The following is a 72,089-nucleotide window of genomic DNA, read 5'->3' as shown; positions in this document are numbered from 1 at the left end:
GAGAGTAACACGTGGCTATTTTATAACACGTATTGTGTATGCATCATGTCTAGTACATAGGAACATTTAACACAAGCAAAACCCATCATTAAAATGGTGGACTTTAAATGTTTTAATTGGAACACCAAAAGGTGCCAACTAATTAAGTTATAAGACCCCTTTGACTCCATTATGTTTTGATGAGAGAGAGAGAGAGAGAGAGAGAGAGAGAGAGAGAGGGTATCATTAATATTTTTATATTTGGATTGTTTTTTGAGACATGTTTAGAGTAAAATAGACAATTTTTATATACTCATTAAAATTAAGAAAAATTATGTTTATTAGGAAAAAATTAGGAAGTAAACAAGTTCTTGTATATGTATATGTTTTGAATTTACCTAGATTTATTTATGAATAACACAGTTATGACCTCTAAAGCCAAAATTTCTAGCTCAACCATTACCTTTACCTAAAACAACCAATAAATAAAAGGAAAAAGAATAAGAACATTTTCATGTATTTTTTTTTTATTTGAGAATATTTATATTTGAGTTTTGGCAAGTTCAAATTTATAAATTGAGGTGTTAAAATAATATAACAATACCATAAATGACAATTAATTTCCTTCGATACTCCTTAATAAGTCTATTGAAACCGGATAACACATTAATTCTATTTAGGGTTGTACAACTAGCACGCGAAAACCAACTCGATCCAACCTAACCCATCGAGTTGGATCGGTTTTTAGGGTTGGTGAGTTGGGTTGGATTGTAATTTTTTATTTTTATTTTTTTTTACAATGAATCAAGTTGGGTTCGGGTCATAAGATTTACATATCTATCTAAGCTTGACACACCTTTGGGTTAAATTTTTTTTAACCCACCATGATGGGTTGAGTTGAAAATTTTCATTAACCTGACTTATGTACATCCCTAATTCTATTATTATATTCTTTCTATCTCCAACCGTATTTATTTTTTCTTATATGTTTATAATTTACCAAAGGTTTTTTTTTTTTGTTCTTTTAGTAAAGTTAGAAACAAGTCTTTTATGATGCGTCTTAAAAGAAAAGGGTAAATTATAGATTTTGTCCATATCCTTTATATCATATTTCAATTAGTTCATAACTTTTCAATTATGTCAATTTAATTCTTATTTCTTAGATAGAAATTGCTGACGTGACAAATTGCTAAAAAGAAAATAGTTTATTGCCACATCAATGGAACTTTTTTTTTTGTGCCGTTAGTCACGTCAACAATTTTTATCAAAAATATGAACTAAATTGACACAATTTTAAAAAATTAGAAACTAAATTAATACAATTAAAAAGTTAAAAATCAAATTAAAAATTTAAGATCAAAATAGAATATGATGCAAAAGATAACGGACTTTTTACCCAAAAAAGAAAGAAAAGAAGGAAGCCAAAAATAACACGGCAAAGTAAATGCAAGCGGTGCTTTTTTATTATACTGTATCGCCATTACTGACCATTTGGAGTTTGCAAGCAAAACGTCCCAGACATGCCACAATTTCGAATTGGGGGCACTAGTACGTAATTTCTGCCGAAACCCAGGGGCAATCATTTTACCACTACAATTATTAACTTAATAAAAGCTGGTACCCTTCGGTCAAAAGTGAAAACACAATTTCAATTCGGAACAGTAGACTAAAAGATAAAGATTGGTTTTTATTTTATTTATTTATTATCATTTCGTGTTTCACCATTTTCTTTGCACGTGTTCTAATAGTAACTAATAAAATATTCTTAACACACAAAAAAAAAAAACTAATAAAGTAGTATTAAATTTAGGTATAAATATTTAATATTGTATATAACTGTGTTTATTGTTAGAGGTATTTATGTTTATGCAATTACAAGCTAATTTAATTACTGTATACTTTTAGCGTGATAGTTTTTATACAAGTATAAGTATTTATGTCCTATAAAAAAGTGTAAATACTTGTAGAGTGTAAAGGTAGGAGTTTAAATTTCTAGAAGAGAACTTCATATACATATACACTTAGATTAAACTAAAATAGAATTCTATCTTGTATAAAAAAATTACAAGCTAGTTTAATTATAAATTTTATTTATATTTGAATTTTTGGATATGGTGTTTGAATATGGTCGAATAATTGAGTAAACCAAATTGAAACTTAATGGAAGTAACAAACCCTTCATTGAATTTGGATGTTGCTGCACCTTTGTTTGTAATTTTTATTTACCAAAGTCCTAAATTTTGTAGGTTTATAGATAAAGTGTGGAAGCAAATTTGGGATTGTCATTTCAAAAATAAGAATATGTCTACAGGGATTTTTAAATTTCATTTTGGCACTGTTACTAAATTAATGATTAGCACTCTTGATGATGAAAATCATGGCTTTCTTCAAAAGCTTGTACTAGTGTCTAAGTAGAGGTCTTCACGAAGTGGTTTAGTGCGATTTTGGTCCATTTTTTTTATCATCATATTGCATGGTGCAATTTGGTTAAGATCATCACTGCATCGCACCTCAATTGTACAGTCACATGTGTAGTGCGGTGCGATTCGTTGCAGTGTATCACTGTGCGAGTTTGTCAATTTTAGATTGGGATGTTTTTCAAAATTTTGGACTGGATTGGTGTAGCCCAAAGCTGGGGTTTCCTTTGTTTTGGGAATATTTTAAAATGTTGTGTTAATTTTTCTTTATTTTTTCCCAACAAGGTTTTAGGTTTGAAATGACTTATCTTTTATAATAGTATTTCTTGTGTGTGTGCGTGCCCGCGTGCATGCAATGTGTGCAAGTTTTTTTTTCACCATTACTTGTGGTGTGTGTGGTTACTCAATTTTGCGAGCGATTTTGGTTGGTTTAAGTGTAATCATTCGGTTTGAGTGGTTTTGTGAACACTCCTATCTCTAACTACAAAATTCACTTTTGCTATATTCATACTTGCATTACCAATTGGTCCCTTCACCTACAAAAGACAAAAAATAACGGTATTTTTCGAATAGTATTCTTTTATTCGAGAATATTTGTATTTGAGTTTTGGCAAGTTCAAATTTAGAAGTAGAGGTGTTAAAATAATATAAGAATATCATAAGTGATTATGGATTTCTCCGGTACTCTGTTGTGTTAGACAAAATGCGAGATTGACACGTGGTCATTATAAGACACATATGGTGTATGTGTCACGTCCAATTCACAAAAGCACTGGACGTAAGCAGATATCGCCATAATATTGTGGAATGTAGTTTTGTATAATACGGTAGGCTACTGTAGTTTTGTAATACCATTGTAATTTTAAAAATACTAGATACACACACACCTGACATTTTAACGCACACATTATGATAAATAGTAGTTCCATTATGGCTAAACAATTTTAATTTTATTATATTCCTTTTATTTTCCACTCTTTTTTGGTTAATCTACATTATATATAAGATGATTCTCCTCTATTAATTAGACTTTTATGTGGTTAAAAAATAACTTTATTAATAAAAAGTAACTTCATTTAGAAATACAATCATAAATATCAAATGTCAAATAAAAAATTTCATTTTGAATTAAAAAAAATAGCTTCTAAAATTTATAAATTTTTTTTCCTCCAAGTTTAAAAAAGAAATTACTACTTATCTGAACGACTTATCTTTAAAGAAATTACTTATCTTCAAAATGCCTAAAAAAAACAACCAGAGGCCCTAGCACGTAATTTCCACCAAAACCCAGTGGCTATCTTTTTTCTTTTATGTTTTTTCAATAGAAAGAGTAGAAAACTAAAAGCCAGTGGCATCACAAGTAAATTCATAAAACCCAAAGGGCAAGATTTAAAGAAAAATCCCACTAAAATATCTAAATACCAGTTTTGTCCTCAAAAGGAATAGACGGTTCCGCTTCCCCGCTTCTATAAATACCATACCCCACCACCTTTCCTAATCCCACGCCCATCTCATTTCTCTCTGCATTTTTTCTCTCTCCTAGGGTTAGGGTTTCCACAGTCTCTCTCTCTAAAACTCTCTCACTTTTCACTCTCCGAGACTCAATGGCGCAACAGGAAGTCACCAATGGAGGTTCTGAGAAGAAGACCGGTGGTGGAAACGACATCATGGAGGTGATTGAGGTGAAGTTCACGGCGTTGAAGCCACAGCTGGTGGTGGAGGCTCCGAAAGCAAACGAAGCCATTCTGTTCTACAAGGCTGCTTTTGGCGCTGAAGAGCTTGGCCGTACCTTGCACCCTAAGCGTAAGGCTGACCAAGAGCTCCCTCTCATCCTCTCTGCTCAGCTCAGCCTCGCTGGCTCCACCATTCTCGTCTCTGACCTAGCTGATCCTTCTGAGACTCCGTAAGCCTTTCTCTCTCTCTCTCTCTCTCTCTCTCTCCGTAAATACTTGTTTATACGTGTTGTTTTCGGTTTTCTTTTAGATCTATAGGAGATAGTTCTGATACTGGCTGTTCTTGCGTTTCGAAGAGTTTTTATGCTGTTATTGTTGTGGTTTTTCATGTTTCGTCTGGTTTTGATATTTTACTCGTTTTACTTGTCTTTTTCATCGTAACGATTTGGAACTGTTAGATCCTCCTCTTGAACACTGGTTTGTTTCATAAATACTAGTTTTCCTTTCTGATTTTGTTTGATTTCGTCTGGTTTTGATTTTTACTCGTTTTTTTTTTCGTTTTCTGAGTTATGTAAGGCTTTGGAACTGTTAGATCTTCATCTTTAGCACTGGTTTTGTTTCATAAATGCTTGTTATTATAAGTCAAATCTGTAATTTACTGATGCTTTTGTTTTTTCCTTTGTAGTTCAGGCTTCTATTATTAAATAATTTTATTTCTAAATCTCTGACCGTACCTGCTTTAGGTTGTTTTTTTCCTTATCTTTCGTCAGTCTTCAATTATTAATTTATAATTTCCAAGTTTCTGGCCGTACACATTTCTTTTTGTTCGCTAGCTATGCTTTTATCTGTTTCCAAATCTGTTACTTCAGGCACTGTTTGGTTGTTTATTTGGATTTATTATCGTAGTCTTATATAATATCAAAGATAATTCAATTTTCTTCTTATTTTAGTTTATTTTTAGAAGTGGTTTTTTTTCGTTGTTATTATATTATTATCTCCAAATATCTTCTCGTACATATTTCTTTTTGTCCGGTATGCTTTTTCTTTTTCCAAATTTGTTATATCTGCTTCTGTTTGCTTCTGGATTTTTGGACGTATTGAAGCTTTGTTTATCGACAAAGATTATTAAAATTTTATTTTATTATTTAAAATTTTAGATATTTGTATGAATGAGTTTGTACGTGTTTGACCAGGGCCAAGTCTGAGGGAACCGGACTCGTTTTCTACTTGGAGACTGATGACGTGGCGAGTGCTGTCAACAAGGCGGTGGGCGCTGGAGCTGTTGTTGTGAGCGAGATCGCCGAGGGCGAGGGCGCGGGCTGTGGACTATCGCGCGTTGGCAAGGTGAAGGACCCTTACGGTGTCGTTTGGGCTATCTGCTCTCCTTCCGCGAAGGTCGCTGAGGTGGAAGCTTGATGACCGTCTGATTTTATCATTTCTCTGTCAAGCAACTGTTCATCTTTTGTGGGGACCCGCATATCGAAAAAAAGTCTCTAGCGGTTAGGATTTAGGTGGTGATAGGTTTTAGGCCTAGAATTTGATAATTCTGTCATTTTGGAAAAAAAAGAAAAAAGAAAAAAAAGAAAAGTCTTTTGGAATAGGAGGTTTAATGGACAGCTGGCAGTTTCTTGACTTTTAAATGCTACTAGTACTATGGCTATGATGCTCTATCTACTCTATCTGGTTCACATTAACGGCATTTTATGTCTTTTTAAATAATACCCGGCTATATCTCTCTCCTCTCTATTTAATTATTGTTTATTATTCTGTGTCTTTGAATTGGAATTTGGGAAGTCAAAAACGTCTAGTTTGCCCTTTGTTTGGGGTTGGGAACAGCCTGATAAAAGTGAAGGGTAATAGTGACTTTTTGTCCATTGTGGATAATGGATATATGATATGGATGTTGTCTGTCTGTAACCTTGTTCTAGGTTAATTTATTTGTTTAGTTAATTAATACACGGCAAATACTTTATACTTTCTAGTACATTATTGAATATGGATATTGAATAATGAATAATGAATAATGAATGGGGGGATTGGATTTTGGGTAGTGGGACCGTTTGCGGGGAAATTCATAAAATAATAGTAGGGGTAAGAGGTAGGGAGAAACGAGAAAGATGCAGGAAGGGGAGGGGACTTGACTTCGACGCCATAGGGTACGGTAGCCAATAAGGGGAGGACACGCGTGGGGATACTGGCACGAATCGGTTTCAAATTAGCGTCTTTTGAGGATACGAAAAATCTGAATGGGCGTCGTAGTTGGGGCAGAGGTCGCTTTTTAAGTGTGGTCCCAATTGTGGAAGAGGGTTTGGGGAGATGGGAATCTCGTGAATCGTCGCTCGTGTGAGTGAGAGTGAGTGATACAGATATTAGAATTGAGTCAGTTGGTCGTTGTTGGCGTCTTTATTATTAAGTTCTACGAGTATAAGAGCTAGTGGCCTTGAGAGGTGGTAGAATACCTCAAGTAGGACTGTTAAAACAAGTTGCACATAATTTAGCGATGAGATTGCTCTTTTGAATATTCAATGTGTCTTTTCCTTTAATATTTGATTTTGAATATTCGAAGTGTCTTTTTATCAATGGGTTTTTTTGTTTGGTGTGACCACTTTGGTCTTCTACTAATAATACTAGAGGAGTTGTCTTTTTCCAGCATATTAATATTATTATTATCAATAGCGGGGAGTGGTGCAATTGTGTCAGTTTGCAGGCTTATGAAGCTTCTCTTGCTTCTCCATATCGCACGTAAATGCAACTTCTTGGAATTAAACTCGTGTCAAAGAAAAAGCTTAGCTCCAATTTATTATTTTACATTTTAAACAACATTGCATATTTTTTTATATATCTACATGTATTTCAAAAAATTACAAACAACTTTTCTCAAACTCCCCTACCAAATACCCGTATAGTTTCTGGTGTTTTATTCTCTACTTTGATTCTCTTTCTGATTTTAATAAAAAATATTGTGCTTCCTAAACCTAATTAAGCATTTAGGCTTGAGTAGGTATAGTGGTCTCAAGTGCATGTGCACGTCAACTTTGTTTCAAACTTGGTTAGACGCTGCTTGCGTTTTAAAATCCAACAGCATTAATGTTTTTGTCAACTGACATTTGAGTGACTGCTAGTGTTTTCAAATATCATTTTGTTCCAATATATTGAGTCTCTTGTTAGGAATAATTTCAGAAGAAAAGGATGGAAGAAGTAGTCCATAGAATAGAATTATGTTCTATAATTAGTCCACCCCGGCGATAACAAGCTCTCTACATATATCCATATATTCGTTTTTCATTAATCTTCTGGTTGGATTCCCGAGCATATATTATTGGTGTGAAAATTATATATAATAATGGTGCTTTCTTTGAGGGAGCTAAGCACTGTAGCACGTAGCAGAAGATTAACAAGTTGACCTTTTGTTTTTATTTTTAAAATGGTAAAGAATCTGACCTTAGTCCTTGACTACTTCACCCATATGAACTATCTTTATGTTTGGATAAGATTGAAGCATGTGTCAAAGAAAAACTGTGGTCTTAAAAAATTGGATTTCTTGGTTCTAAACTTTCACGGGTCGAGAAGAATAATATTTAGGGCATTCCTTCAACTGAGCTGAAACAAAAATTGTACAAACGAAACACGGTAAAAAAAAAAAAAAAAACATTATTCAGGCGCACGCTCTCACACAAAAGAGACAAGTAGAATATTTGGCAGAGTTCTTTTCAGTTGTGTGGAAAAACTCCTAGAGAGTGTACACGAAATTTAGATTGGATAAATGAAACAAAAAAAAAAAAAACTTGGGGTTTGCTAATCTCTTGTGATGAAAATCCTCTCAATAAAAATCTTATTTCCTATTCTGAATGTTTCACATTATGGTTCACTAATCAGAACTTAGCACAACCCCCTTCCCACCCCACCATTTTTGTTCTCTCGTAAAAAAAAAAAAAATTCAAAATTTAAAAAGACATTGGCTCTTGTGATTTTTTAAAATGAATTTTGAAGGAAAACCTGAAGGTCAAGTGGTAAAACTCAAGCTTGCACACATCAAGGCTTGTTAAAAATGCTCAACAATTCCAAGTCTCCATCTATCATCAAGTGAAGTCACTACTACCAATTTAAAACTGTTTCAATGGCTTACTAAATTAATTATGTGCAAGGAATTTTTCTCTTGATTAATGAGAAGTGAGCTTGCCACTAAAAATACTTGTTCATATGTAGCTAAGGTAGCTTTATGATTCTTGCTGTTAGAGGCGTAGTCAGAAATTTTTGGTTGGGAGGCCGTGGTAATACTATCATATTGATTTGCAATTCAAGAAAAATACAAAGTATGACATGTATACATACATACATGTCTTCTTGCATTAGTTTTAGAAAAAAAAACATTAAATCTAGCCAAAATTAGACTACATTTACAAGAAATAATGTTTATAGAAATTAAATATAACAAAGTCACTATAAGCAACTATAAAATAAAAAGCATTTAAATTCAGCCAAATTAGACTACGATGGTAAAAAAATAAATTCAAAATCAATTTTATTCATCTCAACTAAATTCAAAATTAATTTCATTCCTACTAATAGCCTAATACTGTACCCTCATAATCTCTCTACTCTTTAATAATAATTCCCCAACCAGTACAACATAGGTCCTTGAATAGCAATGGAATTTGGTCTTACTCAAGAAAAAAAAATGTAGGATGTGGCTGATATGTTTTAGAGGAGGGAAGGAAAAGTCAAAAGATGAAAAGTAGGGATTTGGGGTGGAGAATTTCTATGGCTAACGTATTGGAGGAGGGGCCAAGCTTTTCTCATAGGGAGGCTAGCTCTTTTTTGATAACTGAGAGGCTAGCTCTTAGGTGAGAAGATGTGCGACCTATTTCTTCCTACTATTATAGAGGTTTTAAAATTTTTTGGTGGGGCCATGCCCCCCCCCCCCCCCCCCCTTCTTTCTCTCAAGGATAACATGACTCTGTCCTACTTGGCATCCTCATAACAACCTAAGGAAAGTACACATTAGCATGTTCAGTCATAATTGAAATTTTTTGTAGTTATTTATAAAGCTTACATCAACCAAGTATATGATTGATGTGAGACTTCAAAATTCAAATACACCCACACAACACACACTCAATCAATTTAAGGCTTCATATTTGTAATGGTAATTAAGTTGTATCTTCCATTTTTTTTCTTTAAAGGTAAGTATTGTTGTAATAGTGGTTTTGGCCATTGTACCTAATATGACCTACAAGTCAGTTTCTGAGGGATGAGACTTGGCATCGACCACCAAAGGTGTTAGATGAAGCGGCAATGTGTCGGTTCTGATTGATTTGGTCGGTTCGGTCAAGTGGTTGGGTTGCTTGGACACCCCTAATTAAAGATATGGTTCTAGAGTAAAACTTCATGTCACTTTACTAACTGGATAGTGAACTTGATTGTTTCTTAATCATAAAGTCCACCTTTTTTTAAACATGAAAATTCAGAACATTAAGGCACCGTACATAGCTAACTTTGATGTTACTCATATTCCTGCCTCTAGTATCATTTAATTTAAGAATAAAACCTAGGAATTTATGCTATGAATATAATTAGTAATCTTTGGCATTAGTGAAAATACTAAAGTTGCTCACGTCTTTTTGCTAATTTAAGCTTATAAAAATTACATTTTGTTTTAATTTTGTTATAACCATATAAAATGAGAGCATTTTTAGACATTAAAAAACGATAGCAAAGGGACTGCTCTAGGATTAGTTGTAACACACACACACACATAAAAAACTGAATTATTTCTCCATGAGCAGCATGATTAAAAATTGAATTATGTCCCCAAAATTTTCAATAATTTAAAAATTACCCTTAGATTTAGTTAACATTTTCAAAAATATATGGATGCCCCCCAATTTTATGTTTGTTATTACTTTAACCTCCTCACTCTTAAAATTCTAGTTCTGTTGATGCATACCACAATGTTAAAATTATTTCTTTGGCCTCTTTCATTACAATTTAAAGAAAAGTCAAGAAATCCATTCTCAATAAGATTAGTGCTTTTTTGCCCACTTCAAATGTTCAACAAATCACTGTATAAGAGCCCCTTGTCATACCAGCAAGATTTTAATATCTTATTCTTAGAAAGAGGGCTACTCTAGTAATAGTGATATAGATATGTTACACCTTAAAAATATACAAGTTTAACCAACTTTACCATTTTCTTATAATCATAAGGCTATTTTTAAAGGATAAAATTTAGTTACAAAATTGATTGTAACTTAAGTTTACAATCTTACTTAATATATTCTTATTGGAGTTGAATTTTAAGAATTCCAATATTGAATTACATCTTCTTCTTATATCCTTTATACTTGCAAAATTTTTAGAAAATTAAAAATCAATAGCTGGGTCATCAATAAATTATTTAAATTGCTAGTTTTTGTAGTTTAAAATTATGTATAAAATATAAGCTTATAGATCATATGGTATATAATATCCAATTGACATAAAATATGATATGTGTATTACGAGTGTGAAGAACGTGAAATTCAATAGTTAGATTTTCAAAATATGTAGTAATGTTTATTTTTATTGAGTAAGGTTGTTCTTTTAAAAAAAAAAAAAAATTCACTTTAATAGTTGACTTTAATGTTAAATGTAGTTCTTTCTACTGCTAGAATGATTTAAGAATAAGCACAACAATTTATGCTATAAATATAATTAATAGTCTTTGGCCTCTTCATTACATTCTAAAGATAGAGTTGACCAATTTTTATAATCATAAAGGCCACTTTATTTTTTTGTTGAGAAAAATCATAAAGGCCACTTTAATAGCTTACGTTAGGAAAATTATTAGGTACTCCTGGAGTATTATAAATGCATACTCCCCCTGTCATGTGAATGGTGAGACTCATCATTCACGTGAGAGGGGTGAATACACATTTATGGTACTCCAAGAATTCACAATAATTTTCCCTTACTTTAATGTTGTAATTTTTTTACCACTATAATGATTTAAGAATAAGAGCATTTTTTTTAATAGGGAAATTTAAAAATAAAAGTAGCGAACAAGAGTAATGCTACTTCTAAATTATTTTCACAACAAATCATATGTGTCAAATTGTTTTTGTTTTTGTTTTTTATTTTTTATTTTTTATACAAGATAGAATTTTATTATAGCATAATCTAAGTGTATATGTGTGAAAGCTTCCTTCTAAAAACTTGAACCCCGGCCCTTGCCCCCCACACTCTGCAAGTACTTATACTTGTGGAATGACCATCGTACCAAGGGTGTGCGGTGGTGTGTCAAATTGTTATTAGTAGATAAAAGTGTGTTGTCATAAATGACTTCATATTAAAATTAATAACAACTTACTATATAGAATTTGTTGTAAAAATATTGTGGATTAATTTATGCAATAAATATCATTAACAGTCTTCTGTTGGCATTAGTGAAAAAAACATGGCTAGGATTGTTCATCTCTTTTTGGTCTTCATTCTCTCAGTTCTTCTTATAAGCATGGGTGAGTTGATTTACACATTCGTGGTTTTCTCACAATTAGCCTACTGTATTGTATGATTTTTAATCCATCATTTGTTGATGTGAAGATATAATGTTGTCAATCAATTTTACAACTTTAAGGCATTTGCTAGTTTATATTTTGTAAAAATATATGTATATATAGTATATTATAGTTACTGTTCAATGTTTCCTAAAAAAAAAAGTTATTGTTCAATGTATACGAATATCCCTTTTTATTTTATGAGATTTTGCAACATACAGAGGAAGCATTGGCGATTGGATTTGATAAAAAAATTTGTAAAAAGCAAAGCAGAACACGGCATGGCGCTTGTAGGAGCACAGTAAATTGTTTCATCACGTGTTCATCGTGACCACGCAGAAGCTGGAGGATGTTGGGGGCTCATTCATCGGAAATGCTTCTGCCTTTTTTGCAAGGTACATTAATTAGAATTTTTGTAAGATTGAATTTATTCAATCATATATTGACTTTATTTCGTGTCAAATTTGTTTGTAATTTAGCAATTAGATACCCTGTATTTATGTGGAAATTATGTAAGGGTTGTGTGTGAGAGTGTGAAAAAGACTCAAGATGTGTGCATTTAAAGGAGTCTCACGACTAGATCTCGCGACTGACAAGTCGCCAAAGTGGCCCATGTGTGAAGCATGCAGGAAGCTGAAAGGTCACGATAGCTGGAACACTACAGGGCAAAAAGTATATTCTGGCCTAGAAGTTATTTAGCAACTCAAACTCGCGACTCGTTCTAGTCGTGAGGACAAATCGCCAGAATACCCTGTGTGAATGAAAACTGACTTTTCACATTCCTCACGTACCCTATTATAAATATCTTTATACTCCCGAAATGTAGACAGCTTCCAGAGAGAATTTTGAGAGAGAAACCCTAGAGAAAACAAGATTGAATCATCCACAATCTTAGATTTTTGATTTTTCAAATTCCTCTACTCTCACCCTCTTCATTGACATATCCTTGAGAGGTACATTAACCAAATCCTTATCTCACCATAACCATGTCAGTGAGAATGTATATTGGTGCTTGGGAAACAGTTTAGAGAGGACCAATTTGTTTGATTGATGCAATGAGCTTATTGTGAGATCCGGGAAACTAAAGAAAACATGGTTAGGCTTAACCCTGTTGGAGCAAGAAGCTTGGACGGCTTAGGTGCATTGGCAGATTAGGCTTGGAGGGTTTATTGCTATTCATGTATCCCAACTTCATTCTTTAGTAGATCATTTGACCGCTTGAAGGGCGGCGGAGAGGTTTTCCGTCAAGTTATTCTGTTTCCTCTTCGATAATGCATGTTGGTGTTATCTTTGTGTTTGCATCTCTCTAACACTTACTCTTACCTTTTAATTGTTGATGTGCTGTGATTAATTATGGTGTAGAGTTGTTTATTTGTTTGGGGTTTTGCTTGTACCTATTATTCCGCACATATATTGTTTGAGTATAAGCTTGTGTTGGTAATTTTAAAATTGAGAGTCTAAACATTCATTGGTGTTTTATACGCTAATTGAACTTTCAATTTCATCCACAAATGTTTGACAAATTTGAAGGGTCTCATTTTTTCAAGGAAATTATATAAGCATGTTGTCAATATTGTTAACAAAATGTTTTTTTTTTTTTTTTCCATTAACTTTAATATAATAGGAAAAGAGGTTTTAGCACGTCTTTTTTCTTTAATCCTTTTTGTCAACCGTTGGAACATATTATGTGATTGTTAAAGAGGTTCAAAAAATTACTGTATAAGAGTCCCTTGTCATACCAGCTTTGAATATCTTATTTTTAGTCCATGCATCTTCATGTTTTACATGAAAGATATGGCCCTTTTCACCCAAAAGAAAAAAAAAATGCTCCTAGCTAGGGTTATACCTAATGACTGTTTCTTAATCATAAGTGTCACTTTTTCTTTTTTCATTATAAAAAAATTATAATATAAAGGCAACGTTAATAGCTTACTTTGGTGTTACTCATATTTCTACCATTAGTATCATTTAAGATTAAAACTTAAACTATTTATGATATAAATATCATTGATAATCTTTGGCATTAGTGAAAATAATATGGCTCGAGTTGCTTATGTTGTTTTGCTAATTTAACCTTATAATTTAAGGCCTTGTTTTAATTTTTTAAAAACTACATAAAATGAGATTATTTTTTGACATTAATACCAAATAGGGCTACTCTTGTAATAGCTTGCTTCAATGTTACTTGTAGGTTTTTTTTTTTCTTACGGCTAGAATGATTTAAGAATAAACGCAATATAACAATTTATGCTATAAATATCGTTAATAGTCTTTGCAATTTGCATTTAAAATTATGGAAAAAAAAAATCTTGATATTAGTGAAAAAAACATGCCTAGAATTCTTCACATCTTTTTGGTATTCATTCTAGGTGTTCTTCTTATAAACATGGGCGAGTTTTTTATGAGAATAATAAACATGGAAGAGTTGATTTACACATTTGTGGTGTTCTCAAAATTAGCTTATTGTATCGTATGGTTTTAAATCCATCCATTTTGAATGTGAAGATGTATATTAATTTTTGTCAAGCAATTTTACGCTTTAAAACGTTTACGAGTTTTATACTTACTGTTTAATGCAATCTAATATCCCTTTTGTTTTATGAGAGTTTGTAACATACAATGATAGCATTGGTTTTTGCACATGATGAGAAAGCTTGTCCAATGCCAAGCAAAACATGGCATGGCGCTTGTAGAAACTTTGATAATTGTTACAAGAAATGTGTGGTACATGAGCATGCATAATATGGTGGAGGATGCTCTGGGTACTACTGCTTTTTCCCATGTTGAAATACAAACCATTGGGACTTGCTATTACTAAGATATGCCATGGTTTAGAACATTCACACCAATCCATTTATAATCTTGTAAAATAGAAGAAAGTACAAAATTTACACCTTTCGAGCAAAAGAACACCCACATCAGTGGGTGTAAAAATGTTCAAAGATGTGCAAAAGGATAAACGAGTTACAGTATTCGTGTAGCTCGTTTATCCTTTTTTTATTATTTATTTCTCTCTCCTCTCTCCTCTCTCCTCTCAACTCTCTCAGCTTACAGCTCTCTCTTTCAACCGTGTCTTCTCACTCTCACCTCTCTATCGTTCCATCTCTCCCTCAATCCACCAATCTCACCTCAATCCACCGATCAGGCCACCGATCTCACTCACCGCCGATACGATCTCAACAGGCAAACGACGCCGTGGCGGAGCTTAGATGGTACGATCTCACTCGCACGAGACCCAGAAACGACGTCGTGGCGGAGCTCTCAGGGACGTGATGTTTGAGTTTTGATGGGTATTGATCCATGGGGTATCTGGTTGATGGTGGGTTTTGATGGGTATTGGTCAGTGGATATTGATCGGGTTGATGGTGGCTAGGATTTTGATGGGTGGGTTGAATGGGTTTGGGTGTGGTTGGCTGATTGGGTGGGTGATGAATGGGTTTTGGTGTGGGTGTGGCTCGACGGATTGGTGTGTGTGGTTTGTTGAAGGATGGGTGTGGGTGTGGCTCAGTGGGTGTGGCTCGGTGGGTGTGGTTTGTTGAAGGGTGGCTAGGTGTGGTTGTGGCTCGACGGAGAAGACGCAGAGAGGACGGAGAAGACGCAGAGAGGAGAGGGAAGGAAATAATAAAAAATGTAAAAAGAATGAATATTTTATTAAATAAATGTGTAGAATAGATAAATTGATGTAGGTTTTTTTTGTAGAAGTGGATATGTAAAATAGAAAAAGCAGGTTTTTTCTTGTAAAATAGACAAAAAATTTGAATGAGCTGATATGGTTGCTCTAATGTTCTCCATGTGTATACTTTCAGATGATTTTTTTTCTTCTTTCTTTTGGGTAATGCATTTTCTCTGACAAATATATAGGTCCTTGTTTCTTAAAAGGGAAATATTTAATCATGTTGTTAGCTGAGGAAAAGGAATAGCAAATTGGCCAAAATACTGTTTAATGTAAACTAAATCCTTTTGGTTTTATAAGATTCTGCAATATTAATGTAACAGAGATAGCATTGGTTTTTGGACGTTTTGTAAAATTTGAAGCAAAACATGTGTACTAAATACCGTTTAATGTAAGTTGTAAACTAAATCCTTTTTGTTGAATGTGAAAATTAGTGTATTCCTAAACTTATCATATTTTTTTTTTTTCAAAATCTTAGATGTACATACCCACGTTTTAAGGGGAATTTCATCCCCTTGAAATGAGAACCAAACCCTCAAAATGAAAATTATGCGTCTACCCAAGAATTTGAAGAATCTTGATAGTTTGGAGACTACTTCGATCTAATGGATTTTTTTTTTTTTTTTTTACATCATGGGAAATGAATCTCTTTATTTAAAATTGATCAATTTCATGATCCAACTTAAATATTACATATTTAAATATGTTTTGAATGAAATGAGCCACCATGTATGTAAAAGGATCATTCCTATTTGAACTATTTTTCAAATAGATAGATAATAGTGGACGGGAGGTAAGAGTGTGTTTGGTAACTGTTTTTTCTCTTATTTTTTGTTTCCAAAAACAATTTTCTATTTTTGACACTAAAAAACTTGTTTGGCAATCCCAAATAGACAGAAAACAAAATCTGTTTTCAAAACTCAATTTGTGAAGGAAACTGAAAACATGCAAAAGACTGTTTTCAGTTTTTAATTTTCAAAAGTCAATGAAAACACGCACTTAATTTAATGAATTTATTTCATTTAATGAGTAAGCTAATGAGTTCAAATCCTAGTAACAACATATTTTAGTATTTTCTATTTTTTTCTTCAAAAAACTATTGGTTTAATTTCAACTAATCAAACATGTTTTTGATTTGAAAAATACAAAAAAATTATTTTTTCTTTATATTCTCAATAACAAGTTTTTGGAAAGAGAAAATAAAAACTGTCAACTAAGTTTCTAACAATAAACATAACGCCTTGTAAATAATTTTATTACTACTAAGTACCCGTTTGAATTGGGCTTATTGTGTGTTTGCGTTTTGAGTTTCACGTTTTTTTTTTTTTGGCACGACAAATTTCATTGTTACGGCTATTATTCGTGAACAGTAACCGTAATATTTGACTTTTCAGCACACTAGTGGGTCCCGTGTACTGTTCACGGGATCTATAAACCTCAATTTTCAACAATTTTTTCATTAAAAATGGGTCCCACGGTACTATTCACACATTTAAAATTTATTTTGTTATAGTGTTTTCAATTTTCAGTTTTCAGCTATATCCAAATGGACCTTAAGCTATTGCTTGAAACTTTATTTGAAATTGTTTCATTATTTCGATTAGATCTTGTAAATTTAAAGGTTATATCTAGTACAATGTCATTTAAAATTTTAAAAAACAATTTTTTCAAAAAAAAAAAAAGAAAAAAGATAACGTGACACTGTGACAGTAGTAATTTTTTTTTTAGTAAGAAAGTGGTGTCCCTAGCTATTTACTAAACTATTTTACCCTTTGCCTATGAGACAACTTATGCAGTGTTTGGTTGGGGGGATTTGTGAGGGGAGGTAAAAATACGAGGTGTTTTGGTTAGAGGTAATAAGGGAGAAGATTTTTGTGAGAGTTTGAACTTTGAAGAGGGATTGTCACCGGCTGTGGCAGCTTCGGTAACCAATGTGGGAGTGTTGGAGAGGGTTTTAGGGACCCGGGAGAAGAAGTTGCCGAAATGGTGGCCAACTGGTTGATTCAAGGTCAGTGCTTAGTGCTATGATTGGCATGCATTTTTAGAATTGTATAAACTGCTTACTTGTTTGTGCTGAGTTATGTTGTGCTATGAACATGAATTTTGCCCAGTAATGTGCTACTATCAAAAAAGAAAAATCAACATGAATTTTGACTTTATTGTTTGATCTCTAAGAAACAACTAACTACTCAGATTAGAGTGAAGATTATTGCACCTTGTTGAACTCAATCCATTGGGATTTTTTAAAGAAGGACCATGACACTGTTTATTTGTTTTTTTTTTTTCTCTTCATGACAAGTATTGGGTTATAGCCACCATTGTGATCATTGTGGTTGTCCCATTTCTTGACGAAGTTCGAATGTGGCATTCCTGCTTTGTTGAGGGCTTAGCACCAGTTGCTTGCAGAGTGATTCTTATTTGACTAGGTTGGGAAGGGAAAGAGGTAGTTGGTGTTAAGGAGGGGCCATGATCAGCTTTTCACTTTCTTTTCTTTTGTTGAAGAATGAGTAAGGCCAAACTAACTGAAAGAGGAGATAAGCTGAAAACTTCAGCTCATCCCAAACGCACACTAAGTCCTCAAACTAATGCTAATTTCTTTTCCTAACTTGCCAATGTGTTTTGTCTGTTTGATTGTTATTTGATATAACTCTTGTGGTTTTATGTCTATCAGTATATAAATGTTTTCACAAGCTTGGTCTTAGTGCTGGGCTCTTGCCTTTGTTGTAGGTAAAAAAAATGCATTTCTCAAGTTTCATGTTGTTATGGTCATTCTATACTTCTTCAAGTTGCAACTCATCCATTTGATTTCTAATGATGACGGACAATAGAATCAATGGGAGGGACATAATGCAGGATGATAAAATTCAATTCAGTACTTCTTTTATGTGATATCTTTGATTGTTAAATATATGCATATATAATTTCACTCAGTTTTTTCATTGAAAAATTCTTTTAGAGGCATACAGTTTATCCATTTTTACCAGCGAATTTGTTTCGAGTTTATAAAGTTTATGGAGATAATCTGTTTGGTTTGTCCTCATACAAGTGCAAGACACACACATGTGAGATAAAGATGTATGGACAGTGAATACCTAAATAAATAAATGCAATTACATGTTTGAGTATTGATGAAGTGGAAATAATTGGATACCACGGTGCTTTATGAGGATCAAGAAAAGGTTGTATCATTTGCAAAGCTGATGCTGCATGTTGATTTCGTAATTTTTAACAAATTTAGTGATGTGGTAGAATGCATGTTTTCTTTGTGAATATTAGGTATTCTTAATAAAACTAATGTGCGTATACAAGATAATTAATGAATATATTGGATGCATTTTATATCTCTGATTCAACCTTTATATATATTATCTAAGTTCATGATTTTTAAATTATTTATATATAAGTAATAAGTTTTATTGAAGGGTTCTAGTCCCCTCATTCCCGACTATTGAATTATCCAAAAAAAAAAGAAAAAATAATATGTTTATTGAATTGGAAACATCAGGTACACAGGAAGTGTACTTGATGAATCGCTACATAATAAAAATTCACTTCATTAATGGGGTAACTTTTTTGCTACTATGGTTACATGTAATTAAAATTTTTGGTTTTTAGTAACTGATATTTCCATAATTCATTGGACTCATCTTTGCCGTTCTGGGTGAGCAGTTATGGCAAATATGCAGGACATTTGGAGTATGGGTCTCCTTTGACACAACAAATACACGTGATTCCTTCTATTGTGCTTCTGTTGACTTTGTTTTAAATGTTTGCAGCAGGTGTGTTTTTAGACCTGCATAAATGAAACAATTGAAATATATGCTACTTCCAATGTTTATCTGCACATGTTTTCTCCTGGTGTTGTAACTTGTTCAGGAATATTGCAGGGCCCCGAGTCATTGTACTTCTGTTCAGATTGATGGTGAAGATGCTCGGAAAATTGTTGCTGGGCTTGCTGAAAACATTGGACTTGAAAACATTCGTGCTGCAATAATTGTGTCAGCAGCTGTTGCTGCAAGAACTCATTCACGGTTTTTACAGGCATGGGTAATTTTTCAGCTCATTTTTATGATTCAGCTTTATATATGGTCATAGAATAAAAGCTGGTGGGGAAGTGGAGAAATGTATTGAAGGTATTATGTAACTAGCATATCTATAAAGTTTTAGTGAAATGTCTATAAGATCATTTCATGGCCTGTTACGATCTTTGGTACAACAACAACAATACCTTAGTACCAAATTTTTTTGGGTTGGCTTTGGATCCTCACTAGATTAGTTAGGGTCGGCTGCGTGTATTCTTTTTCTCCATTCTATTTTATTTTAAGTTATATACTTTGTTACTTCTTTAATTGACATGTCTTTTTTTATTACTATTATTATATGGGGTCTTCCTTTACCTTTTTTCGTTCTCTTATCTTGAATTAATTCACTCTTTCTTAAAAAGTTACATTCACTTGAACTAAGCTGGGATGAGAATGTTGATGTGGTTGTTTAAGAATAATAGGAAAAATATGATAATGAATTCAGTCATATAGACAAAGGAACAGATGTCATATTGATGGTTTGTTCATGTGCGGGGAGATTGATTAATGCATATGAGAAAGAGTAATTTAATATAAGCTAACAGAGTGAAAAGAGGTAGGAGGCAAATCATGTGGTCGATCTCTATATTTTATTTGAATTTTTCTATATGATTGCAATGGCTTATTAAAGTCTTCCATATGGGATCATGTTGTTTCTAAAAGCTTGGGGTACAAAAGACTGATTTTAAAAATTATGGGACTGAAGCACAGTGATTAATGTCTTGTCATTTATGAATTATTGTTATTTGATTTTTTTTTTAAGAAGCAATTTTTCATTGGATACCTAAATTTCGATACTCCCTGTCAATTTTAAAGTATTTGTGGTAGCCTCACTATAATTCCTACATTTTTTAACCTCAATATTCTTGTCCTTTAGTGCTGTTCCTATGTAAATAATTGTGCTTTCCTTTTGTCTTTATTATAATAATAAAAAAAAGAATTGTAGTCCTTCTATTAATTAGTTAAATTAATGTTTTATATGATATCCATTCCACCACAGGCTTTGGAAATTCAAGGTAAACATGCTGAAGCAAAATTTGAACTGTCAAAGATATGCCTTATGCTGCGGATATTTCCTCCCGAGGAGTCTTCAGTATGTGATTTGGTTTTCCTATATTTACTCTATGAATTTTAGAAATTTCACTCTATAATTGTTTCCTTTTGAAATATTTTTGTGGAATTTATCATGATGATATATTTGAAAGCATTCATCTTCTTGTATTTTCAGAGTTGAAAGCGTCTCTGACTTCATTGATAGTTAGGAACACAAACACGCTCAATTTTTGCTCAGTTTTCACTTATATATAGCTTCGCTTGTGGCTGCTTACCTGGCCTTTGTGGTAGCAGCCTTTACAATAGTTCTGTGGCAGGTCTTCCATGCACCTGATTAGATCATATTAACTAGTTGGTTCAAGTTGCAGTATCTTGTGCTTGCTTCTGTCCACAGTTATGTAACTTGATTTGGTTCTAAACAAGCCCATGCTTAACCTTTCCCAGAGTTGGAAGCTGTAGTAGCAACTTTGATTTGTTGGGATTTAATTTGTTGAGCTGAACCTGAAGGTTCTTATTATAGTGTAGAGTGTAGATGCTTAGTGAGCATTGGTGTAGAAATATTGGTTGTAAGGACACCTTTTTTTGTTTTTATTATTTTTTTTTTATGGGAGAAGGACAGCTTCTTGAATGGTCTATTTTGTCTATCGTTAATGGTCTGTATGGTGGTCCTTGAACTTGCTGTGCCATACTGTTGGCCAATCAAATACAGAGCAGCGTGCATCATGGCTGCACTTTTAAAAGGATGATTTTTTATTTTGGAAATGTTTGTGAATGTTTTCTTAACCATTTGCTTTATATGGACTCCAGGCCATTTGTCTAAAATCAAATTTGTGTGCTTATGAATGATAATTATATAGGTTAATGACTTGTGACCAATCCATATATAACAATGCAGTCTAGATAAAAATAATTCATAGTTGTCTTGGTATAACTGCTTTAGGATTCACTTAATTTGTGCATGCAGTGATTTGTGAGAAATCACCTCTAGGTTTCTGTTCTGTGTCATTCATTTTGAATGTGTTTCTGCAGCCTGAGATGGAGTGGTAGCTCGAGGCTTGGAGAAACATTTGAAAGTCGAACAGAGGTTATTTCTCTTAAATATGCTTGTCGGGGTTTGTGATGAAGAGAGTCGTATAAGTGCAACAGAAACTCTTGGTTTGGTACGTCCTTATATTTCTCCCTCAACAAATAGCAAATTCTAACTTATAGGGAACATGTATTTTATTGGTATAATTTAAATTATTTTGACAAAAAATACAATGTCTTGTGGTAGAAATAGAGGCAGGATTAACACAAATAACATAAAACCAATGAAGTTGATAGGGAAAAGAGAGCTGGGGAGGGAGGGGGAGAGAGGGAGAAAGAGATGCTACCCTCCATTCAGAATTCTGTAAATATTATGACTTGATATTTGCCACACTTTTGGTGCTCTGGTGGCAGAAATGAAAATGGAACTCATCTTCAAAACTTGTTTCGAATACGAATCCAAATTCTATGAATGCACAAAATGCATACTTAGGAGATTAGGGTAAGCATTTTCGAGAATGACTGACTAATATCTTCAGCAGCAGCGTCATCACTCTTCTTTTGCCAGTTTGGAAAGTCAGCAGTTCTAAATTTTTTTAAAAGCAGCTTCTTAGAGTTTCTATATGCAGCTTCTTCTTCTTCTTGTGCGCTTGTGTGTACATTTCTGATCTTTTTCACCTTCAGCTTTGTAGGTGCCCTCTCAAGAAGGTACTGGCGATGGACAGGAAAGCAAGTATACACGAAAAGTATGTTTGTAGCAACACATTGAATTTTAAATTCTTTTGAATAAATTCTTTCATGTGTATATAATATATATCTGCTCAGTTCATATCTCATTGTTTTCTGCAATATGTATTTTTTTCCTGCATTTTTCTTTTTTGGATGGGGTTGGGGAGATAGGTGATCAATTATCTTATTCTAATAACATGAGCAACTCTGTAGTTTACAGTCTTAAATCACTTTAGTTATTTTTTCTCATTTTTAATTAGCAAGAGCATAATCTTCCTGATAACAATTATTATACACCAAGATGTCTTTGTGGCATGGCCACTCTAGGTATTTTAAATGAGCAATAATATTCTGCACATCAGGTTTCCATTCAAGTGAGTTCTCATACCATTCATATAAAGTTGTGGAATTTATATCGTTTAGGAAAAATTACAGCAACTCAGCTTATCCTGAATGCCATCAATAAATGTGGATGAAAGTTGTTATTAAACTACCATCAAACCGAAATGAACTAGTATCCTCTCCAATATTGCAGGTGGTATCTTGTGAAAACCCTTTTTGCAACAGATGTCTCTCGTGCGGTCTATAGGCATGTGGCTTCTGCTTGCAACTGATGAATGCATAAGATAAGTGCTCCCAACCTTAAGTCAATGTTTACTTTTATTCCTTATAGTTTTGATCCCGCCAATTAGTATTTTTTTAACTTGATATGTTTAATAAACCTCTATATTCATATCCAGTTAAAAAGTTGGACAATTCTTTTTATTTTATTTTATTTTAATAATTTGATAGTTGGGGTAGGAGATTTGAACCTTGGTTGGAAATACTAAAAGTACCAATTAGTTGAATTACAGAGCACTTGGCTGGACAATTTATTCTTGACTAAGAAGTTTATGTACTTCCCAAGCTAGAAGTCAATTTATATTCTACATGCTTTTGGGTATAGTATTTTGTTAAAAGCTAGTTAAAATATGGTTGTAATTAGAAAAGTGAGATTTTAAACGGTTGCATATAATCAAATTAGCCAAAAAGGTTATTCTAAAAGAAAGAAAAAAAAAAAAAATCTAAAAAGCTAAGTTGCGAGAATTCATTTTTTGTAGTTTTGAGTTAGTGTCCATTTAGGTATCTCGAAGTTTCGGCGCTTATTTGCTAAATATGATACAAAGACTTTAATTTTATTTTATATAGCTTTTTTCTAAATGTGTTACAAAAAGTTAAAAAGAAGAAGAAGAAGCTAATTTTGTATTAAAACAAAGAGACAAAAGTTAAAAGTTAAAAGTTTTTTTTTTCCCAAACAAACAATAATTAGTCTTTACACTTTTGTTTTTTTGAACCAACAAGATTCATGTTAAAGACACAATCTTAGGTTCTATTCAAAATATTGTCTTGGAGATACGATCAAAGTCTAAAGCTTGATCTTGCCCAGGCCTCTATACTCCATCCACTTAAGCTGGTCCATTAGCTTAAAATCTATCAATATAATTTTTAATTATGTGTGTAGGAGATTTTGCAACAAGAAATACCAATGGTATATAGGAGGGTGACAATAGGTTTAGGAGGGACGGTGATTATTTGTTATTAGGATAAAAAAGTCCAAAGCTCAAGGTTAAGTAACACTCACAATTAGAGCATTAGCATTCGGGGATGCAAAAAACCTACTTTATCTATTTTACCATTTTATTTTACAACTCACTCAACATCCTAGTTAGTTTCTATTTTTTTATACAACTCAATAAAATAATACAACTTACACAATTAAATAATATAAACAAATCTATTTTTCTCTCTTCTCTCCCATCTCTCTATTCTACCCCCATTGCTACCCGCCATCCACCAAACCCACAAAATTAACCAAAAACCCAAACCACGATCAACCAACAATCTCACAGCCAACCCATAGCCACAAACTCCAAACCACTGATTAGATATCCATACCCACAAACCCAAAAAAAAAAAAAAAATACAAAACCCAAATCAGAACTGCTACCCACCATCATTGCACTCACCACCACAAAAAAATACTTACCATCACCATCCACCACAAACAAAAAATCCCAAAAAAAAGCCCTCCACCGCTCACCACCACCACTCACCAAACCCACACTAAGCAACCCACCACCACTCACCAAGCCTAGAAAAAACCCACACCCAAACCAGCAAGCAACCCACTAATTCAACATCGAAATTCAAACCAATTCAACACTGAACTCAGACTGATTCAACACTGAAACTCAATTAGAGTCAACACCGAACTCAACACCAAAACTCACCGATTCAACACCGAAACTCAAACAAACACAAACAACAACTCGAAACTCAAACTGATTCAAATGGGTGGGTTTGGGGTGGGCATAATTGGGTTGGGTGTATAAAATTCATTTACCCATTAAAACCCATTTAACTAATTGCTTCTAACCTAAACCCAACCCAATTATTACGGGTAAACCCCAACCCACCCAATTACCCAATTATCAAAATGACCAAAATGCCCCTAAAGTGAAAATGACTGAAGTACTCTAAAACCTTAAAAAATGACCACAATACCCCCAAAACCTTAAAATTACCAAAATAACCCTGAACCCAACAAAATGAATAAAATACCTCGAAACCCAAAAAATGACCAAAATACCCATAAACCTCAAAAATGACCAAAATACCCCCAAACCTACAAAATGACCAAAATACCCCCAAAACCCAAAAAATGACCAAAATACCATCGAAACCTAAAAATTAACAAAAATCCAAAAATCCAAAAAATGGCCAAAATACCCCTGAAACCCAAAAAGTGACCAAAATATCCTAGAAACCTAAAAATGACCAAAATCCCCCCAAAACCCAAAAAATGATCAAACTACCCTTGAAACCTAAAAATGACCAAAATACCATTGAAATCTAAAAAACGACCAAAATACCCCTGAAACCCAAAAAATTACCAAAACACTCCCGAATCCTAAAAGTTACCAAAATACCTCCGAAACCTATCAAAATTGCCAAAATAACTCCGAAACCTAAAAATTGACCAAAATAACCTAGAAACCTTATGACCAAAATACTCCTTAAACCTAAAAAATGATCGAAATACCATTGAAACTTAAAATTTAACTGAAATACCCCCAAAGCCTAAAAAATGACCAAAACAACCTTGAAACCTAAAAATTGACCAAATTACCCTCGAAACTTGAAAAATGGCCAAAATAGTCCCGAAGCCTAAAAAATGACCAAAATAACCTAGAAACCTAAAAATGACCAAATTACCCCTTAAACCTAAAAATTGACAAAAATGATCGAAATGTCACAACATACCCTAAAAATGGGGGTATTTTGGTCGTTTTATAAGTTTAGAGAAATTTTGGTCGTTTTAGAGGTTTCAAGATATTTTTGGTAATGTTAAAGGTTTCAGGTTGTTTGTGGCCATTTTAGAGGTTTTGGGTTTATTTGGGTCATTTTAAAGGTTTAGGGGTATTTTTGTCATTTTATAGTTTTGAGGATATTTTGGTAATTTTTTAGGGGTATTTTGATCCTTTTTTAGATTTAGTGGGTGTTTTTGTCATTTTTTGAGTTTTGGGGGTATTTTGGTCATTTTCAGGTTTCTAGGTTATTTTGGTCATTTTTAAGCTTCGCCATTATTTTGGACAACTTTTTAAGTTTCAGGGGTATTTTGCTTATTTTTTGGGTTTCAAAAGTATTTTGATCATTTTTTTGGGTTTTGGGGGTATTTTGGTCTTTTTTTTTGGGTTTGGGAGGTATTTTGGCCATTTTTTAGGTTTTAAAGGAATCTTGGCCATTTTTGGGTTTTAGGGGTATTTTGGTCATTTTCTAGGTTTCGGAGGGTGTTTTGGTAATTTTTAGGTTTTGGGGGTATTTTGGTCATTTTTTGGGTTTTGAGGGTATTTTGTTCATGTTTTAGGTTTCGAGGGTATTTGGTCATTTTTGGGTTTTAAGGGTATTTTGGTCATTTTTTTGGGTTTGAAAGGTATGTTGATCATTTTTTGGGTTTTGGGGGTGTTTTGGTCAATTTTTTGGGTTTCAGGGGTATTTTATTCATTTTTTAGGTTTCAAAGGAATTTTGGTCATTTTTTAGTTTTTGGGGTATTTTATTCATTTTTAGATTTCGAGGAGTATTTTGGTCGTTTTTGTGTTTTAGAGGTATTTTGGTCATTTTTTAGGTTTCGGGGGGTATTTTGGTAATTTTTAGGTTTCAGGGGTATTATGGTCATTTTTTGGGTTTTGGGGGGGTATTTTGGTCATTTTTTGGGTTTCGTGGGGGTATTTTGGCCATTTTGTAGGTTTTGGGGTATTTTAGTAATTTTTAGGTTTTTGGGGTATTTTGGTCATTTTTGGGTTTTGGAGGTATTTTAGTAATTTTCAAGTTTTAGGGTTATTTTGGTCATTTTTTGGGTTTCAGCGGTATTTTCGTCATTTTTTAGGTTTTAGAGGAATTTTGGTAATTTTTTTTAGGTTTTGGGGTATTTTGGTTATTTTTTGGTTTTAGGGGTATTTTGGTAATTTTTAGGTTTTGGGGGTATTTTGGTCTTTTTTTAGGTTACAGAGCTATTTTGGTTATTTTTTTGGTTTTGGGCGTATTTTTTGTAATTTTCAAGTTTTGGGGGGCATTTTGGTCATTTTTTGGGTTTCAGGACTATTTTGGGCTTATGGGATATTTTGGTAATTTCAAGTGGTTTTGGAGTATTTTAGAGTTCATTGATTTGTAGAAATGATACTTGGATCATAATTGGGTCTAATTGGGTACTCAATTAGAAATTTAGAATCCAATAAATATTAATGTTAATTGGATTTAATTGGGTTAATACCCATTGAACTCAGTTAGTAATGGGGTAGGTTTGAGTTTCATTCAAGTGGGTGGGTTTGGATGCTCAAATGAGTTTGGGTTGATTTTGCCACCCTACTCTTAATGGGTTAGCAAAAAATAGGTTTCAAAATTACTTTTAATTTTTTTTTTAAAGAACCAAAAAAGAAAAGTAAGAGATTTAATTTTATAATTAATTAAAGTAAAATTAAATATGAAAAAAAATTACCAATTTTTTAAAAAAGGTTTTCTCATTCAAAAAAAAGGTTTTAAATTTTAAAAAAATATTTATTTGTCGTTACGATTTCATCAATGACAACTAGTTCAATTAGTGACTAATAACCTGACTCATACACTAGATTAAAAAAATATTAAAAAAAAGAGATTCATGATATTATAATTAATTAATCAATTAATTAATGTAAAAAATAAATACAAAAATTTTAAAAGTACTTACATTTATTTATTTAATTTTGAAATTAGAAGCTTTTTTTTTTTTCCTTAAAGATATTCATAAAGTCTTTTTATCCTACCACCGGCTTATTAGCTATTAAAAATTTAAAAATCAAAATAAAGGTTTTCCGGAACGAATTCGTAAACTTTTGTTGTTCGAGTTCGAAATTATCCGACCGTTAACTCCAACCCTTAAACCGACGTATATATATAGTCAGCGTCGAAAAAAAGCATCAAAATTATTCGACCGTTCTGAAACAAGAACACACTACTCTGTTTCTCTTCTCTTCTCTTCTCTTCTCTTCAAACCCACTTTCTTGAAACCACTGCTTATTCCACTTTTCGGCAAAGTTACTGTTTCGTATACCCCACTCTTTGTTTCTCTTCAAACCCATTGTTTGATACAAATTTCTACCAATCAATTGAAATTCAGTCTTCTGGTTGTATCATGGGAGGGATTAAGCGAAGCAGAGAGGACTACATTGCCGGTGGTGAGGTTTCTCTGGGTTACAGAGCACCGTCATGGAGCAGAGGCCAATTGCTTGGCCGTGGAGGGTTTGGTTCTGTTTTCGTTGCCAAACTGAAGAAACCCTGTTTGGGATTTCCTCCAATCATGGCTGTGAAATCAGAAAACACTACTTCTGGACCATCTTCACTCTCAATTGAACAACAGTTTCTTCAGGCTTTAAAAGGGTGTCCAAATGTAATTCAATACTTTGGATCAGACATCACAACCACCAGCTCTGGTGACATCATCCACAACGTTTTTCTTGAGCTTGCTTCAGGAAGCTTGGCAGATTTTATCAAGAAATATGGTTCTGGTACTGGAATGCCTGAGGTCCTAGTCAGGAATTGTACGCGGTCTATTTTGATTGGATTGAAGCAAATACATGACCGTGGGTTTGTACATTGTGATATCAAGCCTCACAATGTCCTGTTAGTACCTAATGGGGACGGTTATGTTGCTAAAGTTGCAGACTTTGGGTTGGCAAAGAGGCAGAATGCGAGAGATGCTAGTGGTGTCAGAGGCACACATTTGTTCTTTTCTCCTGAAATGGTGAGGTATGGAATTCAGGAAGCGCCTTCAGATATTTGGGCACTTGGGTGTAGTGTGCTGATGATGTTGACTGGAAAACCACCGTGGGCTTCTACCCCTAAATCCGAACTTATGTCTCGGATAGCTACTGAGTCACCAACGATTCCACCCCATATCTCAAAAGCAGCCCAGAACTTCTTGAGTTGCTGCTTTGTGAGGCATCCTGTGAAGAGGTTGACGGCTACAGAGCTATTGCGTCACATCTTTTTACTGGAATCAGATGAGGGTGATGAAGTATACATTCAAGAAAAGGCTAAAGTTTCAGATGAGAAGAGTCTTGAAGTAAAGGCTAAAGTTTCAGATGAGAAGAGTCTTGAAGTAAAGCCTCAATCGCAACGATGTCCTTCAGCTTTGCCGAGTTTTATACCTGTTCCTTCTTCATCATCTGAAGAGGAAGAAGAGGACATCCCTGCTGCAGTGAAGCGAACATGTTACAGACAGATCCATCCTGTGGCAATCATGGGTTGCCAACCTCCTGTCACTTTTACTGTTCGTGCGAATTGAGACATAGCAAACATTTTGTTTGCATTTGTAAATCATTTTTTCATTGTAATTGATTAATTTTTTTTAGTTTCAGAAGTTGTATAGTAATGAATTAGTAAATATAAAGAATTTTGCGTTTCTGGTTCTTCAAGGTTTACTGTTTTTAAGCGTTTTTTATTTTCACTGTTCATTTATATACTAGTAATGGTAGTTTCTAAATATGATAGTGTCCTTAGCCCTAAGCAGGGTAGCTGGGAGTTGCAGCCTAAAGATATTAGTAATCTCCTTCAATTATAACGTTGTTTAACTTGGTTATGCTTGTACTTCAACTGATATCCTTGTTTAACTTGTGTTCTGTTTCTACTTCAATTGTAGTAATCCTATTTCCATCTGTATTTGACTGTGGTATCAAAGATATTAGTAAAAGAATATAAATTGATGAAGAAACAAAAAATAGTATATAAGTGCCAAGAAAGAGATGGGGTTATCACAATGCAGGCTAATGGTAATACAGTTTGATGTGCTTGTTGTTGGTTTTGGCAATTCGCATGAGGAGTGCAGGATCATTGTCACCAGGTCTGTACGTTATATTTTTTTGGTGTTAAATCAGCATTTCTTTGATTTGAATTATGAACATATTCTAATTCGTATTAATGGATCATAGGATTGATAGGTACGTGGAGTGGGAGAAGATAGTGCGGAGGATGGGGCAGTGGATTGGCTACAAGGATGGGTACAGGCCCATGGACTTGATCTTCATGGAGAGTGTGTGGTGGGTCTTTGCCAAGCTTTTGAGAAGGGCCTGGTTTATAAGGGTTTCAAGGTCTGTATATTTATGAATTGGTTAATGAAACTTGTTTGTTATTTTTATCTGTTCTTTTTTCAGTGAATTGGGTAATGAAGCTGTTAAGCATATGCTTCTTGATATTCTAATTTGAGAATTGACTTCCTATTGAATTGATACGTGTCCTTTGTTGGTTAATGAATCATTATATGATTTTGATCTTGAATTTCATACTGAGTCCTTTTAATGTGATATGATGGTTTCACTCTGTTGCTGATGGTTCATTTTAATGGCTGCTGGAAAGTTTTAGTACAAGGAAGAAGTCAAAAGTTTTTTGGTTTTTTTTGTTTTACTCATTTTCATTTTGAGTGAACTATGTATTCAACTCAAATGCATCTAAGATTATTAGGTAGGGATTTATGTTGGCAGTCCATGATACTTGAAGGTCATAATATCCTATTTTGTCTCATACTCCAATGAAATCTAGTTTAGGTGGCATTTCTTCCCTTGTATGAACAAGGTGAAGGTCACAACTTTGGATTCAAGATCCATCAGCTGTGTGTACTGTGTTCACTAACGAATAAAAGATATAATTTTTCATGCTTTATTACCTTTTCTAGGGTCTAAAAATGATATTTTGAGTTCATTTTTTTTTTAAGATTATAATTATTTTGGTTTTTGAAGATAGGTTGGTTTTTTTTAATTTTTAGAGTGGGTTCAAATTAATTTCTTTGATGTCGTTGTGTTCGCAGGTCATGCCATACTGCACTGGTTGCAATTTGCAAGACACCAGACCTGTCTAATTTTGAAGATGGTAAGAAATATAGGGCTTGTTGTCTGAAACTTCTGTTTGCCATTCATATGTAGGTGTTGGGTTGCTGAACTATTATCATCCAGTGCTGTTATCAAGTTTTTCTTGGTTTGAGGTATTAATCATTTATCCATGATTGGTGAACTAGGTTCAGGCCACTCTACTGTTTTAGCTGAACTATCATTTTGGTTTAAAGTGATTTTTATGATAATTTTTTAATATTAAATCTAGAGCCTTGATTTCATAACATTTCAATGATGGCTAACTTTCCTGGAGTGACACAGGATGCCCCTGCCCCTGAAATAATGGTGTGACATTTCCAATAATCAGTGATCCGCGTAAGGCAGCTTCCATGGATTGGAAAACAACTCCACGGTCCCTTCCTAGTAATCTTGCCCTTTGTATCGAGGCAAATAATGGCAGTTCAATATGATTTGTCAACGTGTATGTTGGCTTCTGTGGTAGACTATTAACACACCTAGACTGAGTATTATGATATAGAATTTCCAAATTCAGCCTTTACATCAAATGATTATGTTGGTTGTTGTTGGATTTCAAAATAGACTCTTGTATTTCAATGATTCTCCATTTTTTACACTTATCAGAAAAATAAAATAAAATAATTTTCAGTATTTTATACTCGTGGGATTGAAGGGTGGCTGTTTGAAACTTCTTTTCTTTACCTTTTATTTGAAGCTTTTCCAACGGAATTTGGGTCATTGGAGGCAGAAGCTTTGATGCCTCAACCTTATGTATCTGCATGTGCAGTAGGTATTGTTATAGTAGCAAGGTATGTATCTGCATAGTTTACCAAAACTATATGGTACTTACCAGGTTAATTGATAGTTCTGATATTTTTGTAACTATTATAAATAGATTTTCGTGAAATTTTTATACTGAGTATATTTAATTGATGTAAATATTTCCATAGCCCTTTTATTGGCACATATTTTCCTGTCTTCTTCTTGGCTCTAATTAACATTGTTGTTGCATAATTGTTTCTGTTTCTTGTCTTTAAGTTTTCACTTAGCCTACATTATGTGGGAGTATTCTTTTATATTTTATTTTAGTATCTAATTTGAGGTGGAAAAGAATACCAGGTTCACAAAAAGTACTTTAGAAAAGCATATGTGGTTGCGGAATCCTGCATGTCAGCCCTTCCTGATGACGAAAAAAATCCAATCTGAAGATCACAAGCGGTAAAACTAGAGATTGGTGGGAATGAAAAGAGCACTGCCATTACTCATTCTTTGTTCATAATTAATATCTATTACCAGATTACTTCCAGATGATTCCTGTTGTTTTTGGGAATTCCTTTTTAGTAAAATATGTTAGATGTACTTATTGACACAAATTTGAAGTTCAGAAATTTGTAAATCAGTTAAGTTGCTTATTTGTATGTTCTGTGTAGTCATAATTCTATTTTGTATATTAATTTGTTAAAACATTTGCATTTTTCAATTTATTCCTCTACATTGTCAGTTCCCTCTCTTTTCCATTCCTACCCCTCCATTTTAGATTTGGTTAGTTATGCGAGGATTTCCATATATTGTGGTTTTCTTTTTTATCCTTCTTGTGTGTTTGGTGTAAAGCACATCATATTGTGTGAATCCATGGACCACCTTCTCTTACTCTATTCTGCAGCTTTGGAGTTGTAGGAACTGGGAACTACTGTTATGCCTATTCAGAGTTGGTTGTGCAATGCGTAATTGTGGCTGCTTTGTTGGATTCTTTGAAGGGAAGCTTTGGCAAAATCAACTATAGGAAAACTTGGAAGGCAGGTTCTTTATGCCTCATGTTGTGTCTTTGGAGTGAGTGGAATATTTGTACGTTTGAGGGAAGGGAATCACTTGTACCACATTATCTTTGATTTTCTCAAGACTTTATGTGAGTGGAATTCAAATTCTGTTCATTTCTCTGTGCTTAGATTTATGGATCTTTTAGAAGATTCGTATTTTAGATGTCGATTTCTTTGTTTCAGGTTTTTTTTTGGTGTGCCTCTTTCTTTGTATACACCCCATGTAACAGGATAGTGCCTCTTTTTTACTCCTAATGAAAGTCAATTACTTCTAAGAGATCATTTTGAGGATGTCGGAATTTATGACGACAAATGGATTAGTTGTAGCTGGAGAGATCTCTATTGTGTGTGAACTATGTGTGTGTGTGTGAGAGAGAGAGAGAGAGAGAAATTATCATGGTTGATGAGTTCTAGTTCAAATGGAACCTCCTTCCCTTCTAAGAGTAGGGTGGACAGTGATGTCGTGGGCTCAAGACCCACTAAGTGCATAACCTATCAAAAAAAAAAACTTCGTGGAAATTCTTAAAGTGATTTATTACTATGCTCAATTCAATAATCTACTGATTGATTAGTATTAATACTAATCAATTTTCTTGTGTTCTTTTAGGTCTGTTCCATGTTAGATCTTTGCCAATAGTTGATTTCATGTTGAGTTGTTTTACCAGACAATTCATTACTGGTTCTTTGATTTCATTAGCATGGATAGGCTGCAAATCCTAGTCTCTACATCATGGGAGTCTGCCACCATCTAGGCACTTCTATTGTAATACTCTCACTTATGTTGTTTAATGTGCATATTTAAAATGCTTCCATTTCCCCCAAATACCTTCTAACTAAGATTTTGTTTATTCTTACTCTTGTCAATTTGGTCTGGTGCTCTAAGATTTGCACTGTTTTATACAAATGCTTTTTGGAAGGTTTTATTGATGTTCAAGTCCCCCAAGAAATTTGTGCATACATGCATTACTTTCCCATCCTGGCTCAAAGTTACTTCAAGTTTTCTTTGTTTTGTTCTTTTGTAGGGAAAGAACATAATTGTAGAAGTGGATGATGACGGCTGCCTTACTGCAAAAATTACCAACTCCAGTGGGCAAAATGTCAAAAATGCAGATAAGGATATTATTGAAGTGGTTGAGGTATGATTCATATGGGATTGTTTATGCACTAAATATGATAATGTTTGTGAGGGTGAACAATCTGAAAAGCACCCAAATTCAATCCAATAATGAGTTGCTAGTTGGTAGCAATTTGCACAATTCTGTACATTTAGGGTACTCAATTTTAAAGAATATGTGCAATACTATACATTTAGCGTACACGATTTTGAAGAATGTATGCAATTCTGTATATTCGACATACTCAATTTATAAAGTGTACAAAATTCTATACATTCAACCCAATTTTTATGAATTTACAAAATTATGTACATTTAATGTACACAATTTTTAAGATTGTACACAATTATGTATATTCAATATACACAAATTTTTAAAGAATGTACACAATTATGTATATTCAACATACAAAATTCTATATATTTACCTTACACAATTTTGTACGTTCGAAGTACACAAATTTTCAAATTACAATGCTCTCTCTCTCAAATTACAATGCTCAATACGATCTAATGCAGAAAAAATAGATTGTAACACTAGTCCAATCAAACAAAGAATGAAAGAAAAACGACTTAAGCTCGAGAATAGATTGTTCACATCTTGCAAAGCTTCTAGAATTCCTTCCCTGCCAAAAGACGCCACATTAAGCAATGTGGCATAACCATCCAAATAGCAATGTCAAATGCCAAAAGGTGACATACCCATCCCATAATAATTGGAGAAGGAAGTGCTATTATTGTTTTTATTTTTAATAAGTTGCAAACCTTACTTGAAACGACAACCTTACCCTCCACCTGTACTTGTGAGAAGAGGAAATGCTATTTGAGCGATGGGCTGATGGTTCATTTCCTTTAAGCAGTAGCTACAGCTTTGACAAACCTCCTTTCAGGTGTTTCTCTTTAGGCCTTTCTTGAAGGTGGCAGAACTTACATATCAGTCATAAGTGTGCAATCACTATGGGGAGTTTAGGCCTTCATATGCAGATTTGTTTATAAGCATTTTCAGTACACTCAAATGGTTTTATAAGTTATATATGAGTCAGTTTTAAGTTTTATGTAGTTCTGGTTAGAGGCCCTACCAAAACTAGAATGATGATTCTGTGGACTGTAGTAGGATTTAAGTGACTTGACTTTGGATAAGGTGATCAAGTCATCTGCCTTTCTTGTATTGCTGGACCTATTGTTTGGGGGCTAAAAAGATTGCTTAGTTTTGTGAACTTCTCTCTGAGACATTTAATATACATGAATGTATCCTTGAAACTTGAATAATTTTGAGTGCAATTATAGCTACTTCATTTTTGGTCTATTTAGATGTCAATGTAGGGCTTCTATATGAATTAGCTTATCTTTTTTTTTTTGTTAAACGAATTAGCTTATCTTGTATATGTGTTCTAAAGTCTAAACATTGTAGTAGTACCTGGTAATTTCCTTTTCAATATATTTTGAATTTGTATGCCCCTAATACTTGCAATTGTGAAATGAAACTGAGATTGGACTAGGATTGACAGGATTTGGCATATTTTTCTCATTCCTGGGTATTATCTTCTTCTTTGACAAGGGGTTGCTTGCCATTGGAAATGTAAGTGCCTCAATCTTAGCAATTGTTTGCTCAGGTTCCTTTTATTTTTATTTTCTTTTTGTAATTCATATATATCTTTTGCTTCTTGTTGACATGATTCTTATTTAACCGTCTTGCTACCAAAAAAAAAGCCACAGTCTTACTTTTGTATGTACTTAGTCAGATACTTTTCTTCTCAGGGTGATTCTAACCATTGTACTGAAGTCTACCATGCAGTTCTTCATGAAACGTCAAAATTTTAAGGTTTAATCTTTTTAGTCTCTCTCTCTCTCTCTCTCTCTCTCTCTCTCTCTCACACACACACACACACACACTTCATACACATGACTGCATGGCTTCCTGTCTTTTCACCAGTTCTTTTTTTTTTCCCTTCTGATTGTACAGGGAACAATTTCGTTTGGAGTTGGCTTCTTCCTTGTTGTCATTGGATGGCCAACTTTGGGCATGATTTTGGAGGCATACGGGTTCATATTGTACTCTTCAGGTCCGTATGATTTTTACTTTCATGTCTTTCACAGTAATCTATGCCATTATACTTTCTTAAGTTGATTGTCGAATATGCTTTACAGTGGCCAATAATGGCAGTTTTTCTGCAAAGCATACCTATTCTCGGTTGGTTGTTCCAACAGCCATATATCAGATCGGTATGTTTATTTGGAACTCAAATGTTTTGTTATTAGTATTTTTGTTTCAAATTTAAGCTATAGTATTTTATTTTTTGAACTGAATGTTTGCTAGACTTTAGTATTCATAAAAGCCCATAAAGGCAAAGAAGGAAGCAATTAGTCCCGTGGAAGTTCATTCAGACAAAAGAAAGTAAAAATTAGTCCTCTTTGTGGTGTGGTGCTTTATAGATTAACATTTGGACTTTGCTTGTGGTGCAGTGCTCTATAGATTAATATGAAAATTTAGTGATCCTCCTAAATTTTCATTTACTTCATATAAGAGAAAAGAAAGTATTGGCAACGTCTAACTGTTGATCTATGATAATACATACTTGTGGGCACTGACTGCACAGAATATTCAATCTTCCCTCCTCCCCCGAAAAGCCCATAGGGCCATCCAAAATGATGGAAAATAATTAGAGAATTGCTGCATTTAACATCCATATAGGAAATAGTGCTAGTTCAATGAAGAGCATTGCTTTTATTACCAAGTGGTTCTAATCTCCCCATACTGTTCATTCTTATAGCCAAGTGTGTTTTTTTTTTTTAATTAAGCTCTCTCTCATTTTTCTGTGCTGTGTGCAGTACTTTAACTGGGGTAGGCGGGTGCCAGTGTAAGCCAGGAAAAATAAAATTTGAGAAATGCTGCAGAGAGGCGTAGTTGTAAGTTCATGTAATACAGACAGATGGTAATTTTTTCATTTAGTAGACGTGCTGGCTGTAGAAAAGGACATGCATTTGCTGATGAGAAATATTTGAATTTGTGAGATAAATCTATTGTGTCTATTCTGTGTGCATTTGGATAAGTAAAAAAATGTGAGCAAAAAGACAAAACAAATCACACACCTTTTCTCTCCAGCCTTTTTCTTTTCCTTCTTTCTTCTCTTTCTCTATCAGTTGGCTCGACCTTTTTTCTTTCTTTGTTGTTTCTTATCTCTATCCCTCACCGGGTCCTGTGTTTGTGTCTGTCAGCAAAGATTAGATGATATAAGATAGGGCCAAAAGGAGTTGGGATTTTTCTGATAAAGGAGTGACTATAATTTAGGATAAGGCTTCAACAGATAAGCATGGTTTTGTAGTCAAAGCAACTTCATCACTTTCGTGTACCCATCGGATGGGTTTGCCAAGATGGCTTGGTAAGCAAGCAAGCATCCCTTCCTGAATCTTAGCTCTTCTATGGCGTCTCTCTGACCCGATAACTAATCTCGCCTCCCTTTCCAGAAACAACCCTCCTTTATGTTATGGGGCACTCCAATGGAACGAACTAACTACTAGCAGAGGGAAGGACCCTCGCGAAATGAAAAAGAAAAACATGTGCTCAAGAGAATAAAGGATAGGAAACATCTAGAATTAATAGACAAACAGACAAAGGCCCCCCCACAAACTTTTAGCTCACCCATGCACTTAGGAGTAACAAAGTAATTTCAGGAATAAGAAAAACGTGTGGTTAGGAGAAAAAAGGGCAAGAAACATCTAGAATTGATGACAAAAGGACCAAAAAGGCCCACAGATCCTTCAGACTTACCCACAGCTTACCATTGTGTGTAGTCTTGGCTTCTGATTCTATGGACCTTATGAACACGTTGAACATATTGAAGAATTTTACTTCATTTTTTTTGTTGTTGTAATTTTTGGCCTGATCCAACTAGAAATGACAACTCACAAAAAAAAAGGTAAAAAAAAGAGAAGAAGATGAAGAAGATAGACTAGTTGATCTAAAATTCTTGTTAGTATTGACTTATTGTTTGCTGATAACGATGACGATGATGATCTGACTCTTTTTTTCTGTAGTTCAAATCTCAGCAAATGGTAGGAAAATGCCTAGTACTTTCAAAGGTATAACAACTGATGCTTTCTGTTTTAGGGCCTTGGGACCATATATGTTCTAGCTGTGCGCCCAATTTTTCTCTGATCATGTTGTTATAGATAATTCAATGGATTATATGTGGTGGTTTGACCAAAATTGACAGCTGATTTTAGGCAGTTTGATTAAAGATGTTCTGTGGGGACAATTTTTTTTTTCCTTCCTTTTTTTTGCTGAAACATTTAAAATGAGAGTTAATTTATAGTCCCATGATGGCCATTGTGCATGTAGAATTCATGGTCATGGAACAAAAAATAATCTCACGGTAGAATGGGAAATGCCTAGTTACTTTGGACATTGTTAAAACATTGCCCACAATCAAGGGGCTAAATGTACATGATGGTGGCCATTAGTAAAACTTTGGGTCAATCCACCAAAGCCTCGTGTTTAAGATAGAATAAAATAATAAGAAAAAAAGGGAGAGAAAAATAAGAGAAACCTAAAGGCTAGCTTCAACTCATTGAGTTAACTCATACATGACTTTGACTAAAGGAGCTAATGGAGAGTGAGCATTTGGTGAGGCCTTTCATGACTTGGATGGCTTATAAAGCTAATCTGGTTTTGTTACACATACTTGGTCTTTTGCACGGTTGCAAAGGCTAACCTTTAAACATTGACAAAGGCATGTAGCCATTATCCATTAGGTGAAGTCATTGGGCGCAATAATGCCCACAGCTATGGGTGAGGCCGTGAGGGACTTCATCAGGAATCCTACCCACTACACTGACAAGAACATATTTTTGGCCATAATTTAGCAGAAAAGACAAGCTTGTTTGAATTATCAAAGACCCTTAATACACAGATGTGCGTGCATGGAGTACTATGTCCATAGTGTGTTTTTTGTCAAGACTCAACAGCGTCTAATAAAAATGCAGCACATCTTTATAGGATGATAAAGGAAGAACCAGCTTCAACACAAATTTGCTGTACACTAAATCTCCCTCTAATACTTTACTTACCTCTCTCTCTCTCTCTCTCTCTCTCTCTCATAAACACATACACCTTTGTAATTATTTTCTAGAACATAGTGGATTATTCAGTTAGCTTGAACCTATGCTTTTCTCCCTCTTCAGACAAAGAAGGTTTCCCCGCAAACATGTTTGTGTTTGATTTAAGTCCTACATTTTCTTCTTCTTAAAGCTTTATTTACTTATAAAAATTAGCATCCATTGGTTTCTTAGCAACCAAATAATCACTCTTGATTATTTCTCAAAATTGACAAAATTAGACCCTTGGAAAATTTGATAACCACAATTCACAATGCATAAGTGAAACTCTAGCATCAATCATAATGTTACACAAGTAGACTCATATAAGCCTCAATACCAGCTGGAACTGCCTAGATGATATTTCTTTGCTAACACAGTCATATCTAGGGCCATATTCTGTAATGCATCTTTGATTGGCCAAAAGTTTTTCTAGAATAAAATAACTTTGTATTCTATCTCAAAGACCATACAGATTACGGTTTGAGGAAATTTTTAATCCATTCCATAAATCTAGCAGTAATTGGCCTTCTAATTTACCAAAGACCTAGGCTTTGTTGTACATTGGAGATTCTAAGTCTAAATTGTAATATGTTCTCTAGCGAAGTACTTTGAAGAGGCTTAATAAGTTTGCAGCAAATTTGTCAGTAGAAACTGCTCAACTTAATACAAAATGAACTATTGAAGATATTATTACTTTCATGACTTCACGGAAAGCTAGTCTATGGCCAAGAAAAAGAAATGCTAGTGTTTGTGGTGCTGCATCTGCTTTGAAGGGTTTTGGTGTATCAATATAACAAAGTAGGGTCTTGAAATAATTTATCACCTATTTGAACGCCTAATAAACCATTACATAGGCTACATTTTGACATTGGAATTCCACAAAATGTTTGTTTAGGAAATTATACTAAGAAGTTACCATTCCTCCCTTAGGGCATAGGTCTTTACTATATGTGTTGGTGTTTCCTTCTTAGAAGACTTAAATGCTGACGGAGAAATTGTAAAATGAATTTCATGTCCTGTCCACACCAACACTTGCCTATTATTACAAACAAAAGGCAAAGACAGAACTTCCATCAAAACAATGATGAACAACTTCATCAACCAGATAATAGAAACCTTTACAATAAAATGACAAAGAATGACATCCTATGAGCTAAAATATGAAGTTTTATGACCATTCAAGATATCCTAGAAAAAATGACTAACCTCCAAGACTTTGCCATCCTACAACTAATGAAAATACAATAAAAATAAGCAGCTTGCAGTATTTTCTGCACAAAACTCAGCAGTCAAATAAAACATAATAGAATATCTTAACTACAACATCATATGACTAACTGTTATGTAGGTGTGATTCTCTTATACATGTGTAGCATTCTTTGCAAAGTAATTCAACTAATAGCTCTCGGTTACTGGTTAAGAATTTGCCTTACAGATCATTTGTTCAGATACCTCAGACTCTTTCTTCGTCTTTGTCTGACTTTAGGCTTATCAGCAGTTACTGAGGTTACATTATCCTCTCCAAATGAGTTGGTTGGATTTGAAGCAATTTTTTACATTATCCTCTCCAATCCCATTCCTAGTGGCATCTGATGAAATAGACCTATCACTATATGTACTCTTACCTTGAGTTTGATGAAACAACTTCATGTTTCATTCCAGAATTCTTCAATCTAGTTGGGCTTCTTTTGCAAGCAACTCTAGTTGGGGCGAGGACATTCATGCCCATCTCAGAATGACAACTGGCTTTCTGATGTTATTCTTTTGTCAAATCCCTTGAATTCAATATAGTATTATCATTGTCGAACTTATAATCAACCTTAGTCTCCATTTGATTAACTGGTGTCTCATCTGACCCAGAATCCACATTTTTCATTGGACTATTTCCCTTAAATTTTCCAAGTACATCATTAAAAATGCTCTTTGTTAGCAAACAATTTTCTGAAGACATCTTGAACTCATTAGAAGCCAAAACTCTATGTTTGTCACCAGAACAACCAACAGCGTACTCCTCCCAGTTATAAGGAAATCCACACCGGAAATGATTGCATACCTTTCACATCAGAATTTAGAATTTGAAATTGCATTAAAAGAATATGTCAACAAGAACATTTATAGACATAAATAATAATACAGATATAGCCAAAAGGGAAAAAAATAAAAAATTACTGACTGACTCTTAATAGCATGGTTCCATTTTTACTCAATATTAAACCTTTCATACCAGCCTATAATACTAGTCCAAGTAGGTCTTCATCTCACTTGAGTCATGCTCAATTTTCAACCAGCAGTTATACCCAAGATGAAAGTTATATCATGCAGCCAGTGATGTAACAACAAGGAATTACATACCTCCGAAGCAAAGCCATTTTGATGTGTTCGAGACATATTTATACAATTACTGATTGTAGTGTTGATGCCATCTGCTGTCTCAAGGGTGATGGCATCATGTCTCTTGGAAATTGCAGCAGAGCAAAAAACTCTTGTTCCTACTCTCCTGTAAAGGAACAAGGATTTAAAAATAATCAAATAAACAATGGATTGCTTGTACAACAATCTCAAAAATAATAATAATTGTGCAATTATGATATGATTAGCCAGAATTCATCGTCAGAGTAAATCCACTCAACTAAATAAATAAAAAGGTGTAAATTTCTTGTGGGACTGTTCAATTTTATAGTATCAAGAGCATATCCACTTTTCTGATGAAAATTGCCAATAAGCTCTAACTCAAATTGTACTTCCTTCTCCCACAAGAGTGAGTGGAGGGTGGTGATATTGTGTGCTTAAAAAATACATAATGCATGTGTAACTTACCAATAATAATTTTTTTTTTTTAAATCTAGTTTCTTTCACTAATTGATATTAATAATGAACAGTCATATAAAACATTTCTAAGGGAACAAAGAATCATAAACTGAAAAAAGAAAAAAACTAATAATTTCTTTTCCTAATTGATATTATTAAAAAACAATCATATAAAACAGATAAACCTCTTGTTCTTTCCTGATATAATATCCAATAATAATGTCATTTTCTCACTGGCAATGATGAGGATTCTATATAATAATCGATAATTCAAACTACAAATTCTCTAAAAACTTAAACAACATCCAAATTCCCATCTGGGCTCTCTTCATTTCTCTCAAATTTCCTCAAATATCACACAAAGATGGCATTTTTATTATATGGGAAACCAAAAAAAAAGAAAAAAAAAAAAGAGTATAGTGAAAAGCCCTCTTACTCTAAAGAAGCAAACCCTCCAACAACTAAACCCTTGCCATTAGCAGGCTTCATCAACCTCCAATCATGCAACTAAACCTGTACAACAAGTTTTTTAAGCCCAAAAAAAAAAAAAAAAAAAAAAAAAATGCACTTACAGATTTGAAGAGTGAGGAAGAGATGATCGAGGTGGAGCGGGTTTGGGTTATCGGGTTGACATGCTTCAGTACCGATTTGGGTGATGCATTTGGGTCTGGAGCTGTAGCAGAGTCCGGGTTTATTCTTGTCTTCACCATTGCCTGTGATTGCAGAATGGCGGGAAGGCAACGGCCACAAAACTATACTGGCTTACGTTAATGGGCAACCGGGTTGAACTTGGGTATTTTTTTGAAGAGTTTGGATCTTGGGCTTTAATAAAATCGATTAGTGGGTTTAAAATGGGTTTTGATTGTATTGGGTTGGTACCCAACTTATCCAAAAGTAATATGAGATGGCCAACCAATCAGATTGCATAAAAAAAACGAAGTGTTTTGTGTACATCTTTTCCTCTGAGTTTTTATTTATTTATTTATTTTATTTTATTTTATTTTATTTTGTGTGTGCGGGCATGCTCATGTATAGCTTTTTAAAATATTTTTTTTTCTCACTTTTTCAAAGATCAATTATGTTATCTGTTCATCTAGTTATGATATGATTAGCAAAAATTCATCGGCAGAGGAAATCCACTCAACAAAATAAATAAATAAAAAAGTGTAAATTTCTTGTGGGGCTATTTGATTTTATAGTATCAACAATACATCAACTTTTCTGATGAAAATTGCCAATTGGCTCTAACTTAAATTGTACTTTCCTCTCCCATAAGAGTGAGTGAAGGGTGAGATTGTGTGTTTAAAATTACATAATGCATATGTAACTTATCAATAATAATTAAAAAAAATTCTAGTTTCTTTAATTAATTGATATTAATAAACAACAGTCATATAAAACATTTCTAGTAAAGAATCATAAAAGAAAAAAAAATCATTTCGTTTTGCAATTGATATTAATAAGAATAATTATATAAAACATGTGGGTTCCAGTTAGCTCAATTGATAAAATTTTTACTAGTTAAATAAGAGATCTGGAGTTCAATCCTCGCCTGTACCAAAAATCGATTGGCATCTTAGACTCTTAGTTTGATAATAAAGAGCGGACACTAGAGAGAGAGAGAGAGAGAGAGAGAGAGAGAGAGAGATGGGGGTATTTTAGGATTGAGAATTTTTTTTTTTTTCAGGATGGGGGCATTTTCGGGATTTAGTAATTAGTAAAGGGTGTTTTAGTCATTACAAAATAAAATATTCCAAACAGCAAAATATTTAGTTAGGGTTTAATGATAGGGGGTATTTGCTCATTTTTAGAATATAAGGGGGAAGTTTCTTAGTTTCAATTAAAGTTTAAGGTTGGGGTTGAGGGGGGGACAACCATAAACATAAAGAGGGAAAGTGTTTATCCCATTTTACTTTTAAGTGTTTTTTGGTATGGCTCTAAATCACAAGCATACATACTCTATATTTTTCGTAATTGGATTTTGAGAAAATGTAAGAAAAGAAAATAGTTTGAACTCATGAAGTATGGATTATTTGCCATTTAGGAAAATAATCTCTCTTAGGTAAATGAGTAATTATATAATATCCAACTAAATTGTATGCCGTGTAAACATGTTTATAGTTTTCATTGTTTTTTGCGTAGGCTTTTTTTTTTTTTTGATAGGTTTTTGCGTAGGCTTTGAGTCTTTCACTAATGCACTATTTTCTGATAAAGTTGTTTCATAAATTTCAAATATTTTACAACACAGTTCAAAGAGTACATGACATAATCCAAATAACTTGCTCAGAGTACATCCAACACGACAATGTTTTGGGGGAAATAAAAAGTAAAACAAGCTAGTAAAGACAACAGATAGTTTGGATAATTCGCAACCCTAGAATTGCAATTGTGACTCTGACAACATGAATGTGTGGCAGATTCCTTCAAAATGCCTGAAAGAATGAAAAAGACAGCAAGATTAGACCCTATTAGTTTGGCAGAATTAAGCATTAATAAATGTTAATGATAAAAGACAAAGTGGAAACAGGAAAAATGATATAATTTACGCTTATATTATATACACAAATATATGTGAATTAATTAGGAATAGAACGACCAAGTTAATAGTATCATGTTCCCCAACATGTCAAATGGAAACCCCCAACTCGAACTTGCTTTAAGGTTAACTTTGATGGTGCTATTTTCAAAGAGGAGAATATGGCAGGACTAAAAGTGGTGATATGCGATGAGAAGGGTCAAGTTATAGCTGCAATGGCTGAGAAGGTATCACTTCTAAACTCTATGGCTGTCGTGGAAGCTCTAGCAGCAGTTAAGGTTGTTACTTTTGCTCAGGATATTGGTCTCTCTTCCGTCATTGTGGAAGGAGACTTGGAGATCATTATCAATTCTTTGAAGAGTGACCATGTATCTTTTGCTGCTTATGATCATCTGATTGAAAAAGCGAAGGCCATTGCAGGTTCCTTTGCTGTTTGTAATTTTTTGTATGTTTAAAGGTAGGGTAATTTTGCTGCTCATCATATTGCTAAATGTGTTACTAGTTTTTGGTGTGAATGGAGCATGTTCTTCCACATTTTAATGCTATAATCTTAGCCAATTTGGCTATTCCTTAGCAATAAAGATACAGTCTTTTTCTCCACACAAAAAAAAAAAGAAGAAAAAAAAAGAGGTTAATATTATTATTATTATTTATTTTGTTTGAGAAAGAAACAGGTTAATATTATGGTAGTAGTACTCAGCAAGAAATAAAAATATTGTCGTAGTAAATTATTAATAATTTCCTTAAACCACTTTTTTTTTTTACACCCCAATAATCTTGCTGAAGGCTTAAACCATGGGCCCATTTGGTTTCAAAAAGATTCTGAGCAATAGAGATAGGTTTAAGTAGAAGACAGCCCAAAAGGAAACTATTGGGCAAGCCTACAAAATGGTCATAAAATAAGTAACTGATGTCCCAACTAAGATTAACATAATTGGAGTACCGTACGAGTCACCAAACTTAAATGGCCCATATATGAACAGTATCTAAAGGCTAAAGGTATTGAGGCCTTTTACTGTTTTGCAAACTCTAAGGACCTCCAACAACTATATATATATATATATATATATATATATATATATATATATATATATATTCATAAAGTAGAACTCATCCTCAGGTGCTAGCAACAAGAGAGAGGGTGCTCCATGGAGTATCGCCAGTGGCTCCATGCCGCACTGCCTACCGGAGTGGCCTAGCCTGGTGTGTGTGTACACACACACACACACATATAGGTGCAATACTAAGCTAAATTATATACTAAGCCTGGGTTTGTTAAGAACTACCTGATTAACTTATTTTTCTATTATTTAAATTAAATTTCATGATTAATTTTTTAATCTCTTCACAAATATATGATAATAATTAATAACTAAGTTAGAGTTAAGATTATATTATTTAAGTTAACTAATTAAATAGAAAAATTTTGTTCATTAAGTTAAAAAAATTAGATTCACCAACTTTGTATGGCTAGAAATTATGAAATGGATTAATTAGTTTAATAAAAAAATAATAAATTATACCTTCATATATTATAAACTTATTTCCAACCTTAGATAATCTAATCTCAAGTCTATAAACGTATATTTTATGCATGTATACATACAGATATACAATATGCATTATTATCAAATTGAGCTCATGTACTTATGAGCTCGCTCACTTCTACATTTAAAAAAAAAAAATTGATTTGTTTAATAATTTAACTTAAACCTGAATTTACAATTGACTCTTGTTTTATGAATAAATGAATATAACAGAAACACCAATTGTTGACGGAAGAATATCCGGATGTCATCATAAGAGTAAAGATTTATAGCCCATGCTGGAAGCATGTGTGGTGGATCAAGCTATTCTAGCAGCATGGACTATAAAAAAAGATGGCATATATATAGTTTATTTGGTTTTTTTTTTGTTAAAAATGTGTTAAAGTATGATTAAATTTTAACGAATAAGATTTTAAAAACGGTACATGAACAAAATAAGTAAAACAACTAAACGAAAAAGCCAACAAATTGTAATTAATATGTGAGAGAGAGAAGACCTTAGCAGTTGGCAGGAGGGGTGATATTGCACTTGGCAGGAAGTCCCATGGCAAGATTAGGATCAATCCCAAGAGCAGGCAAAACCATTGAGTTCTTATAAGAACACAGGCATGGCAAGTCAGCTCCAGAGAGAGCCTTGCAACACTCGGTTGTTGGATCAACTGGGTTGGGCTGAGTCACTGCTGGCTTGCAGGCTGCAAGTCCATTATCATCCATCTTACACAAGGTCACTGCACTCGACCTTTCAACCAACAAAACCACCAATATTAACATCACCAACTTCTTTCCCATCCCCATGCTTAATATTATATTCCTACAACAAACTTAATTAGTCACTTCACTACGTACTCACAATATTCAAGGTGATACAAATGATTCAATTATATAGAGAATGGAGTGTATGATTATGAACCATATGTTTGGTGCCCGTGAATGATAATTGGCTGCATTAGGGGGCCACTGACTCACGGGTGCTTCTTGGTCTATTAGTTTATACTGAAAAAATGAAGACATGCATTGGCCATTGGTTGTGTAGATTTTAGATAATGGACACTTTTTGCCGAGATGGCACTCACCACTCTTCAAAACCACTCATAATTTCACAAATGAGTAAATTGTAAAAGGATTTTATTAATGTGTGCCCAATGTACATAATAATTAATTATTTTTTATAATATTTTTTAAAAAATTGAAAAAGTATTGACAACTTTTTCGGTTCTTGAAAAAATGTTTTCAAAAATAAATAGTTTAATATGTGTCTTAGGGCACACATTAACAAGACTCATTGTAAAATTGTGAGAATGGGTGTGTCTGTAATCCTATCGTTTTTGTACTCTAGCTGTTTGTGTGGCCTGAAGTAACATGCAGAAGTAAAGTGGCCTTTTATTGGATTTCAACTTTGAAGGAATAATTAGGTTTGTCGTTTTTATGTTGGTTCAATAATGTAAGGAGTATGGTCTTTTTTTGTAATGCTTAATTGGAAAAGTTGGACGTTCACGAGATTGGTTCTTATCTTTCTTCTGTTGAACAGCACGAAGAAGTATTGTCACTATATTCAATTCATTCTCAAATCTCAATCCGCCCACAGACAGACATTTTCATATCTAATCTTTTGGCGATGTATGTACGTAGTATGTGTTTTCATTGTTATTACTCTTTTCTTTTTAATAGTAATTTTTGCATATAGCTTTTACCATAGTTGTTGCCTCTTAGGTAAATAAATAGCATGCAGTATCACTAGTTGCAGTTCTAGGAATTGTTTTGAGGGTAGTCATTAAGAAACTTAAATTATACAAAATCTAATAAAAAGAGACATATATTGATAGGAAAAAAAAAACACACGCAAACAATTAGAATCTTACAATTTCCTTTTACGAATTTTCTTATTTTGAATTCATTACATAATTTAACTTTTTATTAAATTTAATTCATAAATTTTGTTTATGTAATTTTCCATAATGTCTGATATGTTGGACTAGGGCCGGCCCTAGGCCTAGGCCATTTAGGCTATGGCCTAAGGCCCCCCCGACATAAAAAGGCTATTGGGCGGCAATTTTTTTTTTTAATTAAAGAAAAAGTGAGTTAGGTGTATATTTTATCCCAATCTTAAAAAGGCCTAAAATATTAGAGTTATGCTAGTATATTACAAGTTTTATTACATAGGTTGATGTCACCAATGAAGTAATTTAATACTCATTTATTATTTTGTTGAAGTGTCACCTTATTGTCATATTAATTTGTAAGTTTTTTATAGTAAAATTTGTGATAAGTTTAACATTTTCTTCAAAAAAAAAAAAACTGTGTATGAAAAATGCTAAAGCTAATACAAATTTTAGGAAAAAAAAAATTTACAAATTGATGTGACAGGAATATGATTGATGTTACTTGAATAATATAATAAAATGAATGTTTGAGTAACTTTTCTTTTATTGGTGATATGCCAATTTGTAAAACCTATATAATAATAATTATTAGCTCACTTTAGGTGAATTAGTTGTATTAATAAGTAAGAATTAATAATGGATCTGAAATTAAATAAATATTATTTAAGTGATATTTTTGATGTAAAAAGGCCCCTATAAAATTCTTGCCTTAGTGGCAGATTGTTACTGGTTGTTGTTATTAGGGCAAAAAAGTAATCTTAGTTTTAGGTTCAAATTTGAACTAATAACAACTAACCATCTATGGTTTGTTATAACAATATTGTGGACATAACACCTTTCTTATTTTTATGTACAAAACGTATCAAAATAGGTAGAGATTGAATATAGTCATATTGACTGTGGGCATCTAGATTCCCATGAACAGTACTATATCATGAACAAGCTCTGTTATAATGGGACACATCACACATCCCTTGAAACAGACACATAGATTATTGTTACCGAAGGATTCAAAAATTATCCACCAAGCATTATCCGTTCAATCAGTGTAGACTTTTTTTTTTTTTTTGAGCGAAATGCGATAGAAATTTCATTGAAAGGTAAGTAATTAGTGTACAGGTATTACTAGATAACTCTAGAGTTGGGGGTCAATAACAAGTAGACAAAACTGTGATGTCCCACAGAAAGTAAAACTGACCAAATACATAAAAAAACAGTGGCAGGATTCATTCCGACACTCTTTCCGCTGCATTTTGGAGGATTCAGGTCAGATGAAATACTTAAAGTATTGCACTTGATACAATTATAATTAATGGTTGAGATTAAAAGTTTAAAAAATAATTTTCAATTTCAACAGTTAAATAAAATATATTAAAAAAGAGTCAAAAAGTTAAAATTAAAAAGTAAAAAATATAAAAATATTTGTGATAGAAAGTGGATGAATTGTATCAAGTGCAATAAATAGTTTATTGCACCTGATCTTAATCCGGATACTCCTCCAGCAGGCCCATTGAGCTGTAAAAAATGTACTTGGGGTGTACCTGTATCTGCTCAAAATAGAACCTATTCCTGGCATTCCATATCATCCAAGCCGTGATTGCCCACTTTTCCAACTCAGATGAGCAAAGCTTCTGCTGCAACGTTTTGAACAGAAGGAACAAATCACCGGCTTCATTGCTGCACTTTTGGATTGTACCTTATCGAATCTTCAAATCAAGGAAGAGTTCAAAATTTCGTTTTCACGAGTGATCAATTTATTTTTTGGATACATGCTTGACAAGATGCTAGAATAAATTTTGGATACATGCTCGACAAGATGCTTAAGCGGTCTCACAATTATTAACTTCAAGATCCATCATCCAAAAAACACCCAAAACAAATTTGAAGGCGATTTCAGAAACATACCCAACGGCCAAATCCCAGTTACTTGACACGTATGTTGGATCAAAACCAATCAATACAAAATAAATTATCAACAACAACAAAAGCAAGAAACCTTCTTTGGGTTCTTGGTAAAACCGATGAAACTGAATTGTAATAAAACAAAATTTTATGCATCATATTGTCGTTTTTTTGCTTCTAGACAAAATGAAACACTAACCTCAATGGAGCAGAGGGCAATTCCTCTTCAATGGAGCAGAGGACAAAATGAAACACTAACTTCAATGGAGTATGTCATTACAAAAGAATTTGTTTCTCATATCCTAAAAAGTAACAACCAAATCTATTTTAATCTTCAGGAAACACAAAGGAGCAGATGGCAATTCCCTTTCCTGCCCCTCATTCTTGTGATGACAAAATTGTGTGGGCCTCCTCCCCTTCAGGCTCCTTCAAGCCATAAAATGCCTATTGTATTGCTAAAGATGACCATAACCAACCCCTAACTTTCACTGGATTTGGAAGCTTGACACACTGCCTAAAATCCAAACTTTCATTTGGAAGTGTTTCTTGCACAGTATCCCTACTAAGGAAATTCTTAAGGAGAGAGGTTTAACTGAGGATGTCCATTGCCAAATCTGTAACAGTGGCAGGGAAAACGTCCTCCATGTTCTCAGAGATTGCTCATATGCTAGGCCTTTTGGAAAAGAACTCCAATTTGTTCTGAGATGCATGCATGATTTTTTTAGCCTCGACTTGTGTCGATGGTTGGAAAATAATTCTAGCTCATCTTTTCGAAAGGATGCCACTCTTCCCTGGAATCTGCAAGTGATTAATGTCAGATGGAATAAACCTGGTGTTGGGTGGTAGAAGTGGTACAAGTTCATAGTTAGTAAAATACGGTATGCATGTATAGTATGACAGTGGCGGTTACAGGAATTTTTCTCATGATGTTCCTTAAGAAGTTCATTTGAAATATTAATAAAATTATTAATTATTGTTATTATTAATTTTGAGAGAGTTTTAACCTATAGCATCTGCTCTTGATGATAGTTTTTTATCATCAGACCAAGACACTAATCAGTTTTTGGTGTAGGCGGGAATTGAACCCCAGATCTCTTATACAACCATTAGAAATTTTACCAGTTAAGCTAATTAGAACCTATTAATTATTGTTATTTAGTTGTTTCATTAATTTGTTTTTCTTTTATAAACTATAATCTGTTATATTGTTGTTTCATTAATTATAAAATTATTAATTGTTGTTTAGCCTAACATAATTTAATTTGTTTGTCTTTTATAATGTATTGGTTAATTAAATTATTTATTATTGTTTATTAGTTATTTCATTATTTTTTTACTAACTATTAGCACACACCCTATAATTTAATTTTGTCTTTTATTGGTAAGTTATTACCTCTGCCCTGGATGCCTTTACTTCCTCCAATTCAAATATCCCACCCGCCTTATGCCTTTACTGCAAATTACCAAAAAGACCTATATACACCAACATTTTTAAATTCAATCTTATATATAAAATTAAAGTATTCCATTTATTAAATTCAATCTTATATATAAAACTAGAGTATTCAGTTCTCAAAAAAAAAAAAAAAAATTTAAGTATTATATTTGTTAAATAAAAAAAACTACATGTGGAGGGTGAAGACACCACTTCACATGAAGTACTTCACCTAACAATAATTCCCTATCACCTACACACCTTTCACTTTACCAATTTCATTTTACTCTTACAGTCCTACTTCTGCACTTATGACTTATCCTTCCGTCACACTAGCAGTTATCCTCACCTATCAAATACCCATCCTTTTGTTGCTGTCCATGATACTTTCCATTTGAGTCTTGAAGAAAAGAAAGAAGATGAATATGAGTGCTCTAGCTTATTGAGGATTTAGCAGGCTATGACGAGAGTAAGAGGAGGGTGAAAACAAAATGGAAAGTGAAGCAGAGGTGAAGGTATGATGGAGGAAAAAAATGAGAAATATTTATCTGGGTTCTTTGTTCAAGTTTGAGAGGGTTCCTAATTTTGCTTGAGGGTGTTCCTAATTTTTTTTTAAGTGTAAACAAATAGTTTTTTTTTTAAAATTATATATATATATATATATATATATATTTTTTTTCCAGGTCAGGGTGTTCTTGGAAACACCCTAAGCTTAATGTGGTGCTGCCACTATACTATGGTAAATATACGAATGTGTATATTTCGGCAATTTAAAAAAATACATTTTAAAAATTCGGCATAAAAATATGAAAACGGAGAAAAAGAACGTACATGTATAAGACTTGTATGATATGTTTATTCATGAGCATATTTATTAAAAATACGGATTCATTTGCAAATAAATCCGTTAAACATATATTAAAATTAAATCATGAACAAGTAAAAATATATTTATTCAATAATAAGTAAATAATATAATATAATAAACTTTTTTTACTTTTTTTTTTTACGTCTTTTTGCCTTTCCATCCTTGATATACCAATTTTGAAATTTTTACTATTCCAACCAGTCCAAGGTTTCCAGTGCTAAAACTACGAGCTATTCATTGTATATTAAACAAAATATTTAATAAAGAAAATAAAATACATTGATTATTTTATGCCAAAAATACATTAAATTGGGAGAAAGAACTTGCTAGTGTATTGTTAGACATGGCGAAACGGGCGAGTCAATCTGGTTTGCGGGTCAAAATGGGTCATTTTTAAATAGGTCAATCGGGTTGCGGGTCGGGTCGGGTTGACCCGTATTTTTCAAACAATTTTTTTTTTCAATTACAAAATTAAATCAATGACAACTTGTTTAGAGAGAATGAATAAAATCAATTAAGTAATGATGAATTGCACTTAATGCCACTTGTTAATATCCTTCCAATTCTGACAGTTTTAAGCATAACAAAAATTATTTATAATCATAAATTCATGATGAAAAAAGTCTTCAATATTAATAGTTCACTGTCAAAATGCATATAATTACAAATTTACATATTCAAAAAGAGATAGATCTTAAAATAAACAAAACAAGTAAGCCAACAAAGTAGCAAGTTATCGGTCTTCTTAAGTGCACATGTTCCTGTTGCATTTAAAATAATAGTAAAGTTAGATTACTTAGAAAAATAAACTAAACAAAAAAATATTTAAAAATAAACATAACATATAAAGTAAAGAAGAATAAGTAAATATTTTATAAAAATTACACCTCAATCTCAATCTACTCAACGTTGGTAGCAGATTCAGCATTGCAAATATTCATACTTGCAAATTGTAGCTCAAGTTGGCCAATTTCATCAGCATCTTCATCTACAATACAATATTTTAATATAACTTAATGTACCATGAAAGCAAATCAACAAAGAATTAAAATTGTATAATTATGACTATAAAAAAATTTAAATTACCTTCAAATCCATATAGCCAACTTTTAGTACACAACGTAGTTTCCACATTCTCAGGTAAAAGACGTGATCGATACGGAGTAATAATTTTTTTCTCAGTTCTAAAACTTGATTCAAAAGCAACAATGATTATCGGAATGCTCATGAGATCCTGTGCCATTAAAGAGAGCTCTGGAATGATATATATATATATATTTATATATATATATATATATATATATATATATATATATTTATATATTTTGAATGGTTGTGAGACAGCCAGAGGCCCAGAGCTTTGTCAATGTCATTGTGTGATGTGTAACGTGTTGGACACTTAGACGGACCTGTTGGTGGAAGCCTTGTAAGGTGTGTTGTGATTTGTCAATTGTCATGTTATGACAATTGCTTCAATTTTTTATTAGTTTATAATTTTATATGAACTAGTTTTGATACTTAGGTGCTCTACGCACCTAGTATCAGGACATAATTTAAATTTTTTTTTTTAGCGAATTTTTTTAACGGGTCGGATCACGGGTTATTCGGGTCGGGTCGGGTTGACCCGCAAAAAATCAGGTCAGGTCACGGGTCAATCCGTTTTTGCTTCGGGTCAAAAAATCGGGTTCAAATCAGGTATTTTTTGGGTCGGGTTAGAAAATTCTGACCCGTATTGCCATGTCTATGTATTGTGTAGAGACATCCGGTGTCTGAGGCACAAATGTGATAATTTCTAGTTTCCAAGGAATAAAAGAGTAGGGGTAAAACTGCCGAAGCTTGTAGGTTCACTTTTGAGTATTTGCAATTATTGGGACTCTTTCTAAACATTTATCTTTTCTATTTTATAGCAAATAAAAGTTAGACGTTATCAATATAGCGAGAATTGTACTTTTCATTTGAAAATAGCATGTATATATCCGTACAATTGAAAGGAAAGCATCATATTGGAATTTTTTTTTTCAAAAAAAAAAATTTGACGGATGTACTTGTATTGTATGTGTAACATACGCGTATTTACTAACTAGGGTACAAGCTCAATACGGGATTAAACTGTTAAAGGCTAAATCAAGACTCCAATGAGTAGTGGATTAAAGGCTTTTGCTGTAATTAATATTTGGCTTTCTTCCGAATAGGGGTGTGCATGGGTTAGATTAGATTAGGTTGAGGAGTTTATGGTGAGTTAAAAAAAAAATCTAACTCAACCTAACTCATCATAAGGGTCAAACCCAACCCAACCTATGTGGATTGGGATGGGTCCAATTGGACCCATGAGTTGGACAGTTTTTATTTTTTAATTACTATTATTATTATTAAATTAAGCATTAGAACACCACCGCTACAAATAAGAGTAAATTTATAACCAAATAATCATGAGTATAACTGTGAGCACAAGTGCTCGTGATGTGGTTTCATCCTCGCAATTGGGAAGTATGCTTTGGCCTAGGGTAAACCATGGCGGAGGGTGTAAATGGAGTTGCTACCTAGTTTAAGTCTAGGAACCAAAAATATAGTGTCCTTTTGTAGAAGGACTGATTTTATACTAGAACACGTGTCCGAAGTTTATGTATGGGGATGGGAGTGCATGACTTACCTCACTGCTATGCAACCAATGCATGTTCATGTGAGTGCATGACTTACCTCGCTGCTATGCATTAATGCATGTTCATATTCATATGCATGTTCATGGTATTCAAACAAATCAAAACCCTAATAGCCATAAAAGAGATAACACAAACAAAACAAAATAAAACAAAATAGAGAAACAGAGACCTGGGGTGTGAAAACCAAGTTAAACAAAGATTAAAACATATAAACAAGACAAGGGAAAAGCAAATAGGAGTGAGTTAGGGTTTCTAGGTAAAAGTATGCGTGCGCATACATAGGGCATGCGTGCATATCCCAACTATATGCGTACTCCGAGTATGTGTACACATGCAAGAATCATGCTCACACAGACACACCCAAAACCCTAATCCAGAAACTTAGAACCAAAAACTTAGAAAACAGAAAATTTAACAACCTAACATGCTTAGAACACAAACACAAAGTAAACCTATACTAAACAAACATATAAAAGAAAATAAAACGCATATATAAACACAAAATCAAAAGAAAAGCAAAGAAAAGCGAAGAGCTAAAGTTAGAAACTTTACCTTAACACTAGAACTTTCTAGAGCTTGATTTTGATTGTTCCCCCCAAGTCAATCTATTCACAAATCAAAGACAGATAAGTAAACTTCAAAGATCAAGATCAGAAAATGTTGTAATCAAATAAAATTTGACTTGAGGATGTTTTGTGAAAAACTCTCTTTGATTACTATTTTCTAGTGAATCTTATGTGTTTTACTACTAGAATTTGTTCCCCTTGAAAATGTACCATTTATGACTTGATATAGTCGAAAAATAGGGGTTTAGGGCGGCTCCCAGATGATGTGGGATTTGTTCCAAACCAAATTTAAATGCCAAAAACTTTTCCTTTCATAGTTTCTAGAACTCTAGTACATGCAGACATGTGTATGCGTACACATGCATGAAGCATGTGTTGCAGATCTTAAGGATGCGTACGCATACACAACAAATCTTGAGCATGTGTGCGCATATGTGTGTATGCGTATGTATGCCCTAGAGTTTTCGTGGCCTTTCTTTTTCAAAAATAGTTTATTTGGTCCAAAAATAAGTTATATTTTCCATAAACTTTCCTCAAGTCAATTTTCATCTGATGAGGCCCTAAACAAATCCTGGGCATTAGAATTCTTATATCACTAGGGAACGAGAGCTCGAGTCATAAGGGGTACAAAATGCAGTGTTTACAATAATACCAAACAAACACAAACTATATGATAAAAACTTAGGGTTTGAGTTTTATTTAGGAAGAGAGACAAAAAAACTAAATAACAAAATTATATAATTTATTTTTTAATTATTAAAATATATTAAATATAGGTGGGTCAAGTCAGGTTAGGCAGATTGTAAATCTCATGACCAGAACCCAACTCGACCCATTGTTAAAAAAAAAAAAAAACATTTCTTGACCAAACACAACCCACAAAAAACCGACCTAACCCAGTGGGTTGGGTTGGGTTGGGCCAGTTTTGGCGAATTGGCAGGTTTGCTACACGCCCCTATTTCTAGACTTCTAGTGTAGATGCAGAACTCTAGGCTCTAAGGGATGGGCTAAAGTAATGCGTTATCCTAACATTTTGGCCATGGAGATTGAAATTGATGTTAAAGTTGTGTTTAATTGGATTTCTAACGAGTAAAATTGTAATTTATATTATGCCTCTCTTATTATGGATTGCAGGCCAAATTTTCCAAGTGAAGAAGAATCAGTGCTACCATAAAGCTAATAAATGCACAGATTCCTTGGCTAGGAAATAATCAACAATTCACCATGACTTTGTTATTTTTTGAGTCCGCCTGTGGATTTTGCATGCTTTTATTTTGAATTTTTGTTTGTACTATGAGAAAAGAACATCTGTTGGTGCTGATTAGTTTATGAAAGTCATATTTTACGCCAAAAAAATCTATTTTAATCCTTATTTTGATTTATATATCCCTACAATCCGGAGCATAACACTTGCCATCTCACTGCAAACACAAACTACTCCTAAATCATAGCAAGTATCAACCTCTAATTAATAGTCCCTTTTAGAGCCAACTAAGAGGCAAAAGAGAAACCTTGTCCATATCTTTGCACAACATGCTTGCCCAGCTCATCCGATCGTATATGGGAACTTACATTAAAAAGCAGCAAAAGTTGCAATCCCATTGGGAAAAGTTGGAATTCAATTGGGAAATGCATCTTACAACAAGGGAACAAATCACTTTAGCATTATTTTTAGTTTTTTGCTGAATAATTCACTTTAGCATTAGAACCTTAGTAAATGGTTCGCATGCATCAAAAACTCCACCACCGATCCTCTTTGAACATTTTCAATGCATCAGGACCCACTAAATATTCTTCCATCTTTGCTAGTTTAGCAAATGTGTCCAATAGATTATTGAAACGTGGATAAGCATTGGTTCCTGAAGTGATTAAAGTGATCAATGATGGACGGTATAGCTAAGATTACCGTTGCTTTTCCACCCCCTCTTTATTCATCCTGTTCTTTTCACTTGACGTATTTTCAAAAAAGGTAATTATCGTATCTTTGTTTTGTTAAACAACATTATGTGCATTATCAGTTTACTTCTTTTCTCCTTAAATTTAGTGTGGCATGCAGAAAGGGCATGATGATGCACACTATGCTACTTAAATAATTGATATCGCTTGACAACAATTCCTTTCAGATGGTTTTCTTGGAAGTTTTACTTAATTTGAAACGTATTACAAATTTAGGAAGCATTGAATTTGAGTCACATTTAATTTTTATATTGTTAAGAGCCTTGTAAACTTAGAACTAAGTGGCATTCCTAGATTCTTCCAGTAATCAAGGTTTAAATCAGCCTTTTCCCTTATCAAAAAAAAAATCAACCTTTTCCACCTGTTGCAGTTAAAATTAATTTTTATTTTACCATTCTATTCTCATCCTAATACTCGTTTAAATGGATTTGTGTGGTTTACGTACCTTGATTTTAAATGTCACGTATTTTATATATGGATTGAATGTTATGGAATTTAGAGGGAATACTTTTTTCTAATTTATCACTTTATAGGCATCCTTTGTATTGCTTTATGTCTATGATATGAACTTTACATTCCCTCCTCCACTATCTACTTATAAAAACTTAAAATAAAAGTTTCCAATACAAATATAAATGAACTATTCAAGGGAATTGGTAAAAAGTGACTCAATTGTAGTAAATGTTTCGAATCATACATTTACTAAAGTAAAGCAAGGTTTAAGTAATGGAAAAGAGATTCCTAACAATGTTTAGTCCAAAAATGTTGGGGGAGAGACAAGGAGTGTGTTTGAAGAAAGCATGAGAGAAAGAGCATGGAATGAACACTGGGCATTTCCGTTTGACTCTGTGAATCAACCTTTTAGCTGCACTATATATAGGCCTTATCACTCTTCACATTTCATTTCATTCAGCAACAACCAACTTACCTCTCATCTCATTGTCCCTTACTTTGCTATATTTCTTGCTCAATTCTCTCCATGGCTTCCGTTCAGGTGCTCTCTCTCTCTCTCTCTTTTTCAAGCTCTCAATTTATGAGTCTCTCTTAACTAGAATTTCGTTGATAGTTAATTAAAGGTTTCTTTCTTAGGAAACCAATTGTAAAGTTGGACTAATAAACTTCTTTCATTTTTGTAATTGATAAGCATATTTTTGTGTAAGAAGGCTAGCATAAGCTCTGCGTAACATACTTGTTTATGTAGTAGTTTAGCAAAGGCTATAAAGAAAGGATGTATCTGGACTTACATGGAACAAACATAATTTGTTTAGTAAGTCTCGGCAATTTCATCAAAGAAGATCTTGGAACCATCTATTCTACCGTGCATGCAACAAGAAAGTAACGATTAGAAGCGATAACAAGAATACAAGATCAATACACCATCTAGTCTACAGACTCTACACACAAAATTTGGCGCTAATTTTTTTTACTTTAATAATCACTATATATACATACATACATACATACATATATATATATATATATATATATATATATATATAAATTAGAATTGTAATTTAACATCTCTCTCTCTCTCTCTCTCTAAGTTCCCTGAAAGAGATTGATAAAGCTTTAAATGTTGTTTCTGGATTCCGGTCATAATTTATCCTGAAAGGGGTACCTAATTTTGTTGAAACCCATTAATATAGTCCTTGAAAGTAATTTTAGTTTCAAAAAGTGTAGTAAGCCTTTTTTTTCATAATTATTGAAATGATAAATTATTAATGGTAAATAATGACGTTGTGTCAATGATGAATTCCTGCACATAAATTAATATATTTTATTAACTCAATAGTTATGAAAAGGAAAAAAAAAAAAAAAACTCATAATTATGAATATGTTATGAAAAATATTGTGTTTAAACTTTAAAGCATTACTCTTTGGGTCTATACATTTTATAATCGAATACTTTTAGGACCCATGTTGTGCTTGGGATGAATTAGACACTTTCTTTTGTGCCCAATTGAAAAAGATACATCTACTTTAATTTAAATGTAGAACATATAAAAAGAAAGGCTATTTCATATGCTATTTCAAAAAGCCACATAACTTGTATAAGACATCGATCCGAAGTAGATGCCCTCAATTACTTAACCAAAAAGGTTTTAAAAAAAAACAGGAAACCATTATTGAAATCATTGCGTACCATGTTGCATAATCAGGGTGTAACTCTTACAACATATTCAATTCTCTAAAATATCGTGCACATGATATTTGATCCCGACCTTCATTTTAAAGCACTTTTTGGATTCTTACGAGAGTGAAATATATTATGCATCAATATATATCTTCTCAAAAACTCTTCAGGAGGAATGTTCTCAATGATATATACTTCATTGCAAAACTTGAAAGTCATCATTTAGCTATATCAGTTTAGAAAAATGTAACCAATGTCTAATACATATTCATTGAGCAAAAGATTTGAATGATACACAGACGTGATCCAAAGTTTTCAGACATATATCTCCATAAAATATATGAACTTTGCATTGACCATTATTACTCTTCCTAACAGATTGTATGACCTGGTGATATTGCAGGCTGATGATGCAAAAGTCTCAGAGGTGACAAACCAAACAGAAGAAACAAAAAAGGAGTGTTGCGGTGGTTGTGACAAAAAGTTGCCCACCACAGAGGCAGTTAGTACACCAACTGAATCCGAGAAAGTTGAACCTAAAGAAGCAGTGTTGACCGATGAAGAAGATTATAAACTAGCTGAAGAAGAGCATGAAGAGGATAATAAAGCAGCAATGTTTCCAACTGATGATGAAGATTTAAAATTGACAGATGACATTGAACATGAAGGTCACGTCGAAGAAGATGATGAGATTGACGATTAAAAAGACCAAAAACCAAAAAGATGTTTGATTGATGTGTAGGGTGTGTGTGTGTGTTTGATGGTAGTCTTGAAGTTTATAGGTGCGTGCAAGTGGAAATAAAGGTTCGTTAGAATCTCTGTATTTGCTACATGGTGTTGCATGCTTAAGCATTTATATCGTACTACTGGTTAAGTTAATTACTTGATTTTCTAAAGAAAGTGGTTTGTATTCAATGTTGTGAAGGTCCTGAGAGACAATTCTGTGTATTTTTTCTTCTGCAATGTGTGGAAAGGTGTGTTTTTATGGGTATTTTGTGGCAAATGTCGATTTTCTTGCTTAATCGAGTCAATTTACATTATACTAAATTGTTAACTGCTTTGTAGTTTTTGCAATTTTTTTTTATTATGCATTGTTCCTAGATCTTGTAAAAGCCCTGTCTAAATTGTGGCCCGTTGGGCTTCTTTTATTTTGCTTGAAGCCCCCAATCCATCTCATCTCTTATCTTGAGTTTTGTCTACGGATGATGATGAGCCGGTTCCCCCCTCATTTATTATAATAATTGAAATATGTATAAAAAAATAAAATAAAACCATTAATATTAGGCATTGACTATTTAATATATATGTTTTGTATAATCTATATATCTATATTATTATTATTATTATTATATATAACCGAAACTTCTGAAACTCATAATTTTCCACGTCAGCACAATATTTAAATAAAATTATTATTTTTAGTTCAAATTTAGCCAAAAGTAAAACTCTATCTCTCTAATAAGTCTAACTTAAACTTAAACTCATTATTATCATTTTTTTTAAATAAAATTATTTTTGTTTAATCAAAACTTAACAAAAAGTGAAACTCTATCTCTCTAACAAGTCCAACTTAAACTCAAACTCAAACTCAAATGTTAATAATCTATATAAACACAAAAATTATGATAGGACTCAAAAAAAAGAAAAGAGAATAACGTTGAAAAAAAAGAGACTGACGTTGATAATTGTGGGTTTGGTTTTTGTGTTGAAATTTCTACTAATTATTATTTTTATAATGTATATGACAGAAAAAATATCTTTATTTTTTTGGAGAAAAATCAAAGATGCAACCTATGTTTTCCAGCCTAGGGAACGATAAATTTTTATTTGGTATGTTATATATAAATTTGTTGAATTTGGTTTGATTCTGAAGTAAAACTTGAAGATTCTATAAATTTTGAGGTTTTAAGTCTTGGAGTCGTTCGTATTTGCATCTCAGTAGGTTGATCTTAATTCTTCACCTTAAATGCTTATTATTTAGGTTCATGTGATTTTTTATTTTCTTATTAAAAGCTATATTTTTTATTGATTAATTATTCATTTGGATTAATTTCAATTAATTAATTTTTTTTCAAAATGTCTATTTACTCATTGTTGGATTTTTTTTCAAAATTAATAATTTTTCCGTGCATCGCACGGTTTAGCGACTAGTATATATATAAAACCGAAACTTCTGAAACTCTTACAATTTTCTGCATCATCACCCATATTATTTATTTACTTATGTTTTATATTTTAGTAAATTTTTTTTTTTTTTGTCCTTATCTTCTTCTCCTATAATTTCTAAGTTGATTATGATTCAAATTCATCATCTAACTCCAACTCACTCCAAAAATTTTAATTTGTTGAAAATTATATTTTAGTGATTTAGTCTAAACACCAATTTTGTCTAACTCCAACTCATTCCAATCTTTCTTTCATTCTCATCAGCTTCCACTTTAGAAAGGGAGAGATTCCAAACTCAATCGTATACTAACAGTATAAATTAATATACGTGCGTTGCATAAGTTTGGACAAAATAGTTCAACAATTTTGGTAATTGTGGTCAAAGACTTTTAATATGTATGTATGAGTGTATATTATATATATATATATATATATATTTTTTTTTTTTTCTCTGATTAATGAGTTTTATGTCAAAATTGTTTATATTGTTATTATTAATGAATTTCAATTCAACATATGTGGATATTTGTTTATATTGTTATTAATGAATTTTATCTTTTATGTCGAATTTTTTTATTTACTTTCATATGTGCCTAAGATTTTCTTTCTATCTTATTCTTTTGTTATGTTTAGAATTGATTTTCTTTTTTAAGTACTTGGGTTAATCTCCATATTTATATTGACATTGTTTTCATGGATTTAGTTTTTGGGTTGAAATGTCTACTAATGATTTTATATTATATATGGCAGATGAAACATCTCTATTTTTTGGAGAAAAATCAAAACTACAACCAATGTCTTCTAACCCAGGGAACGATAAATTTTTATTTGGTATGTTATATATAAATTTGTTGAATTTGAAGGGTTTTATTTGGTTTTGAAGTAGAATTTGGGGATTCTATAAATTTGGAAGTTTTAAATCTTGGGGTTTTTGGTATTTGCGTCTTAGTAGGTTGATCTTAATTCTTCACCTTAAATACTTTTTTTTTGGGTTCATGTGATTTTATTTTTCTTAATTAAAGCTATGATATTTGGTTGATTGATTATTTGTTTGGATTCAACATAAAAGATAATGGAATTAGGTGTTATAATTTTAATATTGTTCAATGTTTTGAATTGTCTATATTGTTATTACTACAACTAAGTAGGATTGAGAAAAGTATAGAAATTAAATATTTCTTCATTTTTTTAAAATACTAACTAACAAAATGTCTATAATATGCATATTATTAACCCAATTTTCTATTTCTAAATTTCTTAGATTTTATTATAAATAATTTTTTTGTGCATAAACAACATTCTACAACTGCCACGTCAAAGTTGTGGCAAAAAAGTTGTAAATTTAAATTCTTTACTTGTTGGATTTTTTTTTCATAGTCAATAGTTTTTCCATGCATCGCACGGGTTAACGACTAGTAATAAATAAACAATTAAGATTAAATTGGATATACATTCGAAAGAAAGAGTACCTATAGAAGGAAAATAAGAATAGAGGATATTGTTAAGGAGAATTCAATTGACATTTAACATTTATCGCACAGGCTAGCGACTAGTAATAAATAAACAATTAAGATTAAATAGGATATACATTCGAAAGAAAGAGTACCTATAGAAGGAAAATAAGAATAGAGGATATTGTTACGGGGAATTCAATTGACATTTAACATTTATCTAAGACTCTATTTTATTTTTTATTTCATTTTTAAAAAATAACCTTTTATAAATAGTAAGAAAAACATGAAGAACTTATATTGTGCAATATAGATATGATTTTTTTTTTCCAAAAACAATGATATTATGAACACATTCAATTTCTCAATTCGTATTGTTCATAAAAAATAAAAAAAAATTCCCAATTTGTTGGAGTAGTCAATTAAAAGTGGTAGAAAAAATTGGTGGTCATAACGTGTCGACTACTTACAACTGATCACTTTAGCATATTGTGAAATTTGGTGTTTCCTTATATATATTTTTTCTATTAAAAATGTGAATGGCAACTAATAGTTGAGTGTAATATTATTTAATATGTGTATTTGTTTTTTCAAAATAAAGAATCATTTAGCTGCTAATATATAAGTCTTTGTAATAAATAAAGTCCTCCCATTTGAAAAAAAAAAAAAAAAAAAACAATTAGGGCTAGTGTGGGTCCAATGACAACAGGTATACGGTTTTAAAGAATTTCGGTGATTGAGCAAGTTATGGATCGAATTTCATTCAAAGAATCCAACACGACCAACTTTTAATTAATATGATGTGCAAGTTTTGGGGGTCAAAGGTCATAAGAAAAGAAAGTGCATTGGCTGAATTGGCCTAAACTTTGTGTGATTAAATAATTCTATTGGAGGAATTGAGTTTCAAAATCTTCACTCTTTCAATTTAGCCATGTTGGCTAAACAATGATGAAGCTTAATAAAAAATATGCACTCATTGTTCTACTAGGTCTTCAAATCAAAGTACTTTTCTAATACACCCTTCTTAGAAGCCCCATCACCAAAATCTAGAAGTTTTGTATGGAAAAGCATAATGATAGCAAGATTTGTCTTAGAAAATGGCGTGAGATGGCGGATAGGGACAGGAAACAAGATTCAAATTTGACAAGATTGATGGCTCTCAACCCTATCATCTTTTAAGGTGGTGTCCCTGTGCCTTACAATGTCAATAATGGATTACCTCATTTATCGAATAAAAGACCTTGGTGAGTATTCTTGATTGATCAAATGTCCCCCACCCCCACCCCCAATGAAGTTGAGGGTATTAAATCCATCATGTTGAGTGATGGACTGGTGCAAGACATCCAAACTTGGGCATACACAAACAGGAGTCAATTTTTGGTCAAAAGTGCATATAAGATGATTCAAACCCAACAAGTGAGTTCCTTTTACGGCTAATCATCCAACCACTTGCAAACAACCATATATGGAAATCAATTTGGGCTGGGCGGTCAAGGTTTGTAATAAGATCAAAATTTTCATTTGGTGAGCTTGCAAAAACATATTGCCAACTAAAGGTAATTTGACTAGGAGGAACATTTTGTAAGGGGTTGGATGTAATGTTGTGAAGATGGGGAGGAGTCAACAGACCATGTCTTGCTATGTTGCCCGTATATTGATGATGTATGGAGTTCTACATGCTTGAGGGATATCCTATCCCAATGCTCAAATCTATCATTTTTGGACGTGGTAGACCAAATTGTAAATAGATTAAGCAATCTGAAAGTGTTCTCCACAACCAGGTGGATGATTTGAAGCAAGCATAGTTCACATATATCTTGTGTTTATCCCTATACTTATGCATAAAAATGAGAGTTTGCAAGTTTTTTCTAAAATATACTCATTACGTGTTTTTTTTTGTTTTTTTTTTTATTTTTTTTATTGTAGGAGATTAAAACTAATGAATTAAGCATGCAGACATAAAGCCAAAAGAATCCAAGAGCGAAGATCAATTGAGAAGTGACTTTTGAAGAATTTAATGAGTTAAAGATGTGTGAAAATATAAAAGGAAAGGGAGAAATTCATTTAAGCCAAAGATGGAAAAAAATAATAATGACATAGAAATATTCTGACCAGTTTTGGTATTTTGGCCATATCTTTTTTACTCCAATATCGACTTAATTCTTGTGACCACAGAAATAAGACTTGAAAACCTTGTAGTTTACCAAAACTTCAAAATCTACCATTTTCAAGGCCAAAACCAATCTGGAAGTTAACCCACTGTCGAAAAACAGGAATATTTGACATTTTTTATTTTCCTTTTTGGAAAGTGTGTGTTTAAGGGTGTTGAATGTTAAACATATTAAGGGGATACAAGGGCAGCCACGTTTTTGGCGGCTGGAAAACCTTATTTTTCATCAATTTTTGAGAGTTTTATTATTTTCTATAGAAGCTTAAGAACCTAAGTTAGGGGTGATCCCCAATGTTGTAAGTTGTCTACTTATCAATCCAAGCATATTTTTCACGTTTGTATTATTAAAATCAATTGTTCTCTTTTTATAATTGTTTTGTTAGATTAATGTCTAATTGCTAATTCTTTCATAAGTTTATTCTTGAATTTTCTTATTGTTGCAATAGGGTTTTATAATCTCTCTAGCAAAACATGATAATCTTGTTAGGTATTACTTTTGTCATAGTATTGCCTCTAGGGTATGCGATGTTCTTGAGTTTTTCTAACAAAGTTATTATTTTCTAGACTAAATTGTTGGAACAATTGATGAATATAATCAACCAAAGAGAGTTTTATTAATAAAACTTATTTCTAAATCTTTCAATTGGATAGTTTATGTGCTTCTTTACCCAATTGTGTCCTAAATTGGATTGGTAGTGGGTGCTTAACAATATTGGTAGACAAACCCCAACGCCCTAGTGATTTTAATTATTGAATTTTACTAAACTTTCTTTGTCCTAGTTTCAATCATATCTTTCTATATATTATTGGTGCTTTTAACGTATTCTTGTTTTCCTTTTCTCAGTAGAACGACAACCTTAACTACACTACAATTTTTCATTTTTTTAAAAAAATGTAAAAATGTAACCCCTCCTATTTTCCATTTATTTATTGTTTTCTAGTCCATTTCTTGCATATTTGATCCTTTGAAATATGGGGTCAATTTGATTTTAATCCATTAAAATAGGAGGCCAGTTTGATTTTGGTCCTTAATAGGTAGGGTGCCTCAGCAATTATTAGTTATGTAAAATTATTAATATTACATGCTTCTTAATATTTTTCTTATAAACTACGTAATTGTTGTATTGATATGTCATGTGCACCAACCAATATCCCAAAATCTACACCCAAAAAGGATAACCAATAAAAATGCAACAAATTATGCAATATGAAACTAAAAAATTACAAACACCTACCTTGATCTGTACAAGGATTATAGTGAAAATATGATACATTGTAAGATTACACTTTCGTTTGTAATTGTAACTTGTAAGATAACGTAATTGGTTGGAAGGAAAAGTCCATCTCTTCCATACAATCTGTATCGTGGTGGCCCAACCACAACTACAAGTTGGCCAGAGTTCAATTTTGATGCAGACTCTTTGTGCTAGCTTGGACCAAGTTTTAAGATCAAGGAGACTTGTTATGGGGGGAGGCTAGCTATAGGGCTTGACTAGCTCATTACTGTTCCATGTACAGCCCAAATGGCCTTCCCTCGTAACTTGGGTCTTTGGATAGTTACTTGTAGAAGGAATGGGCCACTCTCAATTTCTGCTCTTGCTGACTCGGTTCGATTTGTTGAAGGCAGAAAAGGCTTAAGGCACAGTCCAGTTCTTTATTTGTTCGGCTTACAAAATTAATAAATTAAAAAAAAAAAAAAAAAACCATTTTGCATGGGAATGTCATTTTCTTTTGCATAGGTTTTTTTTTAGTAAATCTATATACATACACTATTTTTTTTTACAATTTAATGAGGTGATAAGTTGTGATTAGTCAATTGATAATACTATTTAGTTGATATTTCTTTTTACTCCAAACAAACACCAGGACCAGGAGATACCAACCAATGAACACAAATCTGATGTCTCATTTTTTGTGTTTTACTCTATAACAAAGGGGTTAGAATCCATATGACAAAGGGAGACAAATCAAATCCTTCATTTTTTTTTTTTTGCATCAGGCATCCCACTTTTATCCCATTTTGCAACGTTTCTTTAATATGTAAAAAAAAAAAAAAAAAAAAAAGAAGAGAGGAGGGGGTGGGGGAAAAGGGGGGGGGGGGGGGGAACTCACTTTTATATTTCTAGTTACCCAAATCAATTTTCTATTTTCTAATGTATCAATATCATATTAAAATTATTTTATGATAAATTCGGTTTTTTCCCCTTCCCTACACTCCTCCCAGTTTTGAATCCATTCCCCTCTCATCACACCCTTCCATAAAGCCCCCTCTTGTGGCCCCCCATGATTGGATTAGCCACCAACACCCAACAACACCTAGCGTTGCCAATCGGCTACTTGGCAACTATATCAACGACCTAATAGTCAGATTAACCACCCATGCTAACAATGCCAAGTCAGCCAAAAATCAATTTGTTGATGAGAGAGAGAGAGAGAGAGAGAGAGGGAATTATAAAAATGACCAAAAAAAAAAGAACATATAAAAACTGTACCATGCTTGACATTGCTAACGAGCAATATTATTTCTTACAAAATTTTGAACCATAAAAGTTTTAGCTTCCCAATCTTTAAAACATTCTTAGCCAAATTAAAGAGCATTGTCGTCAAGATACTGCAAGCGTCCCACTTCTGTCTCTCCAACATTATTCAATTTTTTCCAAAACACTAGCATACTTAGCAGATTTTGAGAGCATTATCTTGCTTTGTAAAAAAATTTCTCCTTCTTTATTCAAATTCTCTCTCTCTCTCTCTCATATTTTGTTTTTCAAAAAAAATTATGATGAATTTTTTAATTGGATGTATTAGAAAATGAATAGTGTAAGGTAGATTGTATTTGAAAAATGGGTAGCAAAAACTTAAAGAAAAATAGTAATCTTCCTTAAAAATTTTGACTTTATTTTTTGTGTGGAGATAAAATAATAGTTTATAGCTATATATATATATATATATATATATATATATATATATATATATATATATATATGTATGTATGTATATGTTAGGAGAACCCAAATTCTTAGAAAAATTACAACCAAGTTCAAACCAAGATTTGCTAAGGAAAAAATCATTACAGTATTGGAAAAATTTTATTTGATCTTCAATAAGAGCAATACAAGATGACTCACCTCAAAGACACCAAAATCACTCAAGGGAAAAATAGATTTAGAAGTGACTCCAATCCCATTGAGAAGAAAATAAGGCTTGGTACCAAGAGGAGAAAACCATTGGTAAAAAGAACTCATGCTTAGGATCCAATGGTAGATGTCAAAGGAACTCTAATTTGAACTAGTTCAAGTTAGATCTAGGCCAGAGACTAACTCTCTCAAGGGGTTTCAATTGGCAACTCAATCAACATTAAAGGAAGAGATGCAACAGGTTTGAGCTAATGTGATACCCACAACAAAGATAATGAAGAACACTATTGAGGGTAATGAGAGACCAAGAAGCATGCCTAAAAAAACACTATACAAGGGTTAAGGAAGGCTCATGTTAGAAGCTGGGCTCATGGCAAAGCTGAGAAGGACTCAGGCATAGGTTAGCGTAGAGGCACTAACATGTGTGTGCGCGCACACACTCTCTCTCAAATGTAACTAAAATTTACAAAATGTAATTTGCAATGCTGGGCCCGTTGGTAAGGTTGTTCTAGTAATGTTGTTTAAGTATTATGGAAATATATGTAGGTGAAAAAGTGTTGTAGAAATACATGTAGGTGAAAAAGTGTTGTAGAAATACATGTAGGTGAAAATTTTTTGTTCTAGTAACTAAAAGTGTTGTGCTGTTTAAACAACAAAAACTGTTGTTTAAACAATGTTACCAAACATGCCTTAAATTTTGGTACCGTTTGGTATGGGTGTTTCAGAAGTGTTGTTTGTTGTTTAAATGCCCAAACACATTAGCCCCACACTAAGTTCTGTGTTTGGTAAGGTGTGTTGTTCAAGTGGTGTTTGAGTTATGTTGTTCAAATGATATTTGAGTTATGTTACCGTTTGGTTGAAATACATTGGGCCCACCTGAAGTGACAAAACCTCAACGCTCTTCTCCCCCACGTCATCTGTCCATTCTACCCTCTCATCCTTCTCGAACCTCACTTCTCCTCTCCCTTTTGCACAACGACAGTCCCATCACCTGGGTTGTAGCTCCCTTCATTAACCCTTTATTAATCCCACACACCCACCCGAATCCTTCATTACTCATCCTAACTATCATTTTTGAGCATTCATAAACACACAAAGAACCAAAGTTACGAAACCCTAAATTCTCCTCTCCCTCTTGCACAACAACACTCCCATCACCTGGCTTGTAGCTTCCTTCATTAACCCTTCATTAATCCCACACACCCATCTAAATCCCTTATTACTCATCCCAACGGTCATCTGAGAGTGTTCATAAACACACAAATTAATCCCAAAGTTATGAAATCCTAAATTCACCAAAATTTATCTCAAATCCGTACAGCCTGATTCCTCTCCCCAACCGCCATATTTAATCGAATAGTTCAGCCATGCCTTTAATCACTGTTTTAGGCAAGATTTTTTCAAACAACTATAAGACTTTATCTCAAATCAACTTAAGTGCCCTTGCATAGCACATCTACCATTAGCTAAGTATATTATGGAGTTTGCAGACACAGCGTCTTCCTCCTCAGTCATTCTGCCATATTCATCCTCTTCTAACGCAGTTCCTTCACCTATGGTAAGTGTTTAATTTTGCTGTTCAATTTTACTGTTGCATTTGTTCTTAGTTGTTGTTGAACAATCCTTCACCCATGGTGTTCAAATTTCTTCACAATTGCTATTGATTTCTTCTCTTGATTTTGGACACAATTTTCGTCTATGCCCATCTAACTAAAGCTATGTATAGTTTGGAAAATGGGCTTTTTGAAGCATAATAGGGTTTAGGAAAACGAGCTCTTCAAAAATCATTAATAAAGGCATAAAGTGTATATTTGATCTCATATAAATCATTTATAATTGTGATGTTAATTTTGTTTTGTTTCCCCATGCTGTATGTCACTTGTCTTCACTGCAATCTCTTTTATATATACCTGTAATAACTTGTCTAAGTTAATTGGTAAATGTGTTGCTCTAGCTGTATCAAAACTTAATACATAATGCTACAACATGTTTGGTAGAGTTTTTTGTGCAAAGGGCCATTTTACTACTCTTCAGTTACTGGTATAGGTGAGGATTAGGTTCAAGTCTGAGAAATCATAAAAGTAATTTAGGAAAATAGAAACCTTGAATTTACCAGGCAACCATGTACACTCTATCTTGCCTACTATCTATGTTAGTGGATATTTTTGGCTTAAGTGTGTATCTCTTATTAGATGTAGATGTAGCAAAACGGGCGGGTTAGGTCTAGTCAATTGGGTTTGCGGGTCAATCGGGTCACGGGTCAAAACAGGTTATTTTTAAATTGGTCAATTGGGTTGCTAGTCAATCGGGTCGGGTCGGGTTGGCCCACATTTTTCAAACAAGTTTTTTTTTTTCAATTACAAAAATAAATCAATGACAACCTGTTTAGAGAGAATGAACAAAATCAATTAAGGAAATGAATTGCACTTAATGCCACTTGTTAAATCCTTTCAATTCTAATAGTTTTGAGCATGACAAAAATAATTTATAGTCATAAATTCATGATAGAAAAAGTGTTCAAGGTTAATAGTTCACTGTTAAAATGCATATAATTATAAGTTTACAATTTCAAAAAGAGATAGATCTTAAAACAAACAAAACAAGTAAGCCAGCAAACCATCTTAATCAGCTTTACTAATGATGCAAAAATCAATAAAGCCAACTAGTCTGAATATCGGTTGTACAATTCATTGTCCTGCACTGATATCGGTTGTCAGCTTTAACGACCACCAAAATAGAATGGGTGTTAGAAGGGGAATCCTGCTAGTAAGCCAGAATTTGCTTCTATATCCAAACTCTTTTATCAGAGAAGTGTTTGCATACTTAGGTCACAAGACACCACTTCACATGAGGACAATACTTCTATACATACTAGTGCCACCAGAGAGAGTGCCTATGAATCAAGAAAGAAATAAACATATGTAACCATTATATATGAATCATGACCTACCTTATCAGTAAGTCTAGCACCAGTACAAAAAGTTGGGATTCTTGCTCTGTAAAAATTTAAATACATAATTAGCATGGAAAATCAAGATATTTAAAATAAATGTTTGATTTTTTTTTTTTTTTTTTTTTTTGTAGAAAGGTAAGTAATTCACACACATGATAGCAAACTTGTAAAAAGTATATTTTAAGTTTACATCACCAATAATATTGATGATGCAAAAAATCTTCAGTATAAGCTCCTTGTTGTAGCGGATGGACAAAGCTGTGATTGGGGTCGTCTCTGTTGGTGAGAAACCTGCAAAACGAACTGGGTAGAAGAGTAACACGCCGGTGTGGCGTTAGCCAAATTGCCTCCAATGCTTAAGTCAGTAAGGGAGAAAGATTTTAGAGAGAAACAGACTGGAGAGTGATTTTCGTAGAGTATTTGTGTGTCATTGGGTGTACCTTAGGTTTCTAGTGCTTTCTCATTTTATAGTTGTTTACTGTATTAATGGGCAATGAACTCCTGCATTTATGCTCAACAGCTAATACGTTACGAAATTCATGTCTAGTATGTACAGCTCATTCGTTACCGTTGCTTCGTCCGTTACTCTTTATCATTAATGAGCGTAATAAATGTGTAACATCTTCTTTAATCAATGACAGTCTTAATAGCATTGAATGCAAAGGCGTTTATCATCATCAATGGTCTTCTAGCTGTTGGTCCTTTGAGTACACTTTTGCTTGTCTGGTGTATTAAATGTCACGCTTGTCATTAATGGAGGATTCATTTAGTGCGTGCCATCGTCATTCGTCAGAATGACGAAGCTGGCTTGATGGACGAGGCAAGCTTGATGGACAAGGCCAGCTTGATGGACGAAGCTAGCTTTTCTTTTTTAAGATGAGGGTAATTTTTCTCCTTATCAAATATCATTCCCACAAAAGAAAAAAGAAAAAAGAAAAAAAAACTACATGTCATGGATCATATCAAGTTATTGGCCTTCTTAAGTGCACATGTTTCTGTTGCATTTAAAATAATAGTAAAGTTACATTACTTAGAAAGATAAACTAAACAAAAAAAGGTTTAAAAATAAACATAACATATTATGTAAAGAAGAATAAGTAAATATTTTATAAAAATTACACATCAATCTCAATCTACTCAACGTTGGTAGCAAATTCAGCACTACAAATATTCATACTTGCAAATTGTAGCTCAAGTTGGCCAATTTCATCAGTATTTTCATCGACAATACAATATTTTAATATAATTTAATGTACCATAAAAGAAAATCAATAAAAAATTAAAATTGTATAATTATGACTATAAATAAATTA

At 33.0% G+C, this 72,089-nt stretch overlaps 4 protein-coding genes and 2 long non-coding RNA genes across 6 annotated transcripts; 4 read left to right on the top strand and 2 right to left on the bottom strand.

The window, feature by feature from the left end:
• Nucleotides 1–3,890: 3,890 nt before the first annotated feature.
• LOC142619642 (uncharacterized protein At5g48480) lies at nucleotides 3,891–5,815 on the top strand. The gene is made up of 2 exons (XM_075792840.1): nucleotides 3,891–4,299; nucleotides 5,263–5,815. The coding sequence occupies exons 1-2, from the start codon at nucleotides 4,001–4,003 to the stop codon at nucleotides 5,483–5,485; spliced, it is 522 nt and encodes a 173-aa protein (XP_075648955.1). The 5' UTR covers nucleotides 3,891–4,000; the 3' UTR covers nucleotides 5,486–5,815.
• Nucleotides 5,816–17,260: 11,445 nt separating this feature from the next.
• Nucleotides 17,261–23,348, top strand: LOC142620735 (uncharacterized). The gene is made up of 9 exons (XM_075794058.1): nucleotides 17,261–17,285; nucleotides 17,949–18,000; nucleotides 18,964–19,056; nucleotides 19,165–19,324; nucleotides 20,360–20,452; nucleotides 20,618–20,729; nucleotides 21,448–21,572; nucleotides 22,123–22,184; nucleotides 22,703–23,348. Exons 1-9 carry the CDS (start codon nucleotides 17,261–17,263, stop codon nucleotides 22,779–22,781), a joined length of 801 nt encoding a protein of 266 aa, XP_075650173.1. The 3' UTR covers nucleotides 22,782–23,348.
• A 4,372-nt stretch (nucleotides 23,349–27,720) lies between these two features.
• On the top strand, nucleotides 27,721–29,078 carry LOC142621202 (mitogen-activated protein kinase kinase kinase 20-like). Its single transcript, XM_075794520.1, has one exon. It carries the CDS (start codon nucleotides 27,876–27,878, stop codon nucleotides 29,025–29,027), a length of 1,152 nt encoding a protein of 383 aa, XP_075650635.1. The 5' UTR covers nucleotides 27,721–27,875; the 3' UTR covers nucleotides 29,028–29,078.
• An 11,861-nt stretch (nucleotides 29,079–40,939) lies between these two features.
• On the bottom strand, nucleotides 40,940–42,028 carry LOC142618510 (uncharacterized). Its single transcript, XR_012841300.1, has 3 exons — nucleotides 41,991–42,028; nucleotides 41,855–41,931; nucleotides 40,940–41,107 (listed from the first exon to the last, which is right to left on the bottom strand). It is a non-coding gene; the product is annotated as an uncharacterized LOC142618510 (long non-coding RNA).
• Nucleotides 42,029–43,619: 1,591 nt separating this feature from the next.
• On the bottom strand, nucleotides 43,620–46,465 carry LOC142619275 (uncharacterized). The gene is made up of 2 exons (XR_012841476.1): nucleotides 45,999–46,465; nucleotides 43,620–43,850 (listed from the first exon to the last, which is right to left on the bottom strand). It is a non-coding gene; the product is annotated as an uncharacterized LOC142619275 (long non-coding RNA).
• Nucleotides 46,466–57,517: 11,052 nt separating this feature from the next.
• Nucleotides 57,518–59,893, top strand: LOC142619992 (uncharacterized). Its single transcript, XM_075793422.1, has 2 exons — nucleotides 57,518–57,762; nucleotides 59,306–59,893. Exons 1-2 carry the CDS (start codon nucleotides 57,748–57,750, stop codon nucleotides 59,603–59,605), a joined length of 315 nt encoding a protein of 104 aa, XP_075649537.1. The 5' UTR covers nucleotides 57,518–57,747; the 3' UTR covers nucleotides 59,606–59,893.
• Nucleotides 59,894–72,089: the final 12,196 nt, after the last annotated feature.

This window comes from Castanea sativa, chromosome 12 (genome assembly GCF_040712315.1).
Source record: "Castanea sativa cultivar Marrone di Chiusa Pesio chromosome 12, ASM4071231v1".
Taxonomy (NCBI): Eukaryota; Viridiplantae; Streptophyta; class Magnoliopsida; order Fagales; family Fagaceae; genus Castanea; species Castanea sativa.
The sequence above is the reverse complement of the archived record's forward strand: the minus strand, read 5'-3'. Positions and strand labels throughout refer to the sequence as shown.

What these genes read in the sequence shown, in the direction of transcription:
- LOC142619642 (XM_075792840.1), top strand. Translation starts at nt 4,001, where the DNA reads ATGGCGCAACAGGAAGTCACCAATGGAGGTTCTGAGAAGAAGACCGGT. An exon ending in GCTGATCCTTCTGAGACTCC is followed by an intron (nt 4,300 to 5,262) that starts GTAAGCCTTTCT and finishes GTGTTTGACCAG; the next exon opens with GGCCAAGTCTGAGGGAACCG.
- LOC142620735 (XM_075794058.1), top strand. Translation starts at nt 17,261, where the DNA reads ATGGTGGCCAACTGGTTGATTCAAG. An exon ending in TTACAATAGTTCTGTGGCAG is followed by an intron (nt 20,730 to 21,447) that starts GTCTTCCATGCA and finishes CTGCAGCCTGAG; the next exon opens with ATGGAGTGGTAGCTCGAGGC. An exon ending in AAAGCAAGTATACACGAAAA is followed by an intron (nt 22,185 to 22,702) that starts GTATGTTTGTAG and finishes CCAATATTGCAG; the next exon opens with GTGGTATCTTGTGAAAACCC.
- LOC142621202 (XM_075794520.1), top strand. Translation starts at nt 27,876, where the DNA reads ATGGGAGGGATTAAGCGAAGCAGAGAGGACTACATTGCCGGTGGTGAG.